This window comes from Hemiscyllium ocellatum, chromosome 12 (assembly GCF_020745735.1).
Source record: "Hemiscyllium ocellatum isolate sHemOce1 chromosome 12, sHemOce1.pat.X.cur, whole genome shotgun sequence".
Taxonomy (NCBI): Eukaryota; Metazoa; Chordata; class Chondrichthyes; order Orectolobiformes; family Hemiscylliidae; genus Hemiscyllium; species Hemiscyllium ocellatum.
Window position 1 is genome coordinate 4,191,514 of NC_083412.1, and position 72,089 is coordinate 4,263,602.

Below are 72,089 nucleotides of genomic sequence, written 5' to 3' on the forward strand. Positions count from 1 at the left end.
ATCATTTCCCCTCTCCATCAGACATTAGTTCTGCTGGTCGGAATGTAACCAGTTAATTGCAGTAGCTTTAATGGGTTGTCAACAAGTTTAGGTCCACGTGATTCCGACCCTGGCATGTTCACCCACACTCATCACTGAACCATGGATCGGCTTGATGGTAATGGTAGACTGATGAATTATCGTCGGGAAAATGTTACAGATTGTCGTTGAATACAATTCTGTTTCTGCTGCTGCTGAGGTCTACAGCATCAAATGATAACCCAGTTTGAGTTGCAATATCTACAATTCAATTCTACTGACTGTCCCCCAGTTCACACCGAGACCCATTCACCCATCAGCCCTGTATTCTCTACCTAACCTGGTTTCTGATGCAGTTACACTTGCATTTTCATATTCTCATACTGCTGAGGGCCTCTCCCTGGTGTCACGCCTCTAATTTGTTACTTTAACGCAATCCATTTAAAGTAGTGATCTAAATCGTTTCTCTTCCACAATGTCAACTTCTGTATTTGAAGTGAATGTGTTTCCCTCTCTTATTCTCCCTGACCATGATTAAGAGCTCTGTACTGTCAGTGATGCCAGACGTATGTAGTTTCAGAGTCAAGGAACTTGTGCACCATGCGTTATTGTTCAGTTCCCAGTGTACGGCACTCCATGTTGGACAGGATGTTTGAGCATCTTTGACATACTTCTTTGGAAATTGTCCAAAACAGAAATTGCTGAAGATGTTGCAGCATCTTATGGAATGAATGCAGGGTTAAACTTTCAGGTCCAGTGACCCTCTACAAAGCTCTCAGTTTCTCAAGCAATTTTGGTATTCTTATTACTGGTATCCATAGTTATTTGTTTTGTGAACATGTTTTCTGTGCCTATTCATTTCTGGAGAAACTCAGCAGGTCTGTCAGTATCTGCGGAGAGAGAGAGACTTTTTAATACCTTGCCAGAGGTGGGAGATTCGTGACAGGGAAAAGAGGGTGTGGCAACAATAAACCGGCTTTTAGCAGTGGTGAACGAGAGGATGATATAAAATGGGTTTAAATTAATGTGTGAATGGGGAAAGGGGTTCTCTCTATCGTGTGCAAGATAAAGAAGACACAATCACACAAGGTCATAGGAGGCCCGGAGAGAGAATGTTGACTACGTGGCACTATAAAGTTCTGGCCATAAACGCGTTTTCACTGTCGAGATCATCACCTCCGTTCGACAATGGTTATCAGGTGCTTGACTTCTTATTGGCACTGGTAAGCCTTTCATGCTGCCTTAGTTTTGTAATAAAGAGAAAAAAACAAATCACAGTATGAAGTTTAGCTCAGTATTGTTTTCCTATCATGTTTACTATAGCTTAAAATTTGCAGCATTTTTCTTTAAATACTTGTTATTGAAGTTAGTATTGGATGGAGTGTAGAAGGTTGAGGAGTGACATTATAGAAGTTTCTAATATAATGAGAGGTATGGATAGAGTGAATAGCCAAGGTCTTTTCCACAGGATGGGGGAGTTCAGCCATTGAAGGCATAGGTCTAAGGTGAAAGAGGGAAAATTTACAAGGGACGCCGTGGCAGTGTTTTCTCCACAGAGTGTGGTGTGGGTATGGAATGAGTTGCCAGAGGAAGAGTGGTAGATACGTGTAGAAGTACAACATCTAAAACTCATTTGGACAAACATATGAATGGGAAACATTTCGAGGCATATGGTCCAAATGAAAGCAGATGGGACGAGCTTAATTTTGAAATCCTGGCCAGCATGGACATTTAGAAAAGCTTCACGCAGAATCAGTGTAGTTTTGTGAAAGGGAAATTATACTTTGCCCTGTACAATCATGCAAAGTATTTCTGGAGATGGCTGAGAATGTAACAATCGGACTTGATAAAGGAGATCTGGTAGACACCAGGCTTTCCAGAGTTTTTCCACAAGGTATTTGAAAATAAAAGTTCTTACACAAGACAGAAGCTCGTAGGATGGTGGAGAATGTATTAATATGGGATGATGATTGCTTAACATATAGAAAGTAGAGAGTCAGAATTAATGGATCTTCAAGATAAAGGTGTATCTGCTGGAGGACCACAGCTATCAGTCCGATGGCATCCGTTATTTACACTCTTTACTGATAGTATGAAGGAGGGAGTTGAGTGCAATTTACATCCGAGTTTGTGGATGACATTGAGAAACAAAAGGCAGGCTGTTATTTAATGGAGAGGACTTCCAGAAAAAGAACAGTACAAAGGGATTGGAGTGTTCCTGTGTATGAAACATAAAGTCAGCATGCTGATGCAGCAAGTAACTAGGTTTTTTCATTAGCCAGCTTCCAGGAATGAAAGGGTTGTGTTATTGAGAATCTCTAAAATGGTGAGGCGATCATTCATTGGGGTTTAAATGAATGAGGAATGATACTGCTGAAAATTACAAGACACATAAGGGATTTGAGAAGATAGATGTTGAGAATGTGTTACCATTCCTGAGTGGAGTCTCGAACTCGAGGACACAGATACCGAATATGGAATATCGATTTCTATCTGAGATGCAAAGTGATGTCTTCTCTCAGAAGGTAGTGAATGTCTGGAATTCCCTAACCTAGAGAGGTGTGGAGGGATACAAGGAGTAGGCAAGAAAGTGGAGTTTGACTTGGAACAGATCAGCCATGTTCATATTAAATGGCAGGGCTAGCTTGAGGGACCTAATAGTCTACTGTTGTTCCAATTTATTAATTTCACATGTTATGCATTTCAAAGTAACTGATTATTTTCCCGGAAGATGTGTTGTGTAATGCTACATTCGGGTGAGCAGAGGATTTGTTTGAGTTAACGCTGGGTGGGGTATGGGGGGCTGTATTCACAGTAAATCTGGGTCTGTAACACAATTCACATCTGGAGCAGACGTTGCAGAGAGGGGAAGCCTGGAAACAGGGATTGAGGGTGAGTGTCACTTCATGAACCAGCCTGGATTGTCCAAGTACATTTCCAAAACTACACCTAACCATCACAGTGGCCTTGATCTGCCCCTGTCTTGAATGAAACATCAGAACATAGGGCTAAGGGACACGAGTGGGCCATTCGGCCCTTTGACGCTACTCCACCAGTAAATAAAGTTGTGGCTCATCTCATTGTTGTCCCAGCTGCACTTCTCTCTCCATGCACCCTTATAATTGATTCACCTGTCTATGGACAATCAGACAAAGCCACGATGTAATATAAAGATTCAGCCATCCCAAACTACTGGGAAAGAGAATTCCCACTTTAATGAATTCCCATTTTTTGATTTTCTTTCTCACTCCAGTTGTGACTGAGGATGGAGGGTGTCACTCTTTCCTTTTCTAGTCCCACTCTTCCACTGCTCACAACAAATGTTAAATGTAACCAGGTTGGTGATATGGCCGATGATAAAGGTCTCAGACTGGGTCAGGTTCAGTGATAAGAACACGTCAGGCAGATTTATTTAGACAGATACAATTTACTTACAGAACTAACGGTGGAGTATGTTGGATTTGTGGACAGCACTGCTGCCTCACATCACCAAGGAGCTGGGTTCAATTCCAACCTCGGCCGACCCTCTATGTGGAGTGTCTGTGTGGGTTTCCTCCCAGTGCTCCAGTTTCCTACCACAGTCCAAATATGGACAGTTTAACGTGGATTGCCCATAGTGCCCAGGGATGTGTAAGTTAGTGGGTTAGTTATGGGAACTGCTAGGTTACATGGATAAGATTGGGGAGCACGTCCAGGTGGGATGCTGCTTGGTGGGTAAATGTGTACTTAATGGACGGAATGCCCTGCCTCCACACTGTAGAGGTTCTATGACAATGACAATAAATTTGGACTATCCAAACACCCATTGGGTACATACCTAATCCACTCTTATCAAGGTCTTGTATGTTTCATTCTCATTCCAAGAGTAATCTGTTAAAGCCTTTATAATATAAGCCCTTCACCCCAGGAATACGTGAAATGAAATATCTCTGAACTGCTTCCAATGTAATTATATCCTTTCTAAGATAAGGAAACACAAAAAACTAATCTCACAGTCAGATCATAATGTTTATAATTGTTTTCTCAAAGTGCTGTGAGTCTTTGGAACACTCTTCCCCACAGAGCATTGGAGGCAGAGATATTGAATATTTTTCAGGCACAGATGGAAGGTTCATAAATAACAACAGAGTTAAGGATTATCGAGGAATGGGCAGCAATGTGCAGTGTGTGTGTGTGGGGGGGGGGGGGGGTATGTAGACAGTGGTATCAAATAACACGGCTTCAGAACCTCCAGGAATATGATGCAAAATGAAATGATAATATCGATAAAATATTAATGGGGAATACAAGATGGTGGCGATCCGGAAGTTCTGCTTTGCTGGGCTCTGCATCAACACACGGGCAAAGTGGTTCTCTAACCCACCCCATCCAAGCCATTCACTTAAAATTCAACACTAAAAGAGCGATAGAATCTTTACTAATCCCGATTTGTCAAAGGGAACTGACAAAACACGGGAAAGGATCGAGTAAGTCCCAATAAGTGGTGCACCCGTCAGAAGCATCGAGCATGCCTGAGGCCACAGATGCAACCCACTCTGCTCGTTCCATGGACCCAGTTATCTCACTAGGCCTTGGTCACTGAGTTCACCAAGTTACGTGAAATGATTGAAGCCATGATTAAAGAACCGTTCAGCCGTGGCTAGAGCCGCTCTCAGCCATGCTCCAAAAACATGAGCAGCAACTTGACAGCCTTGGAAACAGAACAGACGATGTCAAGGGCCGAACTGCAGCGACAGAGGCCGTGATCGATTCCTCTCGGGAGAGGATCCTCGCCCTTGAAAAACAGGTCTGCACCTTAACTGAACAAGATGACGACCTCGAGAACAGGGGTAGGATGAAGAATAATCACATCGTCGGTTTGCTGGAACGGACAGAAGGTGGTCAGCCAGTGAGTGTTTTCAATACTGAGCTGCAACGATTTCTTCACTTGGAAACTGAGGAGAGATGGCTGAAGAGTGAGTCAGTTCATCCGGTTACGGTGCGGAAGTCAGACTCAGACCAACACCTTCATCCTGTCCTTGCGCGATTACATAGTTATGGGGACAAACAAAGACTGATGGAAGCTTTCAGAACCCAGGGGAAAGATCCGATGGGTTTAACTCACGAGAGCTCCAGGATTATGTTCTTTCAGGACTTTTCAGCGGCGTTGATTCAGGAAAGAAAATCTTTTGATGAGATCAAGAGAAGAGTAACGGAACTCTGGATTCAATATTCCATACCGTACCCCACGGTGTTCCATATTGCTTTTAATGAATCCACGAACTCGTCTGACTCTCCAGAGAAAGCGAAAACTTTGCGCACATTTTAATGTAAGCTGGATATTTAGATAATCATGCTTATCCTTCAAGAAATTTTGTTGGATTTTTCTGATATTAACTAGTGTTAAATTATAGCCGGGGATGGATAGAGTACACATTTTTTTAACTTCTTCATTAGTATTATTAATCCTTTTCTCTGTCTTTGATTGTGTCTGGGGTGCAGCTCAAGCTGGAGGGAGTTACAAATGTAGTTGTGATGACTAAGTGCCGACCGAAGGGCAGTTCAAGGCCGATTTTTGTTGTTAATTGCCTTGGATTCCATACTGATAGCAGCCAGAAGATAAAGTTTTAAGATATGTAAGCGTCTCCAGTTGGCGGGAGGGGATGGGGGTGGTGAGGTAAATTCCCCTTTTGACTGTCATTGGAACTTTGGATTTTATTTCGTTCTTTTTTTTGTGTGTTTAGCTTTGGAAAGTTTTGAGAGTTTGTTAGGTGTAGTAGTTTTAGTTTGTATAGTTTTTAGGGTCTATGAGTTTTTCATTAATGATCAGAGATGTGTAATTCGATGTGAAACTCTAGAGTTGAAATGCTGCTACAATGTGTTGTGGATAATGACGTGCTTAAATAGTGTACCTGGAATATTAAGGGGAACCATCTGCCAGTTAAGAGGGAAAATGTACTTCCTCGTCTTAAAGCAGAGAGGGTGAATGTTGTCCTATTTCAGGAGATGCACCTTGATGACAAGAAACATGTGACATTACAGCAGGGCTGTTTGATCGGGTTTATTTCTTGTCTTTTAATACTAGGAATAGGGGAGAAGCCATATTAGTTAGGAAGAATCTTCCACTTAACTTACTAGATTATATTAGACACTCACAGAAGGATCATCATCCCCAAAGTCTTTGGGAAATATGGGAAATGATACAGCATTTTGAGTGTTTCTTGCACCCCACCTCACACACCCCTTCCCCCCAACCCGGGCGCACCCTCTTAAAATCCTGTTAGATCAATTTTCTAAAGTAAGTTATCTTGCATCGTGGCAGATTATTGTAGAAGGAGATTTTAACTGTCTTATGGCCCCACAGTGGACAGAACGTCCAAAGTTCCCCCAATACCCTCGTTCTAATGGAAGCAATTAGTGGATTTGTGTGCATAACTAGAGCTGGTGGACGTCTGGAGGCAGATCTACCTCACAAGTAGGGATTTTATTTTCTTCTTTTACCCGCACAAATGCCACACGAGGGTTGATCTCTTCCACATCCCTGCAACAATCATAGGTGCGGTGGCAACCGGAACAATTGGGAATATTAACCCAACATACCTGTCCCAGAAATGGGATAGAAGTCACATAAGATTTTTTTGTATGCAGATGAGGGTATTTGGTTTTTGTCAAATCCCACAATTTCGGCAGCTCACGTGATGTAATGCATTAATTCACTTATCGCCTTTTCAGGCTATAAGATTAACTTTACAAAGCTGTGGCCATGCTTATGGGAGGTCTTAGGGATATACCGGATAATGAAGGCAAATCCTGGTTTACTTTTAAATGGTCACTGGAGTCGGGGGGTGGGGGTTATTTCTCTATTTCGGTATATTGATTACATCTGTCTTTGATCATTTATTTAACGTGAACTATGGCCATTTTTTCGACAAAATTATATAAGACCTTAAAAATGGGACGCACTTCCAACATCCTGTCTAGGTCGGATAGCTGTTCTTAAAATGAATGTCCTTCCTTATTTGTTATACCTCATGTGAATGCTTCCTTTGATGTTTCCCAGCCAGGTATTTAGGAAACATAATGGCTGGTTTAGCTCTTTTATTTTGCACCTTAAGCGATTCTTTATCAAGATAACCAAATGGCAACTACCCCACAGATTGTGGGGAGTCGATGTCCCAGATTAAAAGCTATCAATGAAGCTTTTTATTCCCTATATTAGTGTCTGGGCCGCTGAGGACGCAGCGTCAATACGGTTAGATATTGAACTCTCTCAGACAAAGTGAACCCTTATAAGTCTGTTGTTCTTAGACAAAATGACAACATTTATGGAGTATTGTCATAACCCAATAATTACAAATAAAGTTAAAGCTTGAATGACAATGCATCAGTTCGAGGACAATACAGCTAATACCATGTTTCTTACCCCTATGGTTGGTATACCGAGTTGTCATCCGGGGATAATGGATTTAATGTATAAACTGCGGGCCTTGCTTGGGTGATTTAGAATTAGTAGAATCCATACAGTGTGGATACAAGCCCTTGGGCCCAGCAAGTCCACTTCGACCCTCTGAAGAGTAGCCCACCCAGACCCATTCCCCTACCATCCGATATTTACCCCCAACCTACACATCCCTGAACGCTATGGGTGATTTATCAATAGCCCATTAATCTAACCTGCACATCTTTGGATCCTGCTGCTGTGAGGCCGCAGTGCTAACTACTGAGACACCACATTTTATTTGAAGGAGAAAGAATGACATCATTTGATCAAGTAACTCGTAAGTATGGACTACCTAGTAGAGACCTCTTCTGTATTTTGTTCCATATCAGAGATTTGATTTTTTAAAAAAACACACACTTTTAGCAGACTCTTACAGGTCCGGTAGGGAGAAGCGGGTGCCTATTGCTTAGAATACACTCTCTGTCAGTACCCTTTATCATCAGTTGGAGAGTGCTCCCTCAGAAGAGACTGTGCAGCTTTGTGATGTCTGCGAGAGAGAGTTGGGGGTTCAGAACACTTCGGAGACATGGGACGATATTTGTGAAAATGCTCGAAGGATTTTGATCTGTAATAGGACCCACTCCATGCAGCCGAAAATTCTTTATAGGGTCTATCTGACCCCAGATTGTCTCTCAAAATACAAAGCGGGATTACCTTCAGCATGGCCTAAATGCAGAATGACTACAGGCAGTCTTACTCATTGTTTGTGGTCCTATTGCAGCCTTTATCTATGTGGAGCACTGTGTCAAGTGTGATAGAGTGGATCTAGGGGACTGCATTGGAGATGAACCTGGTTTCTCCTTTCCTGGGCCTGCCCAGGGTACTTTCCACAGATGAACATGGAAAAAAAACCTTACTTTCCATACTTTCCTTTCTAGGAAAAATATTCAGTTGTGTTGGATGTCTGAACGCCCACTCCCGGGCGAGTGGGGTCATCGTAAGCTCTTCATGGAGAATATCCCTTTGGACTTTCTCACTGGTATGGTGCACCAAAAAACACAGACTTATATGAGACTTAGCATCCCTTTTTGGATACCCGCGATACCGGCTTATCTGCCACTCTAAGAAGAGCTTTTATAGAGCCATGACGCTATTGTCTAATGAATCTAATATCCAGCGATGAAGGACTATTAACATAAATATATGTATCAGTTTATGCTCTTGATGAACACGTGCTATCGTTTTGTTATGCTGAGCTGTATTATTTATTCATTATTTATTGTTTACTTTTGGTTTTTCTTCTGTCTGTGTAGTGATTAAACTTGTTTTATATGTACATGCAATTGGATGTAATTTTTTCAGTTATTTCAGTTGTGTTGTTATTGGTTTTTCTACTATTAAAAATCTCCTTTTCAATAAAAATACTTCTTTATTATTAAAATGCTAACATTGATAGAATAGAGTCCCAAATAACTCTCATTAGAGAGATAACTCATGGTGGTTTATCATGAGGATCACCACACCTCGGGTGTTGCGGTGAGGATGAGAGAGCGTCTCCTTCATGGTAATCTCTATTAGTGTGAGAACCTGAACCTGCGCTGTTGGCCTCCGGCTGCATCACAAACCAGCCGTCTGTCCAACTGATTGGGACAACTGTGTAACTGTTACAGACAGAAACAGTCACAGAAAAAGGGTAAGAGAAACATTCATAACAAGGAAAGTGGCAAACTTCAGATAATGGTCAAGATAACGGCTGAGGGTAAAAACGTTCTCAGCTCGAAATTGTATTTTATAACAAGACGTGTTTAGAATATCATTAAGGTGAGTCAAGTGAAATAACCAGAATTACTAAGTGTGATTGGATACCTATAACCATAAAATAAGTGTATATTTTTGTTTGGTCTGCGTAAAGCATGCTGATGGAATATATTGTTAGGAGTGTCTGTCTCTGTGGGAAATCCCCTCAAACAGGCCCTTGAAAAAGCCGGGGTAAAAGTGCCTGAGTGCTGTCTGGTCAGTGAAAGGAACCCAGGGAGTTGAATGAATTAATGTTCCTGTAACATGGAGCTGAGAAAAGCATCAGATCATCCGGGACCTTATTAAATTGGAGAGCACATTTGAAGGGCTGAATGGCTTCAGCATGGTGTGAATTGTGTGTGATTTGAAAAACATACATCTCTACTCCTTCCTCTTATGTGTTACACACTGGGACACTGCCGTTTTCCTGAAACTGGGAATTATTTGGAACATTATCTGGAACACCCTATAATCGGCATTCTCCAGAACATTCTAAAAACTGTGTGGGATGTTTTGCAAAGGCGAGAGGTAGAGAGAGAGAGAGAGAGAGAGAGAGAGAGAGAGAGAGTTAGCGTTGCATGCAGTAGTGAGAGTGGGCGACCATGAGCATTGTTCGGGGGTTGGTGCGATCATAGATATACAGTGATTGTGAGGGAGCAGAGAGAATACAGTGACACTTATCCTGACAGAGCAGGGGTGGTTATTGATACTTGTCCTGTATTGCTGGACATTTCTTCAGACCTCAGATACTACACTGAGCTGGGCGGTGAAAACTGACCATGCTTGGTGGGTCTAGTGGTGTGGCTCCCTCTGTGAAGAGAATGTTCTCCCTCTGTACTAGCCTAATATGCCCGCCGTGTTCCATCAACGAACCATGGTGTAATTGCTCCTTATCTGCCAATCTGCCATTTCACTGCCTTTGCTCTGTATCCCTCTTATCCGTTCCTATCTGCGTATTTGTCCAAATGCCTTTTCAATGTTGTTATTGTACACACTTCAATCACTTCCACTGACAGCTCAGTCCACATGTCTACCACACACTGTGTAAAAATGTTGACACTCATGTTCCTTTTTATTTTTTTCCTCTCCATACATTAACAGATGTCCTCTAGTCTGCGATTTCCCAACCTTGCATAAAATAAATTGAAGTATTCACACCTATGTACGCCTCTCATGATTTGATAAAAATCTATACTTCCATAAGAACCTCCTCAGTATCCTACTCTGTAAAGAAATAAGTTCTAACCTGTACACCTTCTCCCTATAACTCAACCCATTAGCCTAGGAGACATCTTTGTAAATTCAATCTACCTTCTTTTTTGTTCAATAATATCCTTTCTAGAGCAAGGTGAACAAAACTGAACACAATACTCCAACTGCAGCCTTACCACCATCCTGTACAAATGCAACATAACGTCCCAACTTCTATTCTCAATGCCCTGATGAAGGCCAGTGTGCCAACAGCCTTCTTCAATGGCCTGTTTAACTGTGACTCAAATTTCAGATAAGCGTTCACCTGATCCCCAAAGTCATTTTGTTCCAGTACACTCTTTAAGGCCCTCTCATTCATCATTAAACTCCTACCTGGATTTGACTTCCGACAATGCAAGACGTCGCACTTATCTATATGAAACTCCATTTGCTAATTCTCAGCCCACTTCCTCAGCTGGTCAAGGTACTGCTGCAATTTCTGATAATGTTCCTCGCTGTAAATGATGCCTCCAACTTTAGTGTCATCTGCAAACTTACTAACCTTGCGTTGTGCACTCTGATCCAAATCATTAATATAGATAACAAACAGCAATTGGTTGCACAGACTCCTGAGCCACTCCAATTGTCACAGGCTTCCAGTCCGACAAGCATATCTCCACCATAGCCATTTGCTTCATAACGACATGACAATTGTGTCGTCAATTTGCAAGTTCACCTTGGATTCCATGTGATCTAATCTTCTGGAGTGACCTACTATGTGGAACCTTATCAAAGGCCTTACTGAAATCCACATAGAATATGTCTAGCACCCTGCCCTCGTCAAAGTTCCTGGTCACTTCCTCAAAAATCTCTAACAAAATTTGTAAGGCATGATCTGCCATGCACACAGCCATGCTGACTGCTCCAAGTCAAACTCTGTCTTTCCAAATGCACGCATATTTTACTTCTCAGAAGCTTCTCAATTGGTTTAGCGAAAACAGGTGTGAAGCTTACTGGTCTATATTTCCTAGGCTTTTCTTTGCAGCCATTCTTGAATAAGGGCACAACATTTGCTACTGCCCAGTCTTCCGGGACCTAGGCCCCTAAGCTTTTTCTCTTGCCTCTTGCAGTGCTCTTGGATATATCTAGTCAGGATCAAGAGATTTGTCTGACTTTGGGCATTCTAATATGTCCAACAGCAACTCTACTGTGATATGGACAGTAGCAAGATTTGACAACTAACCTCTTAAAGGTCTTCATGTCTTTCTTCATGGTAAACATAGAGGGGAAATTGATGACTTCAGCCATCTCTTCAGGTTTTACACATGCATGCCTATTTTAGATTTTAAAGCATCCTATTCTCTCTGTAGTTGTTCTTTTGCTTTACTATATTGAATTTGGATTAACTCTAAAGTTTTCAGCAAAGACTATCCCATACCCCCTTTTCGCCTTGCTGACACCTTCTTCAGTAAACTCCTCTATCCCCTGTATACCTCCAGGGATTCCCTTGCTACGAGCTGCCTGAACCTGAGCCACGCCTCCTTTTTTTCTGGTCAGAGCCTCACTATCTCTTGACATCCAGGGTTGTCTCTTCCAGTCTCACTTTTCCTCACAGGAAAATGGAAACCTTGAACTCGAGCTATCTCACTTTTAAAGCCCTCCCACTTGCCCGAGATCCTTTTACCTCGAAACAAACAACTTCAATCATCCCCTGCCATCCCCTGTCTAATTGCAACAACATACACCTTGCCCCAATTTAGAACTTGAAACTGTGGACAAATTTTGTCCCTCCCATAACTATTTTAAAATTAATACAACTCTAATCACTTTTCCCAAAATGTTCCCCCACTTTATCTCCGTCACCTATCCTGCTCTATTTCCCAACAGTAGGTCGAGTTTGTCCCTTCCCGAGTAGGATACTCTATATAATGATTGTGCAAACTTTCCTGAACACACTGAACAAATTACGTTCCATCTAAGTCCTGAACCATCAGGAAATCCCAGTCTATGTTATGAAAATTGAAATCACCTATCATAACAACCCTATTGTTCCTGCAAGTCTCCCCAGTCTCCCTGCATATTTCTTCCTCTAATTCCCATTGATGATTTGGAGGCTTACAGTGCAACCACTACAACATTACCATACCCCCCTAACTACTTTGCACCATTCACGAAACCACATTAGATATTATCTCAGCATTTGAACTTTAAATGCTGGTGTGATACTCGCCTTAATCAGAACGATTGGTATTTAAACTGTTTCCATTTACATCTCTCCCTCGCAGTGATTTTCACATCCATGGCACCCCTTGTCAAGATACAGTGGAGTTATTGAGCTGGAAATGGATGGGAGCTGCACATCCTGTCACTTCCAGCATTGTTTGCAAGTTTCCCCACACTGGGCAGCGATCTAACACAGTGTTACCGAACAGTGCAACAACCTGGGTTTATATATGAATGAACCAGTGCGGTCTGCACAACTTCCCATGCTGGACATTTAGCCCAGGATTATAGATCAAGCATTGGTGTGTGCTGCACAGAGTTCCATTCTGGGTATTGCTGGGTTGCATTCAGCAGTACGCCAGCTGGATCTATACAGTGCTCCAATTTGAAAGTTTCATGGATGGGCTGGTTATGTGAGTTGGATTGCAAATGTGAGAGAATTAAACATTTGGCAATACCTTTATTTTTTTGTTTTCAATCTTGTGATTTGACCCTTCAAATCCTGACTCATCCGGTTAGACCCATCCTTCTGGTTAAGTCATGGTGACTGTTGTTACAACATCTGAGTCTGCAACATGGCCAACAAATGGAGCAGAGGCTGCAGAGAGGGGAGTCTCGGTAAAATGAAATGAGGGAATCATAATTAGATCAGTCGTGATCTTCGTGAATGGTGAGGCAGGATTGAATTGACCACTAATGCACCTTACTCATATATTCCTGTTTGTTCCAACCAAATTCCCCTTCACTCCCAGTGTCTCATATTTGTGGGGAGTGAGGCACCTTCTCCTGTTCCTGCGTAACAGGATCCTCGGGCGTCACTAACCTCCAGATTTCCCTGTGTCCCAATCTCGAGCAGTTTAATAACCGCCTCCTGTTCCTGTGTCCCAGTCTCGAGCAGTTGAATGACTGCCTCCCGTTCCTGTGTCCCAGTCTCGAGCAGTTGAATGACTGCCTCCTGTTCCTGTGTCCCAGTCTCGAGCAGTTGAATGACTCCCTCCTGTTCCTGTGTCCCAGTCACAAAAAGTTGAATTACTTCTTCCTGTTCCTGTTTCCCAATCTCGAGCAGTTGAATGACTCCCTCCTGTTCCTGTGTCCCAGTCTCGAGCAGTTGAGTGACTGCCTCCTTTTCCTATGTCCCAGTCTCGAGCAGTTGAATGACTCCCTCCTGTTCCTGTGTCCCAGTCACAAAAAGTTGAATTACTTCTTCCTGTTCCTATGTCCCAGTCTCGAGCAGTTGACTGACTGCCTCCTGTTCCTGTGTCCCAGTCTCAACAGTTGAGTGACTCCCTCCTATTCCTGTGTCTCAGCCTCGAGCAGTTGAATGACTCCCTCCTATTCCTGTGTCCCAGTCTCGAGCAGTTGAATGACTGCCTCCTGTTCCTGTGTCCCAGTCTCGAGCAGTTGAGTGACTGCCTCCTTTTCCTATGTACCAGTCTCGAGCAGTTGAATGACTCCCTTCTGTTCCTGTGTCCCAGTCACAAAAAGTTGAATTACTTCTTCCTGTTCCTGTGTCCCAATCTCGAGCAGTTGACTGACTGCCTCCTGTTCCTGTGTCCCAGTCTCAACAGTTGAGTGACTCCCTCCTGTTCCTGTGTCTCAGCCTCGAGCAGTTGAATGACTCCCTCCTATTCCTGTGTCCCAGTCTCGAGCAGTTGAATGACTGCCTCCTGTTCTTGTGTCCCAGTCTCGAGCAGTTGAGTGACTGCCTCCTTTTCCTATGTGCCAGTCTCGAGCAGTTGAATGACTCCCTTCTGTTCCTGTGTCCCAGTCACAAAAAGTTGAATTACTTCTTCCTGTTCCTGTGTCCCAATCTCGAGCAGTTGACTGACTGCCTCCTGTTCCTGTGTCTCAGCCTCGAGCAGTTGAGTGACTCCCTCCTATTCTTGTGTCCCAGTCTCGAGCAGTTGATGACTCACTCCTGTTCCTGTGTCTCAGCCTCGAGCAGTTGAGTGAATGCCTCCTATTCCTGTGTCCCAGTCTCGATCAGTTGAATAACCGCCTCCTGTTCCTGTGTTCAAGTCTCGAGCAGTTGAGTGACTGCCTCCTGTTCCTGTGTCCCAGTATCGAGCATTTGAATGACTGCCTCCTGTTCCTGTGTCCCAGTCTCGAGCAGTTGAGTGACTGCCTCCTGTTCCTATGTCCCAGAATCTAGCAGTTGAATGACTGCTTCCTATTCCTGTGTCCCAGTCTCGAGCAGCTGAGTGACTGCCTCCTGTTCCTGTGTCCCAGACTCGAGCAGTTGAATGACTGCCTCCTATTCCTGTGTCCCAGTATCGAGCTGTTGAATGACTCCCTCCTGTTCCTGTGTCCCTGTGTCGAGCAGTTGAGTGACTCCCTCCTGTTCCTGTGTCCCTGTGTCGAGCAGTTGAGTGACTCCCTCCTGTTCCTGTATCCCAGTCTCGAGCAGTTGAATGACGGCCTCCTTTTCCTGTGTTCCAGGCTTCAGCAGCTGAGCGACTGCCTTCTAATCCAAGTTTTGTGAAAGTAGATGTCCTCCTCCTGCTCCAGAGTAACAGGCTCCAATAGTTCTGTGCTCACCTGCTGCTCCTGTGGAATGGAGTTGTGGGACTGAATGGCCTCTTCACATTCTTTACAGCTTTTCTTGACTAAAAAGCCTGTTTCTGTAAAACACCATCGAAATCTGAATGATTTATTTTTGTATTTGACAGTTAGTAATTGAGAAAACAAGCTGACTGACAGAATTCAGAAGCTGAATAGCCTCCTCCTGTTCACATATCAAATATTCAAGTGTCAATAGACTCTCAGAGATGTACAGCACATAAAACCATCCTTCGGTCTGGTCATCTATACCGACCAAGTATCCTAAATTAATCTCGTCCCCCTTGCCAGCAGTTGCCCCATCTCCCTCTAAACACTTCCCATGCATGTATCCATCAAAATGCCATTTAAATGTTGTAACTGTACCTGCCTCTACCACCTCTTATGGCTGTTCAATCCATACATACAGCAGTCTCTGTGTGAAATGTTGCCCCTCATGTCCCTTTTTAAATCTGTCTCCTCTCACCTTAAACCTTTGCCTTCTATATTTGGACACATCTATCCTGGGTAAAAGACATTTAATGTTTACCTTATCTATGCCCCTCATGATTTTATAAACGTCTTTAAGGTCACCCCTCAGCCTCAACACTTGAAAATAGTCCCAGCCTATTCAAACTCTCCCTCTAACTCTCACCCTCCAACACCTGCAACGGTCTTTCAAATCTCTTCTGCACCCTTTTAAGTTTGACAACATCTTTCCGACAGCAGGGAGACCAGAATTAAAAGCAGTATTACAAAAGTGGACAAATCAATGTCCTGTACAGATGCAACATGTCATGCAAACGCTGAGACTCAAGGCACGCACCAATAAAGGGAAGATCACCAAGTGCCTTCTTCACGATGCTGTCTACCTGTGACGGCACTTTCAAGGAACTGAGAACCTGCACCACAAGGTGCCTCACAGGGCAGCGATCTGAGTTGAATTCCATCCTTTAATTACTGGCTGTGTGGAGATTGTGCATTCTCCACGTGTCTGTGTGAGTTTCCTCTGGGTGCTATGTTTTCCTCCAACAGTATAAAGATATACAGATAAGGGTGGATTGGCCATGTTAAATTTCGCATAGTATCCTGAGATGCTTAGGCGAGGTGGATTAGCCATGGGAAATGCAGGCTCAGAGGGATAGGGTAGGGGTTTGTCCAGTGGGATACTGTTTAGACGGTCGGATTGGCCTCGATGGGCCGAATAGCCTGTTTCCTCACTGTAGGGATTCTATAATTTCTATGGAGTTATCCTTGATTGGCAACTTTCGACAGGACCCTACCTATATGAATTGCCCTGATTTTTCTTGCTAAAATGCAACACCTCATATTTATCTAAAATAAACTCCATCTGCCACTCCTCGGCTCACCTAATCCATTATATTCTGAGATATCATTCTTCCCTGTCGAATATACCACCAAATGTGGAATTATCTACAAACTTACTGACCGCACTTCATATACTCAAGTGAAAATGATTTGTATAACTGACAAGAGGCAGTGGACCCACTATTGATCTTTGCGGCACGCCAGTGGTCACAGGTCTCCACGTCCAAAGAACAAATGCCCACTGTCACGCCCTGTCTCCAATATTCAAGAAAATGTTGGATCTAAATGGCGAGCTCTCCCTGGATCCCAGGCAGTCTAACCTTGCTAACCAGTCTACCATGTAGAACATGGTGGTTTTCTTACTGAATCCATAAAGGCAATATCCACTCTCCTGCCTTCATCAATCATCTTCATCATTTCCTCAAAACCTTCCACCGAGTCAGTGAGACTTGATCTCCAATGTTTAAAGCCCTCTTCAGTCCTTGTGTTTCCAAATGCATGTACATCCTTTCCCTCAAATCCCCTCCAATAATTTAGTCACTATTGACGTCATGCTCACCGGTCTATAGTTACCTGGTTTTTCCTTATTTTTTAAATAATCATACCACGTTAGCAGCCCTCCAGTCTTCCACGTCACCTGTGGAACGCAATGTTACAAATATATCAGCAAAAGGCTGAGCAATTTCTTTCCTAGCTTCCCACAAACTTCTGGGATACAACTGATCATCCGAGGGATTTGTTCACCTTTATATGTTTTAAAATGTCCTGCATCTCCTTTTCATATAGACACTTTTCAAGATATCACCATATATTTTTTCAGTATTTTTCTCTTGTAACCTCCTATACGTTAAAAACTGAGGAGAAATATTTGTTTAGTATCCCTTCCATCTCCTATCGTTCCACACATACGAAGCCTTACTGATCTTTAACGTGTCCTATTCTCTCCCTAGTTAATATTTTGCTATTAAAGGATGTGTAGAGTAGCTTCAATGCCTCGTTAACACTATTTCTAAAGCCATCTCATGTCCACATTTTACTGGCCCGATTTCCCCGTTGACTATACACTTACTGCCCTTATACCCCTCTCAGGATTCACTTGATCTCAGCTCTGTTTACCTGACCAATGCCTCCTACCTTACCTTGACCATGGCATCAACATATCTAGCCATCCAGCACTCCCTGCACCAACCAGCCTTGCCCCTCTCACTAATAGGAACACGTTGGCTCTGGACTCTCTGAAACCAGGTTTTGATGGCCTTGCATTTTCCAACCATCCATTTACCTGTGAATAGGATATTCCAACCAACCTTTCACAGGGCTCACCTAACACTTTCAAAATTGGCCTTATTCAAAGTTAGAACGTTAATGTTTACATCTGATCTTTCCTATTCCAAAACTAATTTAAAACTAATATTTATGTGTGACAGACTTGAAAGTTAAGTAAACATTCATTGCACCTCCGTAACAGGCTCGAGAGGCAGAATGGGCTCCTCGTGGCCCTCTGTAATAGTCTGGAAAGGCTGAATGGCCTCCTCCTGTCCTTGTGTAACAGACTCGAGACATTAAATGACACAGCAACCCCGTGGAATACGAGCAGCCGTTAAACTGTTTCTGATAGAGGCCCATCCCTTCTCTGTAATAGAAACACAAACAACACAATATACTCCAGATGCCCTCTCAGTAACAACCTCATACAGCTGCAGCGACACAGCTTTTTGTTTTGAATTATTCTGTTGGCAAAAAGTGCCAATATTCTCGATTTCCAACTTTTCAATTAGCAACAGGGTAATATGAGCTGAATGGCGGTCACTTATGCCTCTATAAGACGCCCATAGGGACAGTATTACTTCGGCCTGTAGCTGTGCAGCAGTCGCAATGCTCTGTGTCAAGGTTATGAAAGGATTTGATAACAAGGCATTAAAACCAGGAGTAGCCTCACACTGGTCAATAAGTATCATACTTTGGGTTAAGGTATCGAGAAAATTGCCCACTTGACTTTTTTTTATGCAGCCAATCTGTTATTTTATAGCTCCTCCTTACATAAACAGAGTGGAACACATATAGACCTGTGCAGTGTTCTGTTAATACTCTCATTCACAAGTTAAACAATATTTAAAAGATTTAAAGATTTATGGTCAATCCCTCAGCAACCCTTATCCATTCCATCCAAACCCAGTAATTGTACCCTTTTATAGTGATGTAAATAATGATGTGTGGAACTGGTCAACTGAGCCTATTTGTTAAGTCATAAGTTGGAGATGCCGGTGTTGTACTGGGGTGTAGAAAGTTAAAAAAAAAATCACTCAGCACCAGGTTATAGCCCAATAGGTTTAATTGGAAGCACACTAGATTTCGGAGCGCCGTTCCTTCATCAGGTGATAGTGGAGGACACACTTTTAAGGCACAGAATTTATAGCAAAAATTTACAGTGTGCTGGACCTGAAATTATACATTGTAAAATACCTTGATTGTCTGTTGAGTCTTTCATCTGTTTGAATACCATGATAGTTTCACTTCTTTCATGTGTAAATCACAAAACCTTTTTTTTTAAAAAAAAAAGTGGATCTCAGGTTAACTTTAACAATAAGTGTTAGGTGGACAATGTGGTGAAGGTGTTAGCACCATGCTTTCCCTGTTTATGCCATGATGTTTAGATTGATTCTAACCTGAAAAGTGAGTTAACAGAATTTTACATGAATTCATGCAGTTTTGAGCAAGGTACAATGTAACTCTGCTAGTGCAAATTCACCCAACAAAATATATGTGTATATGTGGGTGTTTGTCTGTGTCTGTCTGTCTGTCTGGATTGGGAGGTGGTGAGTGTGAGAAAAAATGTATAAATGTGTGAAGCGATATAGAGTGTCTTAAGTCTCTGAGAGGATGCCTGCGTGGGTGTGGGCGTGTGTATGTCTGTAAGGGTCTGTGTGAATGTCTGTATGTGTGTCTGTGTACATGTGTGTCCGTGTGTATGTGCAATGGTGGTCACCTGTAATGTGACATGAACCCAAGGTCCCGGTTGAGGCCCTCCTTATTGGTACCGAAATTAGCTATCAGCCTCTGCTCAGCCACTTTTCACGGCTGCGTGTCCTGAAGTCCACCTTGGAGGATGGTCACCCGAAGGTCCAAGGGTGAATGTCCTAGACCACTGAAGTGTGCCCCAACTGGGAGGGAACACTCCTGTCTGTTGATTGTTGTGCACTGCCCATTCATCCATTGACATAGCCTTTGCTCGGTTTCCCAGTGCTTGTTCAGTGACTGTGATTAATGCCAATCTCCATGGATTCTAATTATCACAGTGGAGGGTTTCCATCTTTTAATGATAAATGGGCACCGTTCAATGTGTTATCCCATAACATGAGCGGAGCATCACCCATAGCACTGACAGGGATCAGCCAGAGAGAGGGGGAGGAGAGATCAGAATCTGAGAACATTAGACTGGAATATTCTAACAATGGATCAGAATGTGAGAACATTAGACTGGAATGTTCCAAAAATGTATCCGAATCTGGGAACATTAGGCTGGCATGTTCCAACAATAGAAAGGAGTTTATCCAATTATGTTTGGTATCTTTTGCATTTTATTGGTGGTCATTATCATGGCGGATCTATTATGCTCTTTTCATTATTCAATATTTTTATGATCATTTCCTGGCTATCGTTGGTGTTCCTGGTAAGTGTCACTGTTCAGATTTATTTTTCTATAAACCCGTTATGACGGCATTGCTGTTCCTTCATATAGTCTACACTTCTTGTCACTATTATTTTCCTGTTGAAAATCTCAATCCAGGTATTCACTCTACAGACCACTACTAACTACATCAATGAAGGTGTTCAATTACTGTTTCTCTCTCTGCTCTGGCAGTGTTACTCATGGGTCTCTATGTTGACCTACTCAGTTTCAGCGGAGAACTACACTTTATTGTATCATTGCCTTTGGTATTTAAATATTAACAGCATGGAGGTCACTCTCCACTGTTCTGGTTACAAACTCCACTTCCATCCCTGGCCAATATCTGTGACTGAAACAGAGAGGCCACAACTGTGGGAGATCCCTTTGATCATGAGCTAATCCCTGACATGATAGCTGACCATTTCTAACTTGAAATATTCACAACTCCAGAGTATATCTCACTGGTGTATTCCATCTGCTGTTTGAACCTTGAGCTATGAAATACCGTCTTAGTGAAGTTAATAATCTGCTGCTGACGCTCCCGACTTCAAACCTGCCCAAGCAATTCTGATTCGAACCCCCATCCATCTGTCATTCATGTGCAGGTGGATGTATATCGCTACTGTGTCTGGCAATGCCTTTACTTTAACATTCTCAAACACTTCATCTCATATGTCCATGAAACTGCTCTCATTCTCTCTCTGTCCATTAACAAAAAGCCTTCCAGTTGTTTGTAATTAAAATAGTTTCCTCCATGCGCGTTCCTTCTCAAACAATGAGTTTCGAATTCAACCACGCCAATTGCACACACGTACGCACTCTACCTCAGTCTCTGATGAAAACATACACACACACACACACACACACACACACACACACACACACACACACACACACACACACACACACACACACACACACACACACCAAATCTTCCCATTGCAGGCAATAATCTGACGCGAGTACAATTAGTATATGATAGTAAAGTTTGCAATACTCTCTATGCTTGGCAGTTAGCACCGTTTACTGAGCAATACACGAGCATGGTCTGTACAGCTCTCAGTCCTGGGCTTCATCTTATTTTGTTGGTGGTTTTCTGTCAAGCAGATGCAGAATTTGATGTAACAAACCATTTCAGCTGATCTCACTTTGTCTTTATTCAATGTTCTCATTCTTGTAATTTTACTCTCGAAGATCTCACTTCTCCAGTTAGTCCCACTGCCCTGTCATTTCTCCCATATTTCCACAACATCTTTTCAGTTAATCAACTGTCTGTTTCTGTCTTTAATATGAATCTTTCTGTCCCTCTGCATCTTTCCCTGGCCTTGGGTTTTAGCTCCCTAGTGTACCGAGTGCTGGCATTGTGAAGCTCAGAAACAGTGAAATGGTGTGTGTCAGGCTGTTATTCACTTCCCGGTATGTTCCATGTGATGGTCCATGGACAGATGTGTTTCAGAAGTTATGAGACACATCCTTGTAACTTGGTCTCTACCTGCATTTGTCCCTCTCAGGTGGCCTTGCGATCAGTAGCACGAGGAAGTCCCTTAAGTAAAGGACCAGGTATCTAAATGGTGTGACAATGCTGTCACTTTTAAAAAAAGATTATTTTCTCTGTTTTTTTTTAATAAGAGATCTTAAGGACCAAATTGCCTTCTGAAAAGAGCTCAAGTAAATAACTTACGACTCTTTTGGGGTTTTTAATAAATAGTAGTAACACTGGCTTAGTAACTGATCCATAGCTGCTACTCTCTCTGAAACCTGACACGATGCTGTTCCTTCCTGGATTGGAGAACTGTATGTGAGAATGTATGTCTGAATGTTCCTTTTTGCCAAGGGGTTTGTTTATGTGATGTTAGTATATTGTAACAGTTCAGTTGCAGAAGGTAATGTATCCATTATTCGGTTAAAGTTTCCAACAGTTAAATTATTCTAAATTCCTCTTCATTTTGTAGAGATTTTCATTAGAGTGTTTAAATATATTGTGTTTTACTTCATGGTGAGTGGTTTGACGAGTAGCATCACATCTGGAACACCCAACTCACATCTACCTTTAATATAAGGAAAAGTTGGCATCCAAGTTACCTCCTTAAAATAGTTTAAGGCATTTAGTTGGTCTATAGCAAACTGGGGTCTCTTGTCTGGTTTGCATCCTACAGTGTGCAAACAGGCCATTGGACCTAACTAGTCCACACCGACCCTCTGAGGAGTAACCTACTCAGACACATTTCTCTCCCCTATTTAGATACATTTAGATACCTGGCCAGCTCTCCCAGATCAGATTTCCGCATTTTGTTTTTAGCTGCGTATTTACCCGGACAAAGGCTCCTAACCCACACATCCCTGAAAACTACAAACAATTTAGTATGGCCAATTCATCTGACATGCGCATCTTTGGATTTTGGGAGGAAACCAGAAAATCCAGAATAGGCTCATGCAGACACTGGAGAGTATGCACTAGGAGACTATTGGTTTCAAAGGTCGCATATAGTAGTTGTCAGTCTTTTGTTGGGGATGTTGAATTCGGTTGGTTGAAACAGTGTTATGTGAATAAAGATTCTTTCAGTCACTAAAAATTCTCTGGATGTGGAAGAAGTGAAGTTGGGGGTTTTACAAGGGTAATGAAGACAAAGCTTTAGGAATTGACAGACAAGCTGGAGTTGGGGTTGTGTTTGTCTGTGAGAAAATGAGAGTTAATTACAGCGATAGCTCGGCAATTACATTTGGTGGAACCGCCATCAAACTCTTTGGAAATGGTTAGAATTCAATTTCAAATGAGGCACTTTGAACATGACAAGGAATTGAAACAGTTTGAATTATGATGAAAAGTAGAAATAAAAGGAAAGGAAGTGAAGAAGAAAGAGAGAAAATGAGAGAAGAAGAGCAGAGAGTTTCAACATAAAAAGTTAACAATTCGAGAGGAAAGTTGGCATAGAAGGCGGAGATGAAGGTAGACCATAAGCTGGATGAGAAGGTTAGTGAGGTTGATCAACCTTATAGTAGCCATAAGCCTGATGGGATTCTGTTGAAATACATCCAGGCATTATCTAAATTTAATGAGAATGATGGGGAAGCCTTTTGAATTTCATTTGAGAAAGTGGCTAAAGCAAAGCACTGCCCAGTGACCATGTGGATTTAGTTGATCCAAACAAAGCTGTTCAGTATTTGCATCACTATCAGGAGATATCGGGCCAGTATGATTAGGTGAAGAACGCCATGTGAAGTGCATATGAGCTTGTTCCAGAAGCCGACAGACGGCATTACAGGAATCTAAAAAAGTGTCCCGGTTTAAAGGCACATTGAGTTTGAAAGAATCAAACAAAGAAATTTTGAAAGGTAGGTAAGGGTATTAAAAACAGAGCAAACCTATGACACACTTAGAGAGATTCTTATTTTGGAGAAGTTCAACAATTCACTTCCTGCAGTAGTGAGAACTCGTGTGGAAGAGCAGAGAGAAACAATGGCAAGATTAGAAGCAGAAATGTCTTATGATGATGATTGAGTTCAGAAATCAAAGTTTGGTTTCTGTGAGAGATTGAGAAGAACGTGCGAGATTTTCTTAAAACATATACCTGTGAAAGCAAGGTTTACTGGCATAGGCCAGGATTAGCGGGTAAAAAGGTTATAGCATTAAGAGGTACAGAAGTATGTAATTCATTTATGCTGAGACATGAGGAGCTATGTCATTCAGAAGGACTATTGGAGAGATGAGGAGTGCTCCATTATGTAACATGTGGTTGGAGTGTCCAGAGGAAACATCAACAAAAAGTTTTTGGAGAAGTTTTGGGAGAAAAATACGAGTCTGTTTCGATTGAGCTTATTATAGCTGCCATTCAATTTTATATAATACAGGTGACAGGGTGAGAAAATCTAAGTTTTGACACGTTGTGGAGATTTGGATGAAGAAAGACAAAGGCATTCTGTGGCAGGAGTAAAATAACTGAAATCGGAACTCGTTGTGAACATTTGTATGCTCAGAGTCAATGTAATATGTATGCATGGCAGTCTACTAATAGAGGAAGATTAGGAGGTCTAAAATGAACCCACCATTGTATATTGATGGATCATTTTATTAAAGGTGGAGTCGTGACAATACTATAACTGTAAAAAGGTTATTTTCTCTTTTTTATAAGAGAGGTTTCAAAGACAGAGGTGCAGAACTGCTGTCTGAAAATAGTTTAAGTAAATAACTGAGAATGGCTTTAGGTTTCATTAAAACAGTGATAACAACGGAAGGGCAGTGGCCAGCTCTCCCGGATCAGGTTCCACATTTTGTTTTTAGTTGCAGCATTCAGAAGCTGCTGGATCCCAAAAGGGTTGGAAGTTTCAATACATGATCCCCAACTGCTTTTCTCTCTGAGATCTCTATTGATGTTGTTTCCTCCTGGATTGGAAAACTGCCGTAAGGATCTGTATTTGAATTTATCTTTTTGCCAAGCAGTGTAAACCAAGAAGGTACAGTACCTATTGTTTGTGTAAGTGTTCCAATATATAAGCTATCCAATAATAGTATTTTCTTTGATTGTATTTTAACTAAAGCAGATGAATAGATTATATTTGGCTTAATATCAAGTGGTTTGACCAGTAACAACATATCTGGAACGCACACTTCACAAATATATTCAAAATAAAGAAAGGTTTGGGTCTAAACAGCCTTCTAAAAATATTTTGCAGGGATCTGGTCTGGTTCACAACACTTGTAGCCGAGGGGTTTCTGACTGACTCCTGTAATTGAAAATTTAGTGGAGGGGCTGGGAATGGTTTGCTGAAGGTTGTATTGTGAGCTGCCTCAGACATTCAGGGAGACCTGAGGATTTGGTGACCAACTCTGGATGGAGCATGGGGACCATAGCTACAGCATCTGAGCCTGTAACATGAACAACAAATGAAGCAGAGGGTGCAGAGAGGGGAAGCTCTAAAACCACAGAGTGAGTGTTTCTCGGGAAAGGGATCTGCTGTATCCACCCCAGGTTTTCCAGGAACAGCTTTAGAAGCTCCATTTAAGCCTGAGGGGATCCTGATTGAACAAGGAGCTGCTCATAGAATGGTGTCACCTCCTTCAACACAACCTGCAGCTTCATTCCAGGGGGAGGACAGTGTTGCCAGTGGCTGTTGGGGTCACAGTTCCAGTCAGCTTCTATGATCCGGATCTTTCCAAGCAGGAGTGGGTGACATATCAATCATCTCCCAGTATCACAATATCAATGTCACCATTCGGTGACGGAGGATGTAAATAGTGGATTAGGTAAATACATTGTTTCTCCCACAGCACGGAGCTATCGGGTGTATCCTTATTTTCTCAGTATAGTGGGATTCCAGATGGTGTACATGTCATCTTCGGAGTAGTCATGTCAATGGAGAGAGATAGAAGAACTGAAGGAGCTCTCTCTCTATTAATGTTACAGTGTGAACATGCACAGTACATCATGTTGGTGAATACGCCGATCATGCCAGCATCACAGTTCCTTCATTCAGAAGCAGGAAGCCATTCTTATCGTCTTTGGGACTCCTTGTAGAAAGGAATGAATGTATCTTGGATAAAGCCATCCCCTTGATACATATTTGAAAACATCATCCCACCACCAACCAACCACAACAAAATATTCCACGTGTGCGGAGAGCAACGGGGTCACTTGGAGCGCCAAAGAACAGACGATCGGGGATGGAACAAAAATCCCTTGTCTGAACGGGTATGAACACCCCAGTACACAGTATCATTAACTCCTGTCATCCCTCTACATTTCGGTAACATACTGCCTTCCATTATTCCTGTCAGTGAAATGACAGGTTATATCATGTTATATTCCACCTGCCAAATGATTATCCATTGTTTTTACCACTCTGTATCTATTTGCAGACTCTCAACCCTCTCTTGATAATGAAAGCTCTTTCATATCACAGCGATATCACCAAACTCAGTATCAGTACATCTGTTCCATCCCACTGATCATTGATATAGATTGTAACTAGTTGAGGACCCATCGGTGGTCGCGATATGACTCAACAGTTTACGACTTGTCCACTGATTAATCTGATTTATCCGGAATGCCTGCTTCCTGTTTGATAACCAGTCGTCCCCCATTCCTGTGTAACAGATTCCAAGGGCTGAATAAGAACGAGGAGCATCAGTCGGCGATTCAGCTCCTCAAGCCTGCTCCACCATTCATAACAAACATGGCTGATGTCATCTCTGCTCCACCACTGAATACAAAAATGGCTGATGTAATCTCTGCTCTGCCATTGAATAAAATCATAGCTATTGTCATCTCTGCTCTGCCATTGAATACAATCATAGGTGATGTCATCTCTGCTCCACCATTGAATACAAACATGGCTGATGTCATCTCTGCTCCGGCATTGAATGCAGTCATGGCTGATGTCACCTCTGCTCCGCCACTGAATGCCAACATGGCTGATGTCATCTCCGCTCCGGCATTGAATACATACATTGCTGATGTCTTCTCTGCTGCACCATTGAACACAAGCATGGCTGATGTCATCTCTGCTCCACCATTGAATACAAACATTGCTGATGTCATCTCTGCTCCACCATTGAATACATACATTGCTGATGTCATCTCTGCTACACCATTGAATACATACATTGCTGATGTCATCTCTGCTCCACCATTGAATACCAACATGGCTGATTTCAACTCTGCTCCACATTGAATACAATAATGGCTGATGTCATCTCTGCTCCACCATTGAATACAATCATGGCTGATGACACCTCTGCTCCGTCATTGAATAAAATCGTGGCTGATGTCATCTCTGCTACACCATTGAATACATACATTGCTGATGTCATCTCTGCTACACCATTGAATACATACATTGCTGATGTCATCTCTGCTACACCATTGAATACATACATTGCTGATGTCATCTCTGCTCCACCATTGAATACCAACATGGCTGATTTCAACTCTGCTCCGACATTGAATACAATAATGGCTGATGTCATCTCTGCTCTACCATTGAATACAATCATGGCTGATGTCATCTCTGCTCCACCATTGAATACAATCATGGCTGATGTCATCTCCGTTCCACCATTGAATACAATCATGGCTGATGTCATCTCCGTTCCACCATTGAATACATTTATGACTGATGTCATCTCTGCTCCACCATTGAATACAACCATGGCTGATGTCAGCTCTGCTCCACCATTGAATACAATCATGGCTGATGTTATCTCTGCTCCGCCATTGAATACAATCATGGCTGATGTCATCTCTGCTCCACTGTTGAATACAATCATGGCTGATGTCATCTCTGCTCCACCATTGAAAACAAACATGGCTGATGTCATCTCTGTTCCACCATTGAATACAAACATGGCTGATGTCATCTCTGCTCCACCATTGAAAACAATCATGGCTGATGACATCTCTGCTCCACCATTGAATACAAACATGGCTGATGTCATCTCTGCTCCACCATTGAAAACAATCATTGCTGATGACATCTCTGCTCCGCCAATGAATACAATCATGGCTGATGTCATCTCTGCTCCACCATTGAATACAATCATTGCTGATGTCATCTCTGCTCCGCCATTGAATACAAGCTTGGCTGATGTCATTGCGGCCTCTGTTCCACTTTCCTGCCATCTCTCCATCCTAAAACTCTGCTCTCTTGCTCTAGATTGTCCCACATGAAAAGAAATTCCATTCCACATCTGCACTTTCAATTTCCCTTAACATTTTACAAACGTCAACGAGATCTCCTTTCATTCTTATGAACTTGAGAATATAGGCCTGAACTGCTAAATTTCTCTTCGTTCGACAAATGTTTCATCTCTGGAACCAATCTAATGAACGTCTTCTGAATTGCCTCCAATGCAAATGCATCCTTCCACAAATCAGCACACCAAAACTATACTCCAGTTGCAGTCTCGCGAATGTCTTGCATAGCTACAGTAACACACTCTACCTTTCTACTCTGTCATTTTCCAAATAAACACTGAAATTATGCTTGCATTTCTTTTTACTTGCATTACCCGCAAGCAGGTTTTCTGTGATATCTAAGCAGACACCCGTATCCCTCTTCTCCAAAGCACTTTAAAGTTTCTCTCCATTTAGATAATAATTTGCCTCTCTATTACGCTGGACAACTTGAATAACCCATATGTATCCAATAAAATTTCCATTGCCCAATTTTGGCCCTTTCAACCAACCTATCCATTTTTATTTTTATATCTCTTCCATCTTCATTCTGAAGTAATTTCTAACCAATAGTATTTTCCATCCCGTCAACCGAGTAATAATATTAAACTCAAATAGTTGAGGCATGAGTACTGAAATCTATGGCACCCCACAAGTTGCATTTACCAAAGAAAATGACACATTTATTCCATCTGACTGCATTTTGTTGGTTAACCAATCCTCCATCCAAGCTAATAAATTATTCCTATACCCATGTTGTCTGATCTTACCACTTTCTCTTTGGAGAAGCGACATATCCAATGCCTGCAGGAAGACCAGATAAATTCTATCTCCAGGAATCCTACTATCCACCTTGTTTGTCACATCCTTAAGTAACTCAAGCAAACAAGTCATACTCGGTTTATCCTTCGGAAAACCGCGATGGATTGTGGTTTAACTTTGCAAATGTCCACAACAATGGATTCTAATAATTTGCCTTAAATTGCAATAGTTTTATCGTTACGTTTTACTCCCTAATGTATACAGTTTTTATAAGTTCTTCCCTTTTGAAAATATTTACATTTTCTTTGAACTCCTGTTTAACCGGCACACGTTTTTAAGGGATATGCTCCAATTGCTGAGTAAGAAACATGTGTGGCTGAATGGAATCATCATCCTGCTGGTATACATAATCGATGGGCTGACATCCTTCTGGTTTTCGAATATTCTCATCTCTAAGGGCAGAATGACCTCCTCCTGTTGATGTGTTAGGGCATTGGGGGATTACGGAATCTTCCTGTTGCTGTGTGACATTTTTAGGGGATGATGGATCTTCTCATATTCTTCCGTCATTGGCTGGAAATATTGAACGGTCTCCTCATGCATCCCTGAGATGGAACTGAGGGATGATTGGTCTCCTGTTCTTACGTAACAGACAAGTGTCTGAATTACGTCCAACTTTCTCATTAAAACAATGTCTCAGATACTTTGTATCCTTGTCCAATTCCCCTACAAAGGATCGGAGGGATTGAATGACCTCCTGTTTTCCAAATCTCCAGTGACTGTGTGGCCTCTTCCAGTTCCTGTGTTACAGACTTGAGGAGGCTGAATGGACGGATCCTGTTGCTGTGTAACAAGATAATGGTTCAGCATGGCCTACTCTGAGTTCAGTGTTTTGAATCGAGGGGCTGATTGACCTCCTCCTGTAACCTTATATCATGATCCAGGGCTGTATAACATTGTCCTGTCCTGTTGTAAAAGGGTCGAAGGTGTGAATATCCTTCTGCTGTTCCTGTGTAGCAAGCTGGAGAAGTGGAATGGATTCCTCCATTTGTTGTGTAATTGGCTTTTATTACTGACGCCTTCCGGTGTACAATGTGAAAATATGATCTAAACTCAACCTCATGATCCTTTCCTTATAGGTTAACACCTTCATTACAGGGATCAGTTGAGGGAACCATCTATTCCAATGCAATAATATCCTTTCCTCAGTGAGGAGATTAAATCTGTACACACTACTCTAGATATGATCTCACTAAGACCCTGTACAGCAGAAACAACACTTTATCAGCTTGCAGTATGGTTCCCAACAGTTACAGCAGTCTCAGGGGAAATACACAACATTGTTGAAAGATCATTGTCCTTCTCTACTCCACAGCATAACAGAAGATCTGAAGAATAGCATAAATGATGTGGCGAGATAATCATGAACATTAATTTACCCAGAGCCCACGTCGCTCAGATTCTACAGAATCTAATAAGGTGGAGCTCAGAAACAGCAAGGAGGAGCAAATATTGTTGGGAGTTATATATCAAAGTGAAAGCTGCAATAGAAATGCTGGGTATGTTATAAAACAGGAAAGTGAGATATACACGTCTGTGACTTCTGCAGTAATAATGTGCTGTTTAAATTAGATCTAAGCTGTGTTAACCCAACTGGGGAAAATGGACTTCATGATCATGTCTGAGATGGCTTGTATTAACATTATGTCGAGCACTGAGCTCGAGATCAGGTTATTTAGGAATTGGTGTTGGATGATCAGAAGAACTAATTGAAAACTTTGCTGTAAAGGACCTTTTGGGACCAATGACCACAATGCATTTGTTTTCATTTATGATGTTTGAGTACACAGCAATTTTTGTTTTATTTGAAATAACCATTATAATTCTGAGTCATGCAAGCCCTAAAGTTGTGAGGAGGAAGTGGAGCCTGCAGATGCGGGAGACCAGAGTCGAAGAGTGTGGTGCTGGAAAACCACAGTCAGGTAGCACACTAGGAGCAGGAGAATCGATGTTTTGGGCATAAGCCCGTAATCAGGAATGAGGCTTGTGGTCCAAGGGGGCTGAGAGATAAATGAGAATGGGGTGTGGCAGGGGGGAGGTAGCTGGGAATGTGGTAGGTAGATGAAAGTGGGGCTGAAAGTGAAAGGTGATGAACGGAGACAGAATGCCTCATCTACTGCATCCATTACACCCAATGTGGTCTTCTCTACACTGGCGAGACAGGACGCCAACTTGTGGATCCTTTCAGAGAACATCGCTAGGACAGACACATTGACCAACTCCACCATCTTGTGGCTGAACACTTTAAATCCCCTTCCCACTCTACCAAGGACATGAAGGTTCAGGGCCTGCTCCATCTCCATTCCCTCACCACCAGTAGCATGGAGGAAAAAAGCCTCATCTTCTGCCTTGGGATCCTCCAACCACAGGGGTCAATGTGGATTTCACCAGTTTCCCCACTTCCCCAAACCCCACCTTATCCCAGTCCAAACATACAACTCAGCGCTGCCCTTTTGAACGTTCCTATGTGTTCACCTTCCATCCCATCAGCCCCACCTTCATCTAGATCAAAGGAGGCAGCTTAGCAAAATGCCAAGTGTTGTAGTAAGCCAGTGGATTCAGAGAAATGTAAGGCCCAGTAAAGGATGGCCAAGAAACTGAGAAGAAAATCAAAAATGTAAAGCATGCAAACAAAAACATAAAGACTGCTAAAAAGCTTCTATCAATGTATGAAACAAAAGCAAAAACAAGGTCAAATGTGGGACAGTGAGTGTGCAGACAGGATCATTTATTGTAGAGAACAGGGAAATCACAGCGAAAAGAAACGGTTATTTTTGTGTCCATCATCAAGGAAGAATATCCCAAAATTATCTCAGAAACACCAAGAGACCATGGGAATTGTGTAAGTAAAGTCTAAGATCATTCTTATCAGTGATGAGGTCGTCTTTGAAAAGACAGTTGGACTGAGTATTGATAAATCTGACAGACCAGATGTAGTTCATCCAAGAATTTCAGATGAACCAGCAATAGACATAATGATTGCATTGCGGATTTTCATGTTATTTTCCTACACATTACAGAAAGGCGTTTAGCCAATCTGAATAAAGTGAAGGTTATAAATATTATCCGACAGTTTAAGAAAGGATGAAGATGGAGAGCAGTGAACTGCAGACGGGTAACTTGTCATCCGAAGTCGGCTGTCTGCTGGACTCAATTACAAAGAACATGCTGCTAGATACGTTGAACATAATGACAAAACTGGGAAGTATGCTAACGCAGCGATTAAATGAAAGCCAATTTTTGGAATGGTTTGAAGATGATTCTTGTAGACATAGACAATGAAGAACCAATGGATAACGTACAGTTGGATATGCAGGAGCAACTTTTTAAAGAACTCACACAGTAAGCTCATAAGAAAAGTTAAAGGGCAAGGCATTGGGAAGAATATATGCAAATGGGACAATTAAAAATAGGCTTACATTCATGTGAATGTAATTGCAATGTCGAAGATGTTGTGCACCAGACTAAACTTAAAGTATTGTGTACCGTTTGGAGTCCCAATGTAAGATACTGACTACATAGGAACTGCAAACGGTATTAGCCAGATTAATCCCTGCAATGGCAAGATTGTCTGATGGGGAAACTCAGCCTGTGGTCTTGAGTTTCATAAGGTGTTTGTAGTGAAACGTAGAAACATTGAGGGGACTGAATAACAGAGGGACATAGAGAAGTGCAAACAGGCGAGATTAGGGAGAATCCCACGATATTCTACACGTACAAGTAGAACAGAATAATCAGGTCACAGTTACTGTCCATTAGAAACCAAAGGGGACAATCTGTGTTTGAAGCTGGTGAACATTGATGGATTGTTACATGAGACTTTAACAACAGTTTTTCTTGGGAGAAGGAGGAGTTAGGCACAGAATTCGAGAAGCTGGACTGGAAAGCTCTTGAACAGGTTGATGTAAAATACGAGCAGGAATTGGTGGCTTTGTTCGGTATAAAACTGGACCAATCCCCCGGTCTGGATGAGTTGTATCACAGGCTGATGTCGGGGCCAAAGGAGGAAAGACACTGACTGTAATTTTTAATTAGTATCTGACAATAGGGGAGGTGTCAGAGGACTGGAGAACATCTAATACGATTCCACTTCACAGTATAGGTGGTAGAGATCGACCAGGGAACTATAGACGAGCGAGTGTTAGATCATTGTTAGGGAAACTACTGGAGAAAATAGCGAAGGGAAAATTGAACTCCAATCAGAATGGCAAGGTTTGATCAGGGATAATCATCATGACTTTACCAGAGGGAAGTCACATCTAATGAATTTGATTGAATTAGTTTGCGGAGGTCGCTTATTTAATTTTGCAGCAAGGCCTTTGACAAAGCCTGATATGGGAAACTTTAAAAAAACGTAAAATCTCATGTAATCAAGGATAATGTGACAAGTTACAACGAAACGTTTCTTAGTGTCAGGAGACAGAGAGTGGTGGGAGAAGGCTGTTTGTGTGACTGGAGACCAGTGTCCCCATGTGTACCACAGGGATCAGTGCTGTGTCCATTATTGTTTGTGATATTCATAAATGGTGCAGATGTTAATTTGCAGAGGGGTGTGTAGAGGAGGTGTGTGTCGTGATAAGTAACTTTGCGTTTCACACAACGATTGGCCGGATGGTTGGCAGTGAGGAGGAAGGCCTTATGTTACAGGAAGTTACGGATGGAATAGTCAGATGGGTAGATCAATGGCAGATGGGATGTAAACCTGATAAATATGAGTGATGCACTTCGGAAGAAAGAACCAGACAGGTGAGTGCTCACTGAATGGCAGCACACTAGGAAGCTCAGAGGGTGATTCTCCACTCATCCCTGAATGGGACTGGACAGGGTAATAGGCTAGTTAAGCACTGGACATTGGGTGTAGCGTTTATTAATCAGTGTGTAGATTAAAAGAGCTATACAGGGCTTTGTTTATGCCAAGATGGAATACTGTGTGGGTTTTGGCAGCTACATTACAGGAAGGATGTGATTGTACTGGAGGGTGTGCTGAGGAGATTCACCAGGATGTTCCCAGGGATAGATCATAGCAGCTATGAAGAGAGGCTGGAAAAGCTTTGGTTGCTTACTTTGGAGCAGAGAAGGCTGAGGGGGATATGATTCAGAAAGATAAGATTATGAGGGACACAGACAGGGTGGATAGACAGCAGCTGTTCTTTTTAGTTAGAGTGTCAAGAACAAGGGAGCACACTTTTAAAGTGAAGAGTTTGAGGTACAGAGATGATTTAATTTTTTTGACCCAGAGGGTGTTGGGGTCTGGAATGAACTTGCTGAGAAGAGAGTTATCATGGGTAGTCCCACAACCGTGATAAAGTGTTTGGACGAGCACTTGGAAGTGTCAAGGCATTCCAGGCTATGGGCCTGGTGTTGGAAACTGGGACCAATATAGGTCGTGCTGTATTTCTGTTGGCACAGAGTCTGTAGTCCTGTGAGTGTATGTTGTGGAAGGTCAATTATTGAGCATCTGAAGACAGAAGTTGATCAGTTTCTGAAGAGTATATTCACAAGGGTTAAAAGAGTGGACTTTAATAGCTTGTTAAATCATTTCAGTGTGAGAAGTATGATAAAATAAGTGCAGCTTCCTTACAATATGAAACCAGAGAGTGGGCAATAGGAAACAGGGGAATGGCAGCGCGATGAAGTCATTATTTCAGTTCTGTCTTCACAGACATTCTAACAATAAAAGGAAAACAAAGTCTGGTGTGGGAAAATGATATAGTACATGGAACATAGAACCAAGTAAGTAAATGGTTTACGAGAAATTAATAGGACTAAAAAGAATGGTCATTGACAATATTAACATAGATTTATGAAATGGGAATTATGATTGAGAAACAGACTGGGAGACAAATGAAAGAGAAGCAATGGAGGTAATACATTTGGATTTTCAGAAAAGCTTTGGTAAAGCGCCAAGCCTAGTTTGCAAAATTAAATCTTAGTGGATTGGGGCTAATATATGGACATGTTTCTAGAATGGGACAGCTGGCAGGGAAGAGTGAATAGAAATAAACAGACTCGTCAAGCAACAGCCTGACATTGTCTGTAAGGTATGATTCTGTGAGTATGATTATGTCCCAGACACCCCAAAACCTTCCCCGGATATCTCCTGTCTCTTGTCTGTCTGGCAGGACAGACACAGCAGAAATGGCGGCAGCAGTGGGATACATTTGGAAGGGAATTGCTCTGAAAATCCTCAATCGTATCCCATGAAGTTTCATGGCGTTAGTTTACACATGGGAAAGGAAACCTTCTGCTGATTACCATGTACCAGCCTCTCTCAACTGATGAATCAGTACTCTTCCATGCTGACCAACACTTGGAAGAAATACTGACGATGGTAAGGACGCAAAATGAACTCTGGGTGGAGGATTTCAATGTCCACCACCAAGAGGGGCTCGGCAGCTGCATTACTAATCGAGCTGGTAGGATCCTAATGGGTATAACAGCTAGACTGAGTCTGTGGCAGGCGGTGAAAGAACCAACAAGCGCAAAATACATACTTGAATACATCCTTACTATTCTGCCAATTACAGAAGCGTCTGTCCGTGACAATATTGGTAAGAGTGACTACCGCATAGTCATTGTGGAGACAAAGTCACACCTTCAACATTAAGAATAACCTCCATCATTTTGAGTGGCACTATTCATGTGCTAAATAAGACAGACTTCGAACAGATCTAGCAGCTCAAGTCTCGGTTTCCATAAGGTATTGTGGGTCAGCAATAGCAGCGGAATTGTACTCCTGCACACCCTCATGGCCTGGCATATCCCCCTCACAACAATTACCATCAATCCAGAGGATCAACCTTGGTTCAATGAAGTGTGCAGGAAGGCAGGAGCAGCACTTGGCACACTTGACAATGAGATATCAGCCTGGTGACGCCACCAAACAGGACAACGTGTGCACCAAACAGCATAAGCAGTAAGTGATAGACAGAGCTTAGTGATCCCACAAGCAACGAATCAGATCTAAGCTCTGCAGTCCTTCCACTTCTAGTCGAGAAATGTTTGGGACAATTAAACGATTCACTGGAGGAAGAGATTCCACAAATAACCCCTTCCCGTCTGATGGAAGAGCCCAACACTTCTGTGTATAAGATAAGGCTGATACATTCGCAACAATCTTCAGTCAGAAATGCTGAGTGGATGATCCATCTCAGCCTCCTCCAGTGGTCCTCAGCAATTCAGTTACCACTCATCAGTCAATTCTTTTCATTCCACGTGATGTCCAGATTCAGTTGGACACACTGGATTCTCCAAAGGGTACACATGCTGACAACAGTGGTATAGTACTGTAAACTTGTGTTCCAGAACTTGTCACTGCCCTAGCAAAGCTGTTCCAATACCGTTACAACAATGACATTTATCCGATTATCTGGAAAATTACCCAAGTATCTCCTATACATGAAAAGTAGAACAAATCCAATCCGGCCAATTACCAACCCATCAGTCTACTCTCGATCAGCAGTAAAGTGATGGAAGGTGTCAGTGTTTTCAAGCAGCACATGCTCAGATATAACCTGGTCAATGACGCCCAGGTTGGGCTCCCTCAGGGTCACTCAGCTCCTGACCTCATTACCTTGGTTCAAACATGGACAAAAGAGCTGAATTCCAGAGATGGGGTGAGTGTGACAGTCCTTTAAAACAAGACTGTCTTCGATCAAGTGTGGCATCAAGGGGCCAGAGCAAAACTGGAATCAGTGGGTATCTGGGGCAAACTCCCAACTGATTAGAATCATACCTGACACAGAGGAAGATTGTTATGGTTGGTAAAGGTCAGTCAACTCAGCTCCAGGCCAAGTCTGTAGGAGTCCCTCGGGCAGTGGCCTAGGTCCAAATATATTCAGGGCTGCTTCATCAATGATCTTCCCTCTATTATAATGTCAGAAGTGGGGTTGTTCACCAATGATTGCACAATATTCAGCAGCATTTGTGTCTCCTCAGATACTGAAACAGTCCATATCCAAAGGCGACAATTTCTGGACAGTATCCAGGCTGACACGTGGCAAGTAATATTGACACCACACAAATGCCAGACCGTGACCATCACCACTAAAATACAATCTAATCGCTGTTCCTTGGCATTCAATGGTGTTACCATTCCTGAATCCCCCAGTATCAAAATCCTGAGGGATAATCATTGCTCAGAAACTCACTGGACTCGCCACATAAACACAGTAAACACAAGATCAGGTGAGAAGCTAGGAAGACTGCGGCGAGTAACTCACATCCTGACTTCCAAAAGCAAGTCCATTAGCTACAATGCATAACTCAGAAGTGTGATAGAGTACTCCCCATTTTTCTGGATGATTGCAGCCCCAACAACACTCATGAAGCTTGATAACATCCAGGACAACGCAGCCAGTTTGAGCATCGTTGTATCCACAATGCTCCACCATCAACGCTCAGCAGCAGCAGTTTTTTACAATCTACAAACTGCACTGAAATGATTCACCAAAGATCCTCAGACACCATCTTCCCAGCTCACGACCAAGCCTATCCAGAAGGACAAGGGTGGCAGATGTATGGGAACACCACTATCTTCAAGTCCCCCTCCAAGCCAGTCACCATCCTGATTTGGAAATATATCACCGTCCCTTCACTGTCACCGGGTCTGAATCCTGGGATTCCCTCCCAAATGGCATTGTGGGACAGGTGGACTGCAGCAATTCAACAAGGCAGCTCATCACCACCTTCTCAAGGGCAACTAGGGACAGGTAATAAATGCTGGCCCAACCATTGACACCCAGATTCACGAAATAAATCAATCAGAAAAATAGAATTAACAGAGGAAGGTTGCTGAGGTATCGCAGGGATCGGTGATCAGGCCCCAGCTGTTCACAATACGCATTAAATATTTGGTTGCAGGAATCAAATCCCAGCCTGCTGACAGCACTAAAGGCTGTGGGATTGTGAGTGGGTGAGGAGGTTGTAAAAAAAAGCTCCAAGGTGACTGAGACAAGTGGAGTGAATGGGCAAATACGTGGCAGATGGAGATCAAGGTGGGTAGATGTGACGGTGTGTCATTTGGTGGGAACAAGAGATTGGCAGCCTATGTTTAAACCATGTTGATCTACAAAGCGATGTATTCTCCTTTTTGTTGTTTCCTTCTGAGCAGCCGTCCAAGGTCCCTGCAACGCAGTGAGTTCTCAACCCAGAGGTCAATACTGGGAATGGCATTGTCACGCTCCCCAATGTATATAGACCCTCCAAGGGGGGAGTTGTAACATTGAAAAGGATCTGGACCTCCCTGTACACCAGTCACTGAAAACAATATTGTAGGAACAGAAAGTAATTAGGAAGATAACTGGTGCATTGATCTTCATTTCAGGAGGATTTGTATCCAGGAGTAAGGGTGTCTTATTGCAGCTGTACAGGGCCTTGTTGGGACACCCTCTCGAACATTGCGCAGTATTGTGTGCAGTCTTGGTCTCCTTACCTAATAAAGGACAAACCTGACATTGAGGGAGAGCAGTGAAGGATGACCAGCCTGATCTCTGGGATGACAGGCTTGTTGTGGGAGCAAAGTTTGGGGCAACTAGGCTTGTATTCCATGGGCTTTAGGAAAATGAGTGAAGATTTCAGTAACATATATAACACTCTGACAGGATGAGACAGATTGGAAGCAGGAATGATAATTCCCCTGGCTGGTATGTCTAAAACAAGGGGCCAAAGTATTAGATACAGGCAGGACACTCTGCATTGAGATGAGAATAAATGTCTGCACTCAGACACTGGTGACCTGGGGAATTCGCTCACACCTGGTAGCCAAGACACTGCATATAAATAAGGATTTAGAGACAGTAAAGGGATGGTGGGAGAGCAGGAGTACGGTGTGGAAATAAAGTGCCAGCCATCATTATATTGAATTGGGGAGAAAACTTGACGGACCAAAGGAAGTACTGCATTTCCTATTTTATAGCTTTCCAAAGTTACTCATATTAATGAATACATTCATAGTGTGGGATAAGTGCATTGAGGAGATGTTTGAACATGAACTAGAATGGGTGAGGTTCAATGTGTTTTACAACCTCCACCTTTACGGTGTTTCTGTGTAGTTTGTGGGAAAGTTGTCACAAACTCTCAGATGTAAGGAAGGAGGTCTCTGCAGGATCGACAGGATTGTGTTTACCGTTCCCTTTTCTGATACCGAGGCTGGTGCCGTGTGTTCTGTCTGGTTTTATCCTTTAAGACCTCGGAGCAGTTTGAAACAATAGATTATCTTGCTTGGCCGACTCAGAGACCATTGAAACGTTTATCATATATCTGTGTGTCTGGAGTCACGTTTAGGACAGACCAGGAAAGTACAGGAGTTTTACTTCCTGAATGTCCACTGGGGAAGCAAAGTCATGTTTACAATCGATATTGGCTTCAAGATCATATTACTGACACCAGATTTTGCATATTAATATTTTATTAATTCTTTTAAACTTCCACCCGCTGCCAGACCATTAGCCTGACCTGGATTAGAAAACAATGATATTTCCACAACAGCCCCATCTCTACATGGGGACCTATCAGAGCCCACACTGTGCTGGTTATTTCTGTGCTGTGTGACAGCTCTAAAAAGAACTCCCACCAACTTGACTATCGTGACTGTCCCGAGGGAGTGGTAATTGGTCAGATTGTAATTATTCCCCTATTAGGGGACTGGACATAGCTGAGTAATTTTCCACATGGCCAGGGAGATGTCAGAGTTGGAGCTGGAATGAAACAGCTTCCCCAGAAACACGGCTTGTTGTGCAACACAAGTCTTCAGACCCGTTGCACGAATGGGGTCAGGGCCCATTGCGTTTGTCGTATCTACTGTGTTCAGCTGTTTCTTCATGTCACGGGCAGCGAATCAGATTGATTAAAGACTGGCATCTGTGATTCTGTGGGCATCATGCCGAGAGTGAGGTGGATCATCGACTAAACACTTCTGGCTGAGTATGGCGCAGACACTACATCCTTGTCTTTTACACTGATATGTAGGTCTGATGCTTGTGGATCCCTTTCCTCCACTCATTTGTTTAATCATCCATCACCATTTATAACTGAGTGTGGCAGGACTGCAGAGCTTTGATCAGATCTGTTACTCAAGTGCGGTAACATTAATGGGTTAGCATCAATAGACAATAGACAGGAGGTGCGGGAGTAGGCCATTCTGCCCTTCGAGCCTGCACCACCATTCAATGGCTGAACATCCTTAATCAGTATCCTGTTCCTGCCCTACCTCCATAATCCTTGATTCCACAATCCTTGAGAGCTCTATCCAACTCTTTCTTAAATGAATCCAGAGACAGGGCCTCTACTGCCCTCTGGGGCAGAGCATTCCACATAGCCATCACACTCTGGGTGAAGACGTTTCTCCTCATCTCTGTCCTAAATGGTCTACCCCGTATTTTTAAGCTGTGTCCTCTGGTTCTGCACTCACCCATCAGTGGAAACACGTTTCCTGCCTCCAGAGTGTCCAATTCTTTAATGCGTCTCAATTATATCTCCTCTCAGTCTTCTAAACTCAACGGTATACAAGCCCAGTCGCTCCAGTCTTTCAGTGAAAGGTAATCCTGCCATTCCAGGAATTGAACTCGTGAACCTGCGCTGCATTCCCTCAATAGCCATAATGTCTTTCCTCAGATTTGGAAACCAGAACTGCACACAGCACTCCAGGTGTGGTCTCACCAGGGCCCTGTACAGCTGCAGAAGAACTTCTTTGCTTCTATACTCAATTCCTCTTGTTATGAAGGCCAGCATGCTATTAGCCTTCTTCACTACCTGCTGTACTTGCATGCTTGCCTTCATTGACTGGTGCACAAGAACACTCAGATCTTTCTGTACTGCCCCTTTACCTAAATTGATTCCATTTAGGTAGTAATCTGCCTTCCTGTTCTTGCCACCAAAGTGGATAAACATACATTTATCCACATTAAACTGCATCTGCCATGCATCTGACCACTCACCTAACTTGTCCAGGTCACCCTGTAATCTCCTAACATCCTCATCACATTTCACCCTGCCACCCAGCTTAGTATCATCAGCAAATTTGCTAATATTATTGTTAATACCATCTTCTATATCATTAACATATATTATAAAAAGCTGCGGTCCCAGTACTGATCCCTGCGGTACTCCACTGGTCACTGCCTGCCTTTCCGAAATGGAGCCATTTATCACTACTCTGTTTCCTATCGGCCAAACAACTTTCAATCCAATTTAGTACTTTGCCCCAATACCATGCGCCCTCATTTTACTCACTAATATCCTATGTGGGACTTTATCAAAAGCTTTCTGAAAATCCAGGTACACTACATCTACTGGATCTCCCTCGTCTATCTTCAGAGTTACGTGCTCAAAAAATCCAGAAGATTAGTCAAGCATGATTTCTCCTTCATAAATCCATGCTGACTCTGACCTATCCTGTTACTACTATCCAAATGTGTCGTGAATTCATCCTTTATAATAGACTCCAGCATCTTTCCCACCACTGAGGTCAGACTAACTGGTCTATAATTTCCTGCTTTCTCTCTCCCACCTTTCTTAAAAAGTGGTACAACATTAGCCACGCTCCAATCCACAGGAACTGATCCTGAATCTATCGAACTCTGGAAAATAATCACCAATGCATCCACGAATTCTCGAGCCACCTCCTTCAGTACCCTGGGATGTAGACCATCAGGCCCCGAGGACTTATCAACCTTCAGACCTAACAATCTCTCCAACACCAATTCCTGGCAAATATAGATTCCCTTAAGTTCAGGTCCTTCAGCCACTGTTACCTCAGGGAGATTGCTTGTGTCTTCCCCAGTGAACACAGATCTGAAGTACCAATTCAATTCTTCTGCCATTCTTATGTTTCCCGTAATATATTCCCTTGTTTCTGTCTTCAAGAGCCCAAGTTTAGTCTTAACCATTTCTTTCCCTTTCACATACCTAAAAAAATTTTTACTGTCCTCCTTTATATTATTGGCCAGTTTACCTTTGTACCTCATTTTTTTTCTTTGCGTATGTCCTTCTTAGTAATCCTCTGTTATTCTTTACAAGCTTCCCAATCTTCCGTTTTCCCACTTATCTTTGCTATGTTATACTTTTTCTCGTTTAACTTTATATGTTTCTTCACGTCCCTCGTCAGCCACGGCCGCCCATGCCTCCTCCTGGGATCTTTCTTCCTTTTTGGAATGAACTGATCCTGCAACTTCTGCATTATACACAGACATATTTGCCATTGTTCCTCCACTGTCATCCATGCTAAGGTATTGCACTATTGAACTTTGGCCAGCTCCTCCCTCATAGCTCCATAGTTCCCTGTAGTCAACTGAAAAATTGTCACTTCCGATGTACCCTCACCCTCTCAAATTGCAAATTGAAGCTTATTGTACTATGGTCACTACTTTCCAATGGCTCCTTCACTTTGAGGTCCCTGACCAATTCTGGTTCGTTGCACAATACCAGATCCAGAATTGCCTTCTCTCAGATCGGCTCCAGCAGCAACTGCACTAAGAATCCATCTCTGAAGCACTCCACAAAGTCTCTTTCTTGAGGTCCAATACCATCCTGATTCTCCCAGTCTACCTGCTATTTGAAATCCCCCATAACAACTGTAGTAACATCTTTGCGACAGGTCAATTTCAGCTCCTGATTCAACTTACATCCAACATCCAAACTATTGCTTGGGGGCCTGTATATAACTCCCAAGAGGGTCTTTTTACCCTTAGTATTTCTCAGCTTTATTCACAATCACTCTAAATTCCCTGATTCTAGGTCCCCCCGCGCAAGGGACTGAATATCAGCCCTTACCGCATGGCCACCCCACCCCCTCTGCCCATCAGTCTGGCCTTACGATAGCACGTGTAGCCTTGAATATTCATTTCCCAGGCCCTGTCCACTTGAAACCACGTCTCAGTTATCCCCACAATATCGTATCTGCCAATTTCCAAAAGAGCCTCAACCTCATCTATCTTATTTCTAATGCTTCTTTCATTCATATATAGTATTTTTAATTTGTTACTGCCCTCACCCTTCCCATCAACTCCTATTTCACTCAACCTTACAGCATGATCCCTTTCTGAGTTTTCTGCCTCATTGATACAGTTGTCTTTCTTGACTTCCCTTGTTCTAATTTTCTCACCAATTTCCTTCTTAAATATACAATTTGTACTCTACAGCACCTCCCCCCCCTCCCCACAGCTACTTAGTTTAAACGTAGCTGTGTTTAAACGCAGCTGGCAAACCTGCCTGCAAGAATTCTGGTCCATAACCTAATAAGGTGCAAACCGTCTCTCTTGTAGAATTTATGCTGACCACAAAACATACCCCAGTGATCCAAGAACTTAAATCCTTGCTTCCTGCACCAGTTCCCCAGCCACACGTTCAAGTTCATTATCTCCCGTTTTCTGGCCTCAGAAACCCGAGGAATTGGAAGCAAACCGGAGATAACCACCCTGGACATCCTGCTTTTCAGCCTTCTTCCTAGTTCTCCGAAGTCCCATTGTAGTATGATCCTCCTCTTCTTCCCGACATCATTTGTGCTGACATGTTCCACCACCTCTGGCTCTTCACCTTCGTCGTTGAGGATTTCCTGCACTTTGTCTGTGATGTTTTTAACCCTCGAACCAGGATGGCAACACACCATCCTTCAGTCCCGTCTGCTGCCACAAAAACCAAAGTCAGTTCCTGTCACGATTGAGTCCCCTATTACCACGGCTCTGTGCGATGTCCGACTCTTCCGCTCTGCCTCCACGCCAACTTTTGATTGACAGACCTTGCTGCCTCGCGGACTGGCAGTGTCATCTGTCTCTACTGTTTCCAAAAGCTTCAACTTTTTCCTAACAGGTACTTCTCCTGGGTCTCTTCCACATGCCTCCCCTCTGCCTTCCTCATTGCCTGCTCTCTTCTGCTCTCTTCTGGCATGATTGGTGTAATAACTTCGCTGAAGGTCTTGTCCAGAAAGATCTCGTTCTCTCGGATGAGCCAAAGGTCCTCGAGTTCTTTCATCAGTGCTCCAATATGCTCTGTCAGTAACTGAACGCGCACACACTTTCCACACTTATAGGAGCCAGACACACCTGAGTCGTTGACCTCCCACATCAAGGACGTAGCATACTGAACCAGCTTGGCAGTCATGTCTTCACCCTCTTCAACTGTGGTGTAATCACCTCCACTTAAGTAACAATCTCTTACCTTCCCGACCAGCTTTGCGCTCCGACCTCACTTCTGCCCAGCTCCCGCCGCTCTCTGATGCGAAAAGCAGGTTTAGGTTCACGTGGTTCTGACCTTGACATGTTCACCCACAGTCATTACTGATACATAGATTGTGTTGACTGTAATGGCAGACTGAGGAGATTATCCCTGGGTAAGATATTACAGGTAGGGGTTGAATGGTGTTCTGCTTCTCGTGCTGCTGTGGTTTACAGCACTACATGAATACGCAGTTTTGAGCTGCAATATCTGCAATGCAATTCTGCTGGCTGTCCCCTAGTTCACATCGAGACCCTTTCACCCATCAGCCCAGTACTCAGTTACCTACTCTGGTTTCTGATGTGGAAATGCTTGCATTTTCATATTCTCATTCTGCTGAGGTCATGGTTCCAATCTGACACATTCTGTAAAAACATTTAACTGATTTTATTCAATTGTTTAATTCATCTGAATCTTATTCCTTGAGTAATACCATCTTCTTTGTTTAAATTGAATGTGTTTCTCTCTGTTTCTCTCCCTGATCATGATTAAGAGCTCTACAGTGTCAGTGATGCCAGCCTTATGTCGTTTCAGAGCCAATTAATTCTCTAGATTCCCAATCATCTTCACCACATTGCATGTTTTCTCTTTTGGTTCGATGCCTTATCACTCATGGCTGCCTTGTGTTCCCATGAGTATGTTTCATCTTTTTTTTGGAAGAATTCCTGGTATCCTCCGAATTATCCAACATAAATTCCTGCCATTGTAGCTCCGTGGTCTTCCCTGCTCGGCTCCCCTTCCAATTAACTCTGGCCAGCTCCTCCCTCATGTCTTTGCAGTGACATTGCTCAATTATAATCACATTGCATCAAGATGAGACCAATAGATATAAATCGAAATAAGGTGTTTTGAGAGACGGGACATAAATAATAATCTGCAAATTTCTTAACTAGATAGAAAGAGAGAACGAGAGAGAAAGGATATCAATGGGGACATGTGAAAAATGAGTAAACTAGATTATTGAAAGGAGTCGATGCACATCCCTCAATGTTTTGGCAATTCGTGTGTGCTGTGGTCCTTTGTACAGTGCAAGGACAATAGAGTAATGTGTTCAAATGCTGGGGCTGATGCCAGATTTTTTTATCTCCAATAATATGACAGACACTAGCTTTGGAAAGCACCCAACAGGCCAATATATTGAACTCCCAGTAGAAAGGGGATTAACTGAAATAAGTTGGGACACCAGAAGAAAGGATACACACAACATGATAAGATTGAGAGATTAGAGTAAAAAATTCCAGAAAAGGAGGGAACATTGCGAGAAGGGGAACATGTCACTTTAGATGAGCATCTAATAATGTTTTATACATTTTATACATCATGTGCATCATTTTTCGATAACTGTGTCTCCGTTGTTCATTTAGAATGTGTTGTGCACATAACAATAATAACTACACACACACACACACACACACACACATTGATTAAACAATGTATACAAAATCATTTTTCTGCCATTGAAATGGTCCTGTTGTCGTGTTACCAGGATACATGAACACCAACTGTCCACCAAAAGATACGACCCACTATCACTATATTCCATAATACAGACAGAGAAGGGCATCACTTTAACTGGAACAACACACGGACATACTAAGACAAGCAAGGACGTTCTCAGAGGAATGGCATTCTAACCAGAAGTCCATCAATAAATGGATCAATTTGGATCCTATCTACCTTCTCTTGTAATAAAAAAGCCTGGAATGAAATCACCCACCTTAAGAAAGGCAAACCTATAAATACAGAGCCAGGACATACCACCAGCGCTTCAGCGGAGACTCTCACTGATGATGTCACCTAATCATGGTGACGAAACATCGGAAAACAAATATGCATGCTCAGCGGGCTAACTTGCAGACATATAAATTGTTATTTTCGTTAATTAATGGAATTTAGGAGTTCTCTATCACCCACGTTTTAACAGATTATGATGCGAGGTGAGCTTTTCTGGGTGTGTTGTTTTAATTAACAGAGGAGTTAGACATTGATATCGTAACAGTTTGGGGCCTTGCTGGGGACTTGGACAGACTTGAACAGATTTGTGGTACAAAAGGTCCCAGCAGATTTCAACACATTGCAATTAGTGACCTGGATCTTCAAATAAAACCGTTGGGAAAATTCATTTAATTTTGTAAACTTGTGCTTGGTTAAAGTAAAAGTGAAAGAATTGTTTTTGAACATTACTAAAGAGGTTCCCAAATTTGCCAAGAAAGTTTACAAAGTCAGAAGGTGGAATATTTTTTAGAATTCGCAAATAGGTTGGAATTGGGTTTAACCAGGGACAAAAGGAAAGCTGAAATTGTAACGGAGTTGGTCAAGCACTTTGGTGTGTCAGAGAAACAGGCAACTGCAGTAGAGTTAGAAAAAACTTAAATTGCAAATATGGCAACTGGAGTTAGAAGGTGAAAATAGGGACAGAAACAGAGAGAGAACAAAGGGAAAGGGAAAGAGCGGAAAAGAGAGAGAGAATTTGAAATTCAGAATTGGGAATTAGATAAGAAAGTTAGATTAACAGGATAGAGATGAAGGGATGTATACAGCTATGATAATACATTGTCATGTTTCGGTGAGAAAAATGACAATATCTGTTTTTATTTCATTTGAAAAACAAAATGGCTCGGCAGATGGTGTGTCCAGTGAACTTGTGGGTAATGCTCATTCAGACTATGCTGGTGGACACAGGAGTGAGTTATTTGCAGCACTGTCAGATTAGGGATCAAGAGATTATGCAGATGTAAATCTGGCTATTTTTATTGGTTATGAATTGGTACTAGAAGAATATAGGCAGAGGTTCAGAAATATAGAGACGGAACCAGGTCAGGCTTATGTTGAGATTGAAAGAATTAAACACAGTCATTTTGATAGGTGGGTACTGGCCTTAAAAATGGATAAGACCTGTGAGGCTCGAAGGGAGATATTTCTGCTGGAGGAGTTTAAAGTCTCACTTCCAGAGATGGTAAAAATTCACGTGAATGAATAGAAAAATCAAGTAGTGGGAATTGCGGCAGAAATGACAGGTAAATATGCATTGTTACATCAGATGAAATTTAGCTTCTGGGAGGATTTTCATCCTGTGAAGGATAGAAACTGGGAAAAGGGGAGATCACACACAACAAAGCGAATAGTAGCGCACAATAGTTTACTATAGTTGAAAAAAGAAGCCCAAGGGAGTTGAAAGGAGGTGAAAGGCCGATTGATGTTCTCATTATAATGGAGTGAAACACATACAATTACAGTGCCGATGGTTTAAGACAGGCACTGGGAAAAGGAGCTTTCACTGCAGTAAGCTGGGACACACCGTGCTGGGGGTTGAAGGAAGACACTTTGGGAAAAGATATGGTAGAAGAGGCTAAGCCAGTGGCATTAGTGAAACTGTTAAAGAAGATCCCAAGTCTCCAAGGAGCTGTAGGAGATTGCACAGCCTAGGTACAGAGTCAGTGACTGGTCTGTATAAAGAATTCGCCTCTGTGGATAAAGTTTACTCAGAAGGTGGGGTGGGGGGGGTTGCGGGGGATGACGATAAAGTATAATTTTCTGAGATAGGGGATTTGCTCTATCGCTAATAATTGAGAAGTGAGGTGCCAGAAAAGCACAATAGATCAGGCAGCATCTGAAGAGCAGGACAATCTACATATCAGGTATAAAACCATCATCAGGAATGTGGCAGTGGGACAAGGGGGCTGAATGATAAATAGTAGGGTAGGAGCTGGAGGGTCACTTGGAGGGCAATAGGAAGACAGTTCAAGAGGGCTGTGCTAATTTGAAAGGTTGGATCTGGCGTCAGGTTGTGGGAGGGGAGATTTGAAAATTGGTGAAGTCGATGTTGATGCTGTATAGTTTGAGGGTTCCAGCTGTCTAACACCTTCCAGTTCACTTTTCTCTCGGCCTTTCACCATCACACCCCACCAGCATCTACTTATCTCCTTGCAAGCTACCTTCCACCCAGCTCCACGCCCACCCCACCCCCACCCTCCTATTTATTTCTCAGCCCCTTCCCCCTCCCTTATCCCCCCACTTATCTGATGAAGGACTTGTGCGTGAAACGTCAACTCTCCTGCCTCCCAGATACTGCCTGATCTGCTGTGCATTTCCAGCCCCACACCTTTCAACTCGCATCTCCACCATTTACAGTCCTCACTTTCTCTCAGCCCCTAATAGCAAGAGATGGAAAGATTTTCACTCTTTCTGACATATTACTCAAGAGCATGATAATTTGTGGAATTGGGACAGAAATTAAGGTTGGGGACAGAAACATCACATTGGAGTGCCAAATCAGGATTGGGGAAGTAAGAGTGAGACTGAGTGACAGAGTATCAGTTCCAGGAATACAGTTTGTTCTTGTGAATGATTTAATAGGATCCAAGGTGGGAGAGACCTCCTATGGTGGAGAAGTCAAATGAAAACTAGGGAACTGAGGAGTTAAAAGAAATATACCCAGGGATTTTCCAGACTGTGTAGTAACAACATCCCACTGTCATAAGTTATAGCAGGAAGGAAAAACGTAAGAAAAAGACAAAGGAGTTGATGTTCAGGTAACTGACACCCTGTTTGATGTCATGGTACAGGAAAAACCTGAACGTGGAGAAAAACGGTAGGTTAGTGCAGAAGGGAAATGCGCCAAAATGCACTAGATCATTTGACTGGGAGCGTACCATGTTAAGGGTAGCACACAAACTAACTGCAGGTGGTCACCTAGGTGTACGGAAGACTCAGGCTAAGGTACAGAAGCGTTTCGAGTGGACTAGAATGCTCAAGGACGTAGTTAATTTTTGTTTTACTTGTCATACATGCCAAATGGTAGGTAAGTCACAGGCAATAAAAAACCAGCATCTTTGTTGCCAATTCCTGCATTCGAAGAACCTTTCATGTTGGTTCTGATTAATTGTGGAGCTCCCCTTTCTAAACTAAAAGTGAAAACCAACATTTGCTGACGATAATGGATGTGTCTCCCAGATTTCCAGAGGCAATTCCATTATGGAGTGTTAAGGCACAAAAGGGAGGTAGAGGAGTTGGTAGCTTTTTTTGCTCGCTGTGGGCTCCGCAGAGAGATTCAGTCAGACCAATGGTCTCATTTTACCCCTCAGCTGTTTAAGGATGTCATGGATAGCTTAGGCATATATCACTTCAAATCAAGGGCGTCCCATCCTGAATCCCAGGGAGCATTGAAAAGTTAGCATCAGACACTGAAGACTATGTGAACAGCGTACTGTCAGGATTGGCCAAATGATAGGGATAAAGGTGTCCCAGTAAATTGCTTATCATCAAAGATGCCCCAAATAAATCTAATCCGTTTACTTCCTTTGAGTTAATCTTCGTACATGAAGTGAAATCCTTTGAATTTAATTAAATCTAAACTGACTGGATCGAAGTCGGAGATCTCACACTTGGATTATGTATCAGGTGAGGGAGAGATTAGACCGAGTAGGTGAGTTACATGAACAGCACCTGAAGAGGACACAGCATAGAGTGAAGCAGGTGGGGATGGCGTATTAGTAACTTAAATAATGCTCAGGGTACCAGAAGCCAACTGAATTAGAATAATATTGTTTGTACAGCTGGAAAGCAATCAAGTTATGAGAATTATTGTATCATGTGGAGTAAGTAAACTCGGCATTTTGAACACTAGAGAGAGAGCTACTGCCATCCAACAGCAGAGTAACTGCTGCAGAACAGGAGTGCTAACTGGCCATCTCAAACACGCTTTATCAAAGATACATGTTCATGACAAACCTACTTGCAGTAAAACAAAATGTGACCCAGGGAGATCAGCAGCTGGAAGAGTGAACACAGTGGGGAAAATAGAGACTGTGTGGTCTTGACATTGTAAATTTTAATATGTGGGTTGTTGGAACAGCATATTTTTACAGAATTGGAAACAGATAGTAAGTAGCTAAGAAAAGAGAGGTTTGAATTTGTGAACAGCTGTTGTTTAGCATTCACTATTTAAGTTAACAAACTAATTTGTGAATGTTTGTTTAAATCGTGGAATGTAGGACATCTGTGTCACTCATATTTTAACAGATTACGAGGTGAGTTGAGCTTGTCTGGGTGTTTGCTTTTAATTAACAGAGGGGTTCAACTCCACCTTGTAAATGTCCATCCACGCTAACCCCATTTCCCTGCAGTTGGCCCATATCCTTCTTATCCTTTCCTATCCTCATATTTATCCAAATGCTTTTGAAATGTTGTTAATGTATCCATCCCAACCACATCTGCTGGCAGCTCATCCACGTACCAGCCTCTGTGTAAAGAAGTGCCCCCTCAGGTTCCCTTTTATTCCTTCCCCTCTAACCTTAAACAGACCCCATCTCGTCCTCGATTCTCTACACCTTGGAAAAAGACTGACAGCATTAACCCTATCCATACCCCTCGTGACTTTACGCAGCTCTATAAGGTCCCCCCTCAGTCTCCTACACTCTAAAGAAAAGGTCGTAGTTTGTCCAACCTCTCCCTATAATTCAGATCATTGGTCCTGGCAACGTCCATGGGAATTTATTCTGCACTCTTTCTAATTTCATAAAATGCTCCCTATAACAAAGTGACAAAACCTGAACTCCAAGTGCGGCCTTACCAAAGTCCTGTATAACTGCAACGTAAATTCCCAACTTCCATACTCAATGTCTGGCCTGATGAAGGTCAGTGTGTCAAATGCCTTCTTCACTGCCCATGTGACTCCACTCTCAGAGAACCGTGCACCTGAATACCAAGGTCTCTCTGCCCACTAAACCCCTTAAGGCCCTCCCATTCATCGTGCAACTCCTATCTTGAGTTGAGTTTCCAAAATGCAAGATTTCACACATCTATATTAAATTCCATTTGCCATTTCTCGACCCACTTCCCCACCTGATTAAGGTCCTGCTGCAGTTTCTGATAAACGTCCTCATTTATCATACTCCCACTTATTTAATATCATCTGTAAACTTACTAATCATACCTTGTACATTCTCAACCAAATCATAGATAACAAACAGCTATGGACCCAGCCTCCAGTCTGACAAGCATCCTTCCGCTAAAATCTCTGCTTCCTACCATCAAGCCAACTGTGCATCCAGTTGGCCTCTTCCCCCAGCATTCCACGTGATGTAACTCTCCAGAGCAGCCTGTCATACGGAACCTTATCAAAGACCTTACTGATATCCATAGAGACTATGGTTACCGCTTGGCCCTCATCAATTTTCCTGGCCACTTCAACGAACTCTAACAAATTTGGGAAGCATGATCTCCCACTCACAAGTCTATGCTGACTGCTCCGAATCAAACCCTGTGTAAGTAATGGGTGCAGTCAATGGTATGCTGACCTTCATCGTAAGATAATTCGAGTACATAAGTAAAGCCATCTTCCTGCTCTTGTAGGGCCTTGCTGAGAGCGTGGTTGGGACACTCTCTACGGATTTGATCTCCTTTGTAAAGAATGACCTCCTTACCATAGACACGGGTAATGGTATCACGAGGATAGAGTGAAGAAGCTGAGTGTTTAATCAGTAGACCTGTGAGAGAACAAGAAATGTGACGTTAAACACGAGGAGTGGCAGCGATCACTTACTTCCAAAAGAGACATTGACAGGGTGAGAAATTCCATACTTTACCAAGGATTGATTGGTTTGATTTATTGTCACGTGTACCTCAGTACAGGGAAACACTTTATTTATGAGCAATGGAGGCAGATCATAGTAAGCATGGCCAGACAGATCATAGGGTGGAAATAGACTTGGACAGAGTAAGGAATTACAGGTTACACTGAACAGGACGTGCACTAGACAAGATCAACATGAACACGATCAGCATTATTTGAAGTTAGAGAGTACATTCATCAGTCTTACGTGACTTTCCTAATCGTTTATATGCCTAAATTACCTCTCCACAAGTTAATGTGCAGTCGGCGTGTGAACCCGTACTGAACGTCAGGTTGCTCACATTCCCCAAGAGCAGCTACAATACCTTCCATCTGAAACAGGTAGCCATTCCCACCAGCTTCCACCCTACATACAGAACACCAGACATATGGCTTCCCTCCTCACCGCGAGAAAACCGCGTTAAAGTCCCACGTGCGTATCATGACAGACGGAGTTACGAGGAACAACGTGGAGCAGTCTGTCTCTGCAGTCTCTGCTCCACTTGTTCACCATGTTAGAGCATCAGTTAGGAGATAGCGAGGACTGTTGATGCTGAAGTTTAGAGTAGACAGTGGTTTGCTCGAAAAGCACAGCAGGAGAATCGACGTTTCGAGCATAAGACATTCATCAGGAATCAGCATCAATCACCTCGTTCTGCCCCCGTGTAAGTGCATTGAGGTGGGAATGGCCTCCTACTGTTCCTGCATAAGTGACTAAAGGGACTGACTGGCTTCTTCCTCGTCTGATTGGACAGGGTCAAGGGCCTAATTGGGTTACCCCCCGTTCCCGTATGACAGCTCGATGTGCTGACTAGTGTGATGGTGCTGTAGCTTGAAGAGGTTATTTTGTTCTGGTTTCTTTTACGAGGGAGATTGAATGACCGTTACCAAGCTGGATAATTAGGACCACTTGAGTAAACAACTAGTGATGCCTTAGGTTAATTTTAATGCAGATGGAATAGGTATGGTCAGCTCTCACAGATTAGGAATTCGGGGTTTTGGTTTCTCAGTAACATCAGAAATTATTGGGGTCTCCACCGAGTTGAAAGCTTTAGTGAATGTCTCCTGGCTGCTACTTTCGATGAATTTTCTCTTGGTGCTGTTTTTAAATCCTGAATTGGAGAAATATTTGTGTCATTCAGTGTCTGAATATTCCTATTTGCCAAGGGCTGTGTTCATGTGTTTTTCCAGTATTGGAACAGTTCATTTGTATTAGTTCCTAGATCTATTATTCTGTTAACTCGTCCAATATAATTACGTTATCCTAAATTCTTCATTCTTTGGTTTTATTTCATCTATCGTGTTTAAGTAAATGGTGTTATGCTTCACACTGAGTTGTTTGACCAGTCACATTGCATCTGGAACAGACACTTTACATTTTCTTTAAAATAAGAAAATAGTAGAATCTAGGCTACCACCTTCAAATATTGTCGAGGGGCTCTGGTGTTGCCCATCACACGAGATTCCTTCTCTTCCTGAGTAATAGGCTGGAGGCACTGAATGGGCTGTCCCTTTCAAATAGTGTCAATGGGCTGAACGACTTCCTCATATTCCTGTGAAACCAGTGTGAGGTGCGGAATGATCTCGTTTTACTGTGGCAATGTGCAGTGTCAGACAGTCCTTTATATGAATGTTATGGACTCTTTAAAAGCACAAGCCTCAATGGAGTCCATGTCTTGCTGCACATGGACACAGTCCAGTTCAGGACCTGACATGGGCGTCAAATTATTCTGAACATTGTGGAATCCTCAGTGACCATCCCCATTCTGATCTTATGGTGGGGAGGGTGGGGGTGGGGAGACATTGATGAAGCAGCTGAAGATGTTTGTGAAGAGGAAGCTACCCTGAGGATCTCCCACAGAGCTGACCCAGGACTGAGATGAGGAACATTTTCCTTTGTGCCATGCTTGACTCCAAATACTGGAGAGTTTTCTCTGATTCCCATTAAGTTCAGATTTGTTAAGCTCCTTGATGTCAACAGAAGCCTTGATATCAGGGCCAGACATTTTTACCTGACCCCTTGTGTTCTTTTGTTCTTTTGTTCATATCAATAGGCCATGATATAGGAGCAGCAAGGGTTTTCTTCAAACAGGTGGCATTGAAGGTCAGGATTTCTCTTCTTAAGAGTGTTCGGGGAGCTAGGTGACTGAAATTGTTTGAAGAGGAGGTAGATGGATATTGATCTGTCAGAGAGTTGAGGGCCATGAAGAATTGGGTATGAAAGATGTTTGAGACCAAGAGCAGATCAGTCATGATTTTAGTGAAGGGCAAGGCAGGCTTGGGGAGTGAACGACCTGCCCCTGATTCTGATGTTCTCCTATTCTGTTGTTGGAAAGTTAGTGGGTGTTATTTTCATGAATGTTCTGTTATTGAATGCTACCGTCAGGGAGACCAGGTGATTTTGTGAGCCATCGCTGGGTGAGGTATGAGGGCTGTATTCATACTGAATTTGGGTCTACAATATAATCAACAAATTGAGCAGAAGTTTCAGAGAGGGGAAGCTCTGTAAAGACAGATGAGGGGCCTCTTTCATACCCAACCTGGGTTTTACAATTACATTTCTCAAATCACCTCAAAGCGTGTGTGATAGTCTTGAAGGGCCGAATGCTCTCCTCTGTTTCTGTGCACCAGGTTATAGAAGTAAGTAGTCTCTAAATACTCCTGCCTAACAGGTTTACTGGCCTGAATGGAACACAGGAACATGGGATTGAGGGTTATGAGTGAGTCATTAGATACGTTGAGCCTGCTCCAGCAGGCACTAAGATTGTGGCTGATCAGGTTGTGGTCTCAGCCCCACTTTCCTGTCTGTGTCCGATTATCCATGACTCAGTTCTCTGTCAAATATTTCACTAACGTAACTTTCAATCAATGTGAACATAGAGGCATGATAAACTTCCAGTGAAGAGGTCTCGGATTTGAAAGGTACTTTCAGAATTTTTCGTCATCCCTCTTATAGAATCAGAGTCATGCAGAACGGAAACAGACCCGTTAGTCCAATCTGCTCACTCCGATCTGATATCAAATCTGATCCAGTCCCATTTGCCATCATTTGGTCAATATCCTTTCTCTTTCAGATACTTTTTAAATGTGCAATTGTAACCGCCTTCACAACTTCCTCTGTCAGCACTTTATGTACACACAGCACTCTCTCTGTGAAACATTTATCTTCAGGTCCTTTCTAAATCATTCGTCCTCTCCCCTTCAACCTATGCTCTCCTGTTCTGGTCTCCCCTACCCTGGGGAGCAGAACGTGTCTGTTCAGAATATCCATGCCCCTGATGATTTTATAAAGTTTGATAATATCACCCTTCAGCCTCTGACACTCCAGGGGGAAACACCTAAACTAATCAACATCACCCTAAAGCTCAAACCTCCAGTCCTGGGGCATCTGTGTAAGTCATTTCTACAGAAAACCAAGTTGTATGCAGTATTCTTTAAGTGACCTCACCAACACCCTGTACAGATACAACTACCAGCACAACTCCTATACTCAAAGCTTTGACTGATTAAGGCAAATTTGTCAAATGTGTTCTGCACCACTCTGTCTGCATTTGACTCCACTTTCAAGGCACAATGTACCTGCAGCCCTATGTCCATTTGTTTCACAACACTCACCAGGCCCTTACCACTAAGTGTATAATTTCTGCCCTGATTTGCCTTCCCAAAATGCATAACCTCGTATTTATCTAAATTAAACTTCACCTGTCACTCCTTGACCCTTTGTCCCATCTATTTGTGATCTTGTTGTACTCTGAGATAATCTACTACACCACCTTTCTGATGTCGTCTGTAAACTTACTAACTCTGGCCCCAATATTCACATTTAAATCCTTTACATAAATGATGAAATGCAGTGAACTCAGTCCTGATTCTTACAGCACACTGCTGCTCACAACCCTCCAGTCTGAAAAATACCCCTCTTCCTTCAAGCCAATTGTGACTCGCTTCCTCTGTATCCCATGTGACTGAAACTTACTCATCTGCCTACCAATCGGAATGTTATGAAGACCTTGCTGAGGTCCATATTGACAATGTCTATCAAACAGCCTTCATCAATCTTCTTCGTCACCTCTTCATAAAACTCAATCAAATTAATGAGACATGATTTCCCATGCAGAAAGCCACGTTGTCTACCCCGATCAGCCCTTACCTTTCCAAATGTATGTAAATACTATCCCTCAGAATCCCCTCCAACAACTTACCCACCACTGACATCAGGCTCACCGGTCTATCGTTCCACGGCTTTTTAGGTCACTGTTTCCTTTTCTAGTCCCACTCCTCCACTGCTCACAACAAATGTTAAATGTAACCAGGTCGGTGATATGGGTCTAAGACTGGGTCAGGGTCAGTTTTAGGAACAGGTCAGGCTAGTTTCTTTAATATGCTCAAACAGCACGTTTATGATCCAGAGCAATGTTACTCCAACTATGATGGAAAGGTGGGAGAAAGTGAGGACTGCAGATGCTGGAGATCAGAGCTGAAAAATGTGTTGCTGGAAAAGCGCAGCAGGTCAGGCAGCATCCAAGGAAGGGCGGAAGAAGGGCTTATGCCAGAAACGTCGATTCTCCTGCTCCTTGGATGCTGCCTGACCTGCTGCGCTTTTCCAGCAACACAATTTTCAGCTATGACGGGAAGATGCATGGCAAACTGTTTGTATATAGCAAATAAAGAATTGATATTTCCTTTTATAAACACACACACACACACACACACACACACACACACACACACACACACACACACACACACACACACACACACACACACACACACACACACACACACACTCATTGTCCAAAATATGATTCTGCTTCTGAAGATATTCTACTCACACAAGCAATGGGATTTCATCCTGGAACAGTTGGATTTGGCTGAATTCCCTTTGCATTAGGCAGTGAGGAGGTTCCAATGAATTCTGGTCAGGGTTCACCTAAAGTTTAGCACAGTGGCTCAGTGGTTAGCACTGCTGCCTCACAGCGACAGGGATTTGGGTTCGATGCCAGCCTCGGGTAACTGTGGAGTTTATGCCTTATCTGCGTGAGTTTCTAATGGGTTGTTCCAGTTTCCTCCCAGAATCCAAAGCTGTGTAGATCAGGGGGATTACTCAAATTGTCTGTAGTCTTTGGCCATTTCTAGTTGAGGTGAACTAGTCAGGGCTAACTGTAAGGGAACGGTCCTGGGAAGTTTACTCTTTGGAGGGTTAGTATGGACTTGTTGGGCCAAAGGGCCTGTTTCCACACTGCAGGGATTCTATAAAAATAAGAATGGTAACGATGACAGTAGACTTTTGTTTTAGCTCGTACACGTTACTGTGATGAGGAATAATGAAGGAGAGAGAGTGTAATAGGTCGTTTCTTCTCGGGCAGATGACATTTTCTCCCTCTCTGAGTTGAATCACACAATAATGTCATCCTCTCCCAAACTGGACCATGTGAGGTCTCCTTGTACATTGTCCAAACGATGTCTCCATCATATTCCCTGTTCCATGTCTGTGCATCATTGCTGCTGTCATACACAGAGCCACACCCTGAGCAAAAATGGTCTCGGTCGATTTGAAGATATGTTGATATGTCCCTGCGTCATGAAAAAATAAAATGTGTAATGTATTCAGAAAGCCTGCGTTAAAATTAATGCATTTTTTTCAACAAATACAAAAATTGCTGGAAAAGCTCGGCAGGTTTGCCAGTACCTAGATGCCTTTTACTTGTTGTAGTTGTACCAGCCTCCACCAATTCCTCTGGCAGCTCATTCCATACGCACACCACCCTCTGTGTGAAAAGGTGTCCCTTAGGCCTCATCAAAATCTTTCCCCTCTCACTTCCCACCAATGTCCTCTAGTTTTGGACACCCCTAACCTGACTACTCAACCTATCCATGACCGTTCTGATTTTATAAACCTTTACTGCTGCGAAATGTGATTCCAACCAACACGAATTGATTGTCATCCTGGGCCTAAATTCTGAAAAGGAATACTGACACCTCTTCCTTCTCCATCAGGTCACAATTCTAAATCCATTTTAATCGGTTTGTTCAGATGTATTATGAAACACAACTCTTTGTGTAAAGAACCCGCCTCTGACACCCCCTCCATACTTTCCTCCAACCAGCTTAAAACTATGACCCCTCGTATTAGCCATTTCTGCCCTGGGAAATAGTCTCTGACTATCAACTCTATCTATGCCTCTCATAATCTTGTATACCTCAATTACGTCCCCTCTCCTCCTCCTTTTGTCCAATGAAAAAAGTCCGAGCTCAGTCAACCTCTCTTCATAAGATAAGCCCTCCAGTCCAGGCAGCATCCTGGTAAACCTCCTCTGAACCCTCTCCAAAGCATCCACATCTTTCCTATAACAGGGTGACTAGAACTGGACACAGTATTCCAAGTGCGATCTAACCAAAGTTTTATAGAACTGCAACAAGATCTCACGGCTCTTAAACTCAATCACCCTGTTAATGAAAGCCAAAACACCATATGTTTTCTTAACAACCCTCTCCACCTGGGTGGCCATTTTAAGGGATCTATGTACCTGCACACCAAGATCCCTCTGTTCCTCCACACTGACAAGAATCCTATCCTTAATCCTGTACTCAGATATCAAATTCGACCTTCCAAAATGCATCACATTGCATTTATCCAAATTGAACTCCATCTGCCACCTCTCAGTCTATCTCCGCATCCTGTCAATGTCCCGCTGAAGCCTACAACAGCCCTCTATACTGTCAATGACACCTCCAACTTTTATGTCATCTGCAAACTTGCTGACCCATCCTTCAATGCCCTCATCCAAGTCATTAATAAAAATTACAAAGAGTAGAGGCCCACGAACAGAGCCCTGTCGAAAACCACTCACCACTGACTTCCAGGCAGAATATTTTCCTTCCGCTACCAGTCGCTGTCTTCTGCTGGCCAGCCAATTCTGTATCCAGACAGCTAACACAGACACCTGTGTTAAAATGAATGTTTTGTTTTAACAAATACAAATATTGCTGGAAAAGCTCGGTCGGTCTGTCAGCATCCAGATGCCTTTTACATGATGTAGTTGTACCACCCTCCACCACTTCCTCTGGCATCTCAGTCCATACGCACACCACCCTCTGTGTGAAAATGTGCCCCTTAGGCCTCTTCAAAATCTTTCCCCTCTCACTTTCCACCAATGTCCTCTAGTTTTGGACGCCCCTAACCTGGGGAAAACCCTGACTACAAACCCTATCCATGACCGTTCTGATTGTACAAACCTTTCCTGCTGTGAAATGTGACTTCAATCAACATGTAGCAGGCACAGTGGCTCAGTGGTTAACACTGCTGCCTCACAGCGCCAGGGGCCTGGGTTCGATTTCAGCCTCAGGCAACTGTCTGTGCGGTGTTTGCACATTCTCCCCATGTCTGTGTGGATTTCCTCCGGGTGCTGCAAAGATGTGCAACTCAAGTGAATTGGCCATGCTAAATTGCCCATAGTGTTAGGTGCATTAGCCAGGGGTATATATAGGGCAGGCGAATTGTTCTGGGTGGGTTGCTCTTCGGAGGGTCGGCGTGGACTGTGGGCGGCACGGTGGCACAGTGGTTAGCACTGTGGCCTCACAGCGCCTGTGACCCGGGTTCAGTTCCCGACTCAGGCGACTGACTGTGTGGAGTTTGCACGTTCTCCCCGTGTCTGCGTGGGTTTCCTCCGGGTGCTCCGGTTTCCTCCCACAGTCCAAAGATGTGCGGGTCAGGTGAATTGGCCATGCTAAATTGCCTGTAGTGTTAGGTAAGGGATATGGGTGGGTCGCACTTCGGTGGGTCGGTGTGGACTTGTTGGGCCGAAGGGCATGTTTCCACACTGCAAGTAATCTCATCGAAAAGAATGGCTGTACTTTCAATAATCCCGGGCCGAAATGCTGAAATTCAACACCGACACCTGTTCTTTCTCCATCAAGTCACAATTCTAAACCAGTTTCATCAGTTTGTTCAGATATAATTGGAGACACTTCTGTGGGATTTACACCTAGACCTTTGTGCTCGGAGGTAGGAATACGAGCACCAGTCGGCAATACCCATAAAGCTGTAACATTATTCTCCTGTGTGTTTGTTCATCAGCCTGTTCTGACATGCTGTGACATACCTCTACAACAGGCAGGACATGAATCCAGGCCTTCTAGTCCAGAGCTAGGAACACTGCCAAACAATTTCTGGAATTGGAATCAAATCCAGAGCTCTTGCTCGGAGGCAGGGACACTACCCACTACATTACCATTTAAAGTCCCAGCTTTCAGCTTAGTGTGGATTTATTACAATCAGATTACCATTACTGAACAACACTTTGTATTATTAATCAGATGCAAGATATTTGTCTCAACTGTAGGATATTGAGTGCACGTGCTGTGCCATCAAAATTAATTTGAACGTCTTGGATTGCTATTATCTGTAGTCTGCAATATTAGGGAAAGAAACCCTACAGACATACTCTGCCCAATGAAGAGTCTCAAATAGATTTTCATTACTGAACACCAGGGACAAAGAAGGAACGTAATTTCTGGCCCCAATGCACCGATCAGTATTACCCAACTCTCACGTGCGACTGCCCTCTTCCTAAAACCATGAAATGATACCAGGCCGCTGATTACTGTCCAGCCTCTCCTCCCCACTGACTGTCTGCAATCTTTCCCTCCTCCCACTAACCACACAAGGCAAACTAAGGCCAGAGTGTGCAGGGTTCCTGGAGGGGGGAGGTTATTTTAAATTGAAGGGGGAGGGAGAGGTGGCAGTAATATCACACACTGGGCTGAGGGGTGGCAGATGGATTTTAATTTGGATTAATGCCAGGTATTGGATTTTGTAAATCAAACAAGAGCAGGACCTATACAATTAAAAGTAAGGCCTTTGGCAGTGTTGTAGAACAGAGACCTCGGCCATCAGGTACAATTCTTTAAAATTTGCATCTCATATAGATAGTGTGGTTAAGGAGGTAAGTATCGGAATGGGGACGTCGTGTTGTGGTTGTACAGGATTTGGTGAGACCTCTTCTGGAATACTGTGTCCAGTCTGGTTACCCTTCCCGCTCACTCCATAGGCACACCACCCTCTGGGTGAAAAAGCTGTCACTTTTAAATGTTTCCCCACTCACTTCAGACCTATGTCCTCTAGTTTTGGACACCCCGTACCCTTAGAAAACACCTTGACTATTCACTTTGATATTATTGACCTTGATATTATTAATCTGGAGAGGGTTCAGAAGAGATTAACCTGGATGTTGTTGGGAATGGAGGGAGTGAGCTATAAGGGGAGGTTCGGTATGCTGGGACTTTATTCGCTGGAGAGTATGAGATTAAGGGGTAACTTTACAGAGGTTTATAAAATCATGTGGGGTACAGATAAGCTGAAGGGCTGATGTCTTTTTCCCTAGAGCTGGAGATTCAAATTGAGGGATATTTTAAGATGCGAGGAAAAAGACTTACAAAAGTCATGAGAGGTAATTATTTTAAACAGAAGCTGGCTTGTGTGTGGAATGAACTTCCTGAGGAAGTGGTGAAAACAGGGACAGTAATAACATTTAAAGGACATTTAGATCAGTACATAGATAAGACATCAGTTTGGATGGTGCTGTGAGCAGCTGCCCTCTCCCTCCCCCTCTCTGAATGAATCCTTGTTGGTTTTCACCCTCTGCCAATGCCTGTGCAGTGGCGTGGGGAGGCCAGCAGAGGGTGGCATTGCATCATTTTAAACACCACAGAGACTGGCAGACCTGCCTCACACAGACACACAGAGGCACACACGGGAATGGTTAGGGTACTGCGTGAAGCTCATCTGGTAACTTAAATGAAACATAAAGAAATGCTCAACTCACCTCGTAAACTGTTAAAATCTGAGTGACAGAGAACTCCCAAATTCCACTGTTTAAATAAAAACATCAATTTATTTTATAACTCTGAAAGTGAACATTTTACATCAACTATTCACAACTCTGAGAGCCCCGATCTCTTAACTGCCTATTACCACCCTCCAATTCTATAGCAGTATACTATTTCAAAAAGACACTTAGCAAAATTACATCAACTTCATTTCAAAACCACACAGCAGCTGTTGTTTTTGATGTTTTCTTTCGGCCGTGGATCTGCCTAGGTTATCTTCTTTCTTTTACTGTGAATATGTTTCATATGAAAAGGTACCTTTGATAGAAATTGTTTTCCAAATTCTTGGTTCTGTATTGATGGCATTTGCTGTGTTTGCAATTTCCAAAATGCCTGTATTTTTAATATCCACAGCATCAGATCATTTATCGAAAACCAATAAATACAAACTTTATTAGGTTTTAGCTTCCTGGGGCATAATTGAAACTGATTGGTAACATTCGAATTGTTGTCGAAAGAGCTACCAACTCAGGGATCTATTTCACAGCCAAATGTGACATCTTTTCAGTTATCCTTGACACTTTGGGTCTGCCATCCTCTCATATACACAGGTGCTTGGAAGATCTCAGTTCAGAACAGTATTCACTCTCTCTTAAAGGTACAGTACACACTTCCCAATTCATAACATGAATACCATGATGTCAATGAAGATAAGCAGAGCATATCCGGATTTCTCTTGCCCCATGGTTTGTCATTATTTCATTCACTGTGTCTGTTGGGTGTTAGGATTTTTGTTGGTCTGTTGACAGCATGTCATTATTCGAGGTCCTCCGTGGGAATCTAGCAGTATTTCACTTGCTCGCACTCGTGTGTGGGGGGCAGGATTTCAGTTGTTTCTTGGGGACTGTGACGCTATGAAAATCTCAGTGTCTGTAAATGGCACCAAACCTGGAAGAACTGTGAAGTCTATGAGGACAGTGTCGAGTTCTAACAGTACCATCACACGTTGGTGTAGTTTTCGGGCAGATGGGGATCAATGCAGAGCAGTGTGAGGTGATGCAATTCGGTAGGAAGGACAATGAAAGACAAAACAAAACAGGCTGCACCATTATAAAGGGGGTGCAGGAACAGAGAGCGTTGCGTGTATATGCGCACAGATTATTGAAGATATTAGGGCAGGTGGGGAGAGCAGTAACTATTAAAGATTAGTTTCAGTATCTGAGCTGTTTACAGGAGGTGGTGTAGGAAGGAGTCTCGGGGCTCCCTTCCAGGAAGGTGGTGGTGACGATGTGTTGTGAGCCCACCCTCCTGCCCACCGAGACCGTGGGGATTCCATTTGTACCAGCTCGACACAGAAGGGAGATGGCATCAGGGCACAGCTTCTAAGTTGTGCCGGGGGGAAACGGGAGCTGACAATGGGTTTAAAGTGAGAATTGCCCTTCACTGAACATTGCTCTTTACTTGGTCGGTGGGACGTGGATGTTTCAAAATCCCCACACGAGGCGTCCCGCTCCTCTCTGGCTCGTACCAGGGTCCTCCCCACATGGCGGGGGGAGGGGTGTGAGGGAACGGATTTCAGGCACTCCACCTCCCGGCTTTACCATTTCTGTCCAATTCCAGGCTGTTTCTCCTGTAATGGGAGAAAGGAGGGAGGGAGGGAGGGTGGGAGTAGGTGGCGCTGCTGTTAGTGTTCGTGTAGGTGGAGATAATGGTAAATGCTGAGTTGTCCGGAGGGAGTCAGTCCACAGTGTTGTATCCATGCAGTGTTATTAGTGTGGGGTGAAGTGGAGGGGGGGGGGGGTGGGGAGAGAGACAGACAGAGAGACACAGAGAGGGAGAGAAGGTGCTGCATGCAGCAGTGAGAGTGGTGGAGCCTGAGCCTTGTTCGGGGATCGGAGCTATAACAGATATACAGTGAGTGTGAGGGAGCAGAGAGAATATGGTGACCCCTATCCTGACAGAGCGGGGAAGGTTATTGATGCTTGTCCTGTATTGCTGGACACTCCTTCAGACCACATATACTGCACTGAGGTGAGTGGGGAACTCAGACCATGCTCGGTGGGTCTGGTGGTTTGGCCCCCTCTGGGAAGAGAATGGTCCCCCTCTATACTAGCCCATCCACCAGCACCTCCGTGCACCTGTCGACAAACCGTGGTGTAAGTGCCCCTTATCTGCCATGCTCGGGGTAAACTGTGCAGGGCAGCTCCAAGCTGAGAAAATTCAATCGTGTGTCCATTGGCCTTTGAAAGATGTCATCAGTGCCAGGGATCACGGAATATCCAGGGACATTCGGCTGATCGTGTGCATCTCCAGCCATGAAGGACTCCCATTTACAAAGCTGTAGAACAAATGCTCATCCAAAACTCTCCATCATCTGACCTCACACAAATATCCCTTTTTCCCATCTTTCCTGGGAAGACAGGTTCGTGTTACCGGATGTTATCAAAGTGTCTACGTTTCAGCATTCTGAAACCTGGGAACGGATCCTTCCATGACACTGTCTCTCAGTCTCCTCCTCTCTGTCTACACCCCAAACCCCTTCCATGTGGTGATATTTAAACTGATTCCCCTGCCATCTCTCTCTGGCAGTGATGTTCACTACTACAGCACCCCCTTGTCATGGTACAATTGAGATGCAGAGCTGTAAGTGCGTGGGAGCTGTACGTCCTGTCACTTCCAGCATGGGCTGCAAGTTCCCCACACTGGGTAGGGAACTAACACAGTGTAACTGAGCAATGCACTGGGGTGGGGTACACAGCTCTACATGCTGGGAGGGTAACTGCTCTTGGTTTACAAATCAATGGCATGCTGTGGTCTGCACAGATCCCCGTGCTGGACAGATATCTAGTCTGGGTTAATCCATCAATGCCCTGAACTGATCTGTGTGTTTGAAGTTAAGTGCTCTGACATGATCTGTGCAGTGTTTCAATCTGGATAGATTGCTGGGTTGTACTGCTCAGTACACTGGCCTGGTCTACACAGTGTCCCACGGTGAACAGATATCTCCTCTGGGTTTATGGTGTCTGGGCTGGTCCTGTGAGGTGGATTGAGAATGTGGTATATCTAACCATTTCAGTTGATCTGGCAATGCCTTTAGTTCCCATTCCTGTGATTGGACCCTCCGTCTCTCACCCCATTAATGTTACAGTGTGTCCAGGCACAGTATATCATGTTGGTGGGGTGGATGGGGGGAAAGGTGATGGACAGGTCAAGGAGTTCCCCGGAACGTTCTGTCCCAGACATGCTATAACTGACATTCCCCGCAACATTCTGTCCAAGACATGCTATAACTGACATTCCCCGGAACATTCTGTCCCCAACATTCTATAACTGACATTCCCCGGAATGTTCCATCCCTGACATTCTATAACTGTCATTCCCCGGAACGTTCTGTCCCTGACATTCTATAACTGTCATTCCCCGGAACGTTCTGTCCGCGACATTCTATAACTGACACTCCCTGGAACGTTCTGTCGCCGACATTCTATAACTGACACTCCGCGGAACATTCTGTCCCCGACATTCTATAACTGATTTTCCCCGGAATGTTCCGTCCATGACATTCTATAACTGACATTCCCCGGAACATTCTGTCCCTGGCATTCTATAACTGACATTGCCCGGAACATTCTATCCCTGACATTGTTTGTGAACGGCCGGACGTCAGTGAATTGAACAAATGATAAGATCCCGAGGGAAGAGATCCCGTTTCAGGCAGAAGGAGACACTGTTCCTAAGGCGCCTCAGGCAGTTAAAGGGGTGAATACGTTTTCCCTGTGTTTACATTTCTTCACGACACAGGATCGACCAAAATTTAGACCAAAATGCAGAAAATTCCCAAACTCCATTTGTCTTCAGGAAACTGGGAGAGAATCCTTCCGGCCAGCAACGTTCCCACCCTCCGTATTAGGAACTGGGAAGGAGTGACCTGTGTCTGCTCTCGAGTGATCGAGTATGTGGGAATGTTCTAGAAACCATCTGTCCTTATGGATGCGTCTCTGTGTGTTTGGGGAGGGAGGGTTTCTTGTGGTTTTTGTCACATTTATGTCAGTAATTCAGACTTTCCCATTTGTTATTCCAGCTCCAATTATTTTAATAAATCCATGAATACAGGGACACATTTGAAAATCTCACTGGGTCTCCAGTCAAACGGGTCCCTTTGCCTCCAGGCTCATGGATAATGGGTTTGTTTTCCTTCCTCACAGTTAACGTAGTGACCATCTACGTCCTGCTTTATAAAGATTGTGGATTGTCTCCATGTGTCAGACGTTACCTGGGGGCCATGGCAGCGGCGGATCTCCTGGTCATTATCCTCGACCTGATCCTGAGACACATTCCCATTGTTTATCGGGAACAGTTTTATTTCCTGAAGGACTCCGTCCCCGTGTGTAATATCCACGCCGTGCTGCTTTATGCAGCCACTGACTGCTCTGTCTGGTTCACCGTCACTTTCACCTTTGATCGGTTTGTGGCCATTTGTTGCCAGAAGCTGAAAAGTAAATATTGCAGTGAGAAAACGGCGGCTGTGGTTCTGGGAGCAGTGATTGTGCTGAGCTGTTTAAAGAACATTTCCTGGTATTTTATGCTCACGGCTCGGTATTGGCTGCGGAACTCCCCCTGGTTTTGTGAGGTAACAGACACTGTTCGATTCTCCATTGTCTGGCTCACAATCGAGTTTCTCCACCACATTCTAACCCCGGGTGTCCCATTTCTCCTGATTCTGCTGCTCAATGTTCTCACCGTCAGACACATTTTAGTGACCAGCAGAGCCCGCAGGAGACTCCGTGCTCACACCAATGGGGACACTCAGTCTGACCCAGAAATGAGAAACCGAAAAAAATCCCTCATTTTACTGTTTGTGATCTCGGCTAATTTCATCCTTTTATGGTCAACGTTAATGCTGTTTTCTATATGGTACCGGATGTGGTATATTGGGTATTATTCTGTGTATCTACATGCCTTTGTGCAGGAATTGGGCTTCATGCTGCAGCTCCTCAGTTGCTGCACAAACACCGCGATTTATGCCGCGACCCAGACTAAGTTCAGGCAGCAGCTGAAGAATATGCTGAAATATCCCTTCACCCCAATCCATCCATCCACCAAATTCCCTCATTAATCAATCCATCCGGGATTTTCTCATTTCAGTTCAGTGTTTCAGCGATGGAGCAGCCTGTCGCTATGGTAACAGACTGAGGGGAGCGCTGGTTTGTCTATCCTTATCCCACATGGGGGTTACAGGGAAACGTTTCAATGTTTCTCACAACTCAGGGGCCAGTGAGAAAAGGCACCATCCCACTGACTGTATCCATCACTTCCATTTGTAACCAATAAAAATGTGGATTAAAGCGTGCCGAGCAGCAGAGTGACCGATGTTGTTGTGTGTCTTTGTGTTGGAGAAGTTGAGCTGGAGAGAGACAGACTCAGCCCCGAGTCCTGGTCCTCGGGGAAGGGGAGGGCACCGTGCTCTGAGCTCAGGAGCTGGGTTTAACTCCCTCTGTTCCTCCCGACTTCAACCCGGCCTCCCCATTACCTCTCCCCTACACTTTCTCCTCAATATTCTCTCTCTCTCTCTTTCAGCACACACTCTCTTTTTCAAACCTTTCCCTCATCCCCCTCTCTCTGACACACACACACACACACACACACACACACACACACACACACACACACACACACACACACACACACACACACACACACACAAAACACCGGTTTCTCCACCTGCCTCCATTCTTTCCTCTCCCCCCTATCTCTCTCATGCGTCTCTGTCTCCCTCCACAAATCCATCTCTAAGCCGTTTTCCCCACCTCCCACATCTCATCCCCACACCCCACATGCAGCCTCACGCCCCCAAACATCCCCAGTCTCTGGGTCAGACGGAGAGGGAAGGACCAGGGAGACAAAGTATGTCAGAGAGACAGGGAGGGAGGGAGGGAAGGAAGGACGGGAGGGAGAGAGATTCAGTCAATGGAAAAGAGAGGGAGGTGGGATCAGAGAGTCACCGAGGAAGGTGGAGAGCGAGAAGGGGGAGAGAGAGAGAGAGAGAGAGAGTGAGCAATAGGGTGAGGGAGAAAGCGAGAGAGACACGCACACACACTGGATGATACAATGAGAGAGAGAGGGGCGAGAGAGAGAGTGAGACTGACAGAGGGGCGAGGGAGGGGGCAAGAGAGAGAAAGAGAGAGGCGTGATGAGAGAGAGAGAAAGGGGGCAAGAGAGTTAGGGAAGGCGAGAGAGAGAGCAAAAGACATGGCAGAGAGAGAGAATCAAGGGGCGACAGAGAGACAGGGGTAGGGAGGAGGGGGCAAGAGAAAGCTGGGTGGCTAGAGTGAGATAGAGGAGGGAAGAGAGAGATTGAGGTGCGAAGAGAGGGAGGGTCGAGTGAGGGAGGTGAGAGAGAGAGGGAGAGAGAGAGAGAGATGGTGAGTGAGAGGAAGTTTATGAATGAGAGAGGGGTGTGTGAGAGGTTGAGAGAGAGGAAGAGGGCGAGAGAGAGAGAGGGAGGCGGCGGGTGAGAGAGAGGGGAGGAGGACAAGAGTGAGTTGGCGGGGGCGAGAGACAGAGAGAGGGAGGGGGCGAGAGAGAGAGGGAGTGGTCGAGAGAGAGAGAGGTAGCGGTCGAGAGAGAGAGAGGGATGGGTCGAGAGAGAGAGGGGCATGGGTCGAGAGGAAGAGAGGGAGGGGCCAAGAGAGAGGGAGGGTCAAGAGACAGAGGGAGGGAGTGAGAGAGAGAGAGAGAGGGAGGGGGCGAGAGATAGAGGGGGGCGAGAGTGAGAGAGGGGGAGGTGGTGGGAGAGAGGCGGAGGGGATGAGAGAGGGAGAGGGAGGGGGTTAGAGAGAAAGATGGAGGGGGCCAAAGAGAGAGAGGGAGGGAGTGCGAGAGAGAGGGAGGGGGCAAGAGAAAGAGGGGGAGGGAGGGGGCAAGAGAGAGAGAGAGGCAGGGGAGCAAGAGAGAGAGAAAGGGAGGGGGCGAGAGAGAGAAAGGGATAGGGCGAGAGAGAGAGGTAGGGGCACGAGAGAGAGAGGGAGGGGGACAAGAGAGAGAGAATAGGAGGATGGGCGGGAGAGAGAGAGGGAGGGGACAAAAGAGAGAGGGAGGTGGGTGAGAGAGAGAGGGAGGGGGACGAGAAAGAGAGAGGGGGATGGGGAGTGAGAGAGAGGGGGACGAGAAAGAGGGAGTGAGGGGGACGAGAGGGAGAGGGAGGGGGTTAGAGAGAAAGATGGAGGGGGCCAAAGAGAGAGAGGGAGGGAGTGCGAGAGAGAGGGAGGGGGCAAGAGAAAGAGGGGGAGGGAGGGGGCGAGAGAAAGAGGGGGAGGGAGGGGGCAAGAGAGAGAGAGAGGCAGGGGAGCAAGAGAGAGAGAAAGGGAGGGGGCGAGAGAGAGAAAGGGATAGGGCGAGAGAGAGAGGTAGGGGCACGAGAGAGAGAGGGAGGGGGACAAGAGAGAGAGAATAGGAGGATGGGCGGGAGAGAGAGAGGGAGGGGACAAAAGAGAGAGGGAGGTGGGTGAGAGAGAGAGGGAGGGGGACGAGAAAGAGAGAGGGGGATGGGGAGTGAGAGAGAGGGGGACGAGAAAGAGGGAGTGAGGGGGACGAGAGATAGAGGGAGGGAGCAGAGAGGGATTGGGGGCGAGAGAGAGAGGGAGAGGGCGAGAGAGAGAGAGGAAGGGGGCGAGAGATAGAGAGGAAGGGGGCATGAGAGAGAGGGGGAGAGGTAGAGGGAGGAGGGAGATAGAGAGGGGCGAGAGAGAGAGGGAGGGGGTGAGAGAGAGGGGGCGAGAGAGTGATGGAGGGAGACGAGAGAGAGGAGGGCGATGAGAGAGAGAGGGTGAGGCAGACGAGAGGGAGGGAGGGAGGCGGCGAGAGAGAGTGGAAGGGGAGAGAGAGTGGGAGGGGGACGAGAGAGAGAGAAGTGCGCAGGAGAGGGAAGGACGGGGGCGAGAGAGAGAGGGAGGGGTCTGAGAAAGAGGTAGGGGTGGGAGAGAGACGGGGTGTAAGAGAGAGAGGGAGAGGGCGAGATAGAGAGAGAGGGGACGAGAGACAAAGGGAGGGGCACGACAAAGATGGAGATGCACGCGGGATAGTGAGGGGGCGAGAGTGAGAGGGAAGGGGCAAGAGTTAGAGGGAGGGAGTGGGTGAGTGATAGAGAGAGAGGGAGGATGGTGAGAGAGACGGGGGACGAGAGAGAGGGGTGTGAGAGAGAGAGGGAGGGGGACGAGAGAGAGAGGGAGTGGGCCGAGAGAGAGAGGGAGGGGGATGAGGGAGAGGGGTTGGGCAGGCGAGATAGAGGGGGAGAGAGGGAGAAGGGGGCGAGAGTGAGGGAGGGGTGAGAGAGAAAGAGAAAGGGGGCGGGAGGGAGTGCGAGGGGGCGAGAGAGAGGGTGGGAGGTAGCATGAGAGAGAAGGAGGGTGGCGAGATAGAGAGAGGGGACGAGAGAGAGAGAGAGAGATGAGAGACAGAGAGAGTGGCACGACAAAGAAGGAGGGGCACGAGGGAGAAGGAGGGGAAGAGAGAGAGAGGAAGAGGGCGAGAGAGATGGAGTGGAATGAGAGAGATGGGGAGGGTGTGTGAGAGGGAGGGTGACGAGTGGGAGAGAGAGAGAGGGGGTGAGTGAGAAGAGGGAGGACGGTGAGAGAGACGGGGGTGTTAGAGAGATAGAGAGAGTTGTGAGAGAGAGAGGGAGGGGGCGAGAGAGAGGGAGGGAGTGAGAAAGAGAGGCAGAGAGGCGAGATAGAGAGAGGTAGGGGTCGAGAGAGAGAGGAGGATGAGAGACAGAGGGAGGGGTACGACAAAGAAGAAGGGGCACAAGGGAGAGTGAGGGCACGAGGGAGAGGGAGGGGACAAGAGAGACAGGGAGGGGAGCGAGATAGTGAGAGGGAGGGGGCGAAAGAGAGAGGGGGAGAGAGTGAGACGGAGGGGGTGAGAGAGTAAAGGAGGGAGGGGGCAATAGAGGCAGGGAGTTGTCGAGACAGTGAGAGGGAGAGGAGGCGAGAGAGAGAGAGAGAGAGAGATGGGGCGAGAGAGAGAGGGAGGGGAAGAGAGAAAGAGAACGGGGCGGGGAGAGAGAGTGCGAGGGGGACGATTGAGAGGGAGGGAGGTGGCGAGAGAGAGGGAGGGGGAGAGAGAGAGGGAGGGAGGGAGGGGTGTGTGAGAGAGAGGGAGGGGGCAAGATAGAGAGGTATGCGGCGAGAGAGAGAGGGGCGAGAGAGACAGGGAGGGGGCGAGAGAGAGAGGGGCCAGGAGAAAGAGGGAGGAGGGTCAGGAGAGAGAGAGAGAGGGAGGGGGCGATAGAGAGTGGGAGGGTGAAGAGAGAGAGCTGGGGGGCGAGAGAGAGGGGCAAAGTGAGTGGGGGTGAGAGGGAGGGGGAGGGGGCGAAAGAGAGAGAGGGACAGGAAGCAAAAGAGAGATAGGGAGGGGTCGAAAGAGACAGAGAGGGCGAGGGTGCGTGAGGGAGGGAAGAGGCAAGAGAGAGAGAGAAAGGGGGGAGATCCGAGAGAGACGGAGGGGAGGCGAGAGAGAGAGAGAGGGAGGGGGCGAGAGGCAGAGGGAGGGGGACAAGAGAGAGGGAGGGAGAGGGCGAGAGTGAGGGAGGAAGGGGCGAGAGAGAGGGAGGAAGGGGGCGAGAGAGAGATGGAGGGGGAGAGAGAGATGGGGAGGGGGTTGAGAGAGAGACAGAGGGAGGGGGCAACAAAGATGCAGGGGAGAGAGAGAGGGAGGGTGGCGACAGCGAGAGTGGGGGGAAGGCAAGTGTGGGAGGGGGAGAGAAAGAGAGAGAGAGAAAGAGGGGGCGAGAGAGAGAGGGGCGAGAGAGAGACAGAAAGAGAGGGAGGGCGAGAGAGAGATAGAAAGGAGAGCGAGAGAGAGAGAGAGGGAGGTAGCGAGTGAATGGGGGCAAGAGAGAGGGAAGGGGGCCAGAGATAGTGAGTGAGGGGGGAGAGAGAAAGAGAAAGGGGGGGCGAGAGAGAGTGGGAGGGGGCGAGAGAGAGGGTGGGAGGGGGCAAGAGAAAGAGGGAGGGTGGCGAGATAGAGAGAGCGAGCGGACGAGAGACAAAGGGAGGGGCACGAGGGATAGTGAGGGGGGCGAGAGAGAGATAGGGGACGAGAGAGACAGGGAGGGGGCGAGAGTTGGGGGCGAGAGTGAGAGGGAGGGAGGGGGTGAATTTGAGAGAGAGGGAGGATGGTGAGAGAGACAGGGAGGGGGACGAGAGAGAGAGGGTGGGCAGGCGAGATAAAGGGGGAGAGAGGGAGAAGGGGGCGAGAGAGAGTTAGGGAGGGGTGAGAGAGAAAGAGAAAGGGGGCGGGAGGGAGTGCAAGGGGGCGAGAGGGAGGGTGGGAGGGGCATGAGAGAGAAGGAAGGTGACGAGATAGAGAGAGGGAGGTGGCAAGAGAGAGAGGAAGGGGGTGAGAGAGAGAGCGAGAGAGAGAGGGAGGAGACGAGAGAGAGGGGGCGAGAGAGAGGGGGCAAGAGAGAGGAAAGAGGGCGAGAGAGAGTGAGGGAGGGGCGAGAGAGAGTGAGGGAGGGTCAAGAAAGAGAAAGGGGGCGAGAGAGAGTACAAGGGGACGAGAGAGATGGTGGGAGGTGGCAAGAGAGAGAGGGAGGGGTCGAGAGAGAGAGAGGCAGGGGGAGAGATAGAGAGAGGTAGGAGGCGAGAGAGAGAGCGATGGGGAACGAGAGACAGTGGGAGGGCATGACAAAGAAGGAGGGGCACAAGAGAGAGGGAGGGGACGAGAGAGAGAGGTAGGGTGTGCGTGTGTGTGTGTGAG